Source organism: Chenopodium quinoa, unplaced genomic scaffold (genome assembly GCF_001683475.1).
Source record: "Chenopodium quinoa cultivar QQ74 unplaced genomic scaffold, ASM168347v1, whole genome shotgun sequence".
Lineage (NCBI taxonomy): Eukaryota > Viridiplantae > Streptophyta > Magnoliopsida > Caryophyllales > Amaranthaceae > Chenopodium > Chenopodium quinoa.
In genome coordinates, this window is record NW_018743942.1 from 2,043,481 (window position 1) to 2,115,024 (window position 71,544).

A 71,544-nucleotide genomic window follows, 5' to 3' on the forward strand; every position below is an offset into this window, starting at 1 on the left:
TTTGAATATAATTTTACCCTAACATTTCTTAATTTTTGGTTTTTTATTGGGAAATTTTGAATACATTATATTATAGATTAGATAGTAACCTTGTTCCTTAGTTGAAATTTTGAATGTTTTAATGGGTAATTTTAGGTTGATTTAATGAGTAATTTTGAATATATTAGAGATTAGTAAAAGTGTTACTTAATTAGTTGAATTTTGGTATGTTTTAATGTGTAATTTTAGGTTGTTTTAATGGGTAATTGTGAATATATTAGAGAATTAGTGACCTTGCTACTTAGTTGTGAATAAATTAGAGAATTGTGAATACATTAGAGAATTGTGAATAATTTAGAGAATTGTGAATAAATTAGAGAATTAGTGATCTTGCTACTTAGTTGTGAATAAATTAGAGAATTAGTGACCTTGCTACTTAATTTTGAATAAATTAGAGAATTGTGAATACACTAGAGAATTGTGAATAATTTAGAGAATTGTTAATAAATTAGAGAATTGTGAATAAATTAGAAATTAGTGATCTTGCTACTTAGTTGTGAATAAATTAGAGAATTGTGAATAAATTAGAGAATTGTGAATAAATTAGAGAATTAGTGATGTTGCTAATTTTGGTTTTTATTTTTTAATAGATTCATATGTGAAGCACGAGTTTAGCTTGAGGACTACATATTTAGCTCAAGTGGGAAGTTCATAAGTGTACATCCATTGTACTTGCTATATTGGTATAAATTATAAACTTTACTAAGCTATATTTCTTTCTATTTATCCATTTAATAAAAGTTTATTCATGATATTCACTAGTGGAAAAAGCCTATCCGTAACTGGCAAAAACAGTCTATCCGTAACGGGCAACGGACGTTACGTATGCTGCCGTTACGGATAGCAAATGTTATTTGAACTTATTTGTAACGAGCAAACAAGTGCCCGTTACAAATAACAATTTATTTGTAACGGACATTTGAAATGTTCGTTACAAATAACCCGTTATTCGTAACGGGTATCCAAATGTCTGTTACGAATAACCCGTTATTCGTAACGGGCATCCATATGTCTGTTACGAATAACCCCGTTATTCGTTACGGAACATGTTTTGCATGTTACGAATACTTACTTATTTGTAACGGGCCTAAAATATGCCCGTTACAAATAGTGTGTGATCTAATTAAAAATAAAAAATAAAAAAATCCAGCAAATGCTTAATTGCTTTGCACACTATTTTATCAATTAATAATGAGAGATATTTTTATTTTATACAAATATAGTATACAATTAATATACAATCAACTAATAACTATTTTTTTAGGGAAAAAGGGAAATCCAATTACTTAATCAAATTGTCACAAAGAGTTCAAAGGAACATAAATTGCAGCTCCAAAATAAAACCATACAAAGATAAACACTCCTACTAAAATATCACCAAGTTCTATTACATAAGCCCTGAGACAAAGTCAGTAGATCCAAATGCCTTGAGTGACTGTATGGCAAAGAGGACGCCAGAAAATCCCATTGCGAATTTTGAGTAATATGCTTTCTGGTAATCAAATAACAAGAGGGACTTGGAGCATGGGGCAACGACACCTGTTCTGTCTAGGGCGTGCTTTGCTGAGAAGAAGTAGGGTGCTGGTGCTTGATGAAGCGACTGCATCAATTGATAATGCAACTGACACAATCCTTCAGAATTCAACTGAAACAGAAGTTACAGAATACAGAAGAAACCATAAATTATGTTCTATTTACCAAGATGAGACCAGAATCTAATAAGACATAAAACTAACATCCCGCCATCCCGGCGTCCCCAACCCATTGGCAACCTCAATTTATTCACAGTAGTTGGTTAAACATACAAAATCCCGAGTCCTGTTTAATGATTCTTTACTTGGGAGACAAGTGTGGTGCCTTATCTGTGTTTAATGATTCTTTACTTGGGAGACAAGCGTGGCGCCTTGTCAAGGCTCCAAATTCTCTTTTGAGCCGTGTGTTTAAAACCAAGTACTGTCCTCATAATGAATTTATTGATTCATCACTTGATTTTGCTGGTAGTTTCTCGTGGAGAAGTATTTGGTCTTCCAAAGCTCTCATTAAGGAAGGAATTTTGAGGAAAATTGAGGATGGCAGGTCTGTAAATTTGTGGAGGGACTCATGGGTGGCTGATGAGGAAGGCCGTTTTATGCTAAGTGGCGTTTCCTCGGGTTTTGGAAATGGTTAGAGATATTATTAATAATGCAACCATGGAGTAGAATCATGATTTAATTGAGCAGAACTTCAATGAAAGGGATACGCGGTGTATTATGGCAATTCCTCTGAGTGAGAATGATCTAGGTGACGAGCTAACCTGGGCATTCTCTAAGGAAGGTGACTATACGGTTAAAACGGCGTATCTTCTTGGGAAGGGGTGTGATTTGAACTCCTTCCACCAGGCTTGGTTTGCAATTTGGAAAGCCAATGTGACACCTAAAGTCCGACACTTTTTTTGGAGGCTTTACACAGGGACTCTTTCGGTGCGATGTTTTCTAAAACACAGGCATTTGATTGATGATGCAAGCTGCCCTTGGTGCCAATCTGCAGAAGAAACGATAAAGCATGCCTTCATGGAGTGTGGGAGGGTGCGTGACCTTTGGGATGAATGTGGTTGTAATGGTATGCTCCAATTGAATGATGCTGACTCCTTCTGTGATTTAGTTGAAAGCTAGAATAGACTCAATTCTCGGACTGTTCAAAGAGGAATGATACTTATGTGGTGCCTTTGGGGTGAACGAAATCTAAAGGTGTTCGAGGACAAAAGCACTCCCAACAATATTCTCATAAACCGGGTAAACCGGTATGTGGAAGAACAAGGGTCCTATGCTAAACGTATATATATATATATATGCTACAGCAAGCCTAAACCCTACTTCTAGTTTAAATAAGTGGTCTGCACCACCAGCAGGAGTTATGAAGCTCAATGCTGATGCTTCGCTTGCTGTAGAAGGATGGGCAGGGATAGGTGCTATTAGGAGAGACTCCATTGGCAGTGTGTTGTTTGCTGTGATGAGGAGAACTTGTGCTTTTTGGACACTAGAGGTTGCAGAAGCCATCTTGCAAGCTCTGAAAATTGGTAAGCGGCGGCTTAATCTGAAGGATATCATTCTAGAATCTAAGTGTAAGATCGTGTTGGACAAGCTCTCGAAAGGGGCAAGATACTCAGCCAATACTGATAAAGTGCTCGGGGATGTATTTATCATGTGTTCTAGCTTCAATTCTGTTTCTTGGTCTCATGTTAGGCGTGACGACAACTGTGTTGTGCATAATTTATCTAAGCTTATTCCTTATGGAACCGAGCAAATCTGGGAAAATGATTATCCCCAAGATGTTGCTCCTTTTGTACTCATGCATCGTTTATCTGCTAATTAATATATGGCTTAGCTCGCTTTAAAAAAAAAAAAAAAAACTATTTTATACTTTTTTCTACTTTTAATGTCCTTATTCCACTTCTCCTCCCATTTCTTTAATACCGTGAAAAAAACTAAAAATTCTACAATGTCATTCTTCAAAAAAGGCACCATAATTTGATGACATGGCGAAATCTGATTGGCCCTTATTTAGTATTTTAATTTTTATTTTGTGTCCATAATGTATTAAAATTGTATTTATATTATGTATTTTTTTAATCTACGTATTTCATTTAGAAATACATAAATATAAATTATGAATTTTTTTTTATATTAATTAATTTTTCAAAATTATACTTATCATTAAAATTGTTCATCAATGGTGGTATAATATTTGGGCTTCACCTCATTCCATCCATCCATGTTCTATCTATCACATTAGAAAAACTATTGCAAGACACCAAAAGATATGAACTTTCTTTAAGGGAAAAATTTAGAAGCTTGACTTACCGTTTTATTGATTTTACTTTTGATTTTTAGGTTTTCGTTCATGAGAAAATTTCAACAACAATCTCATTTTTAAGTACTTGTTAAGGAAGAATTACTCGTATAAGTGTTTTATAATATCACAGTGGCCAATGCCAAAGTGATCTAGTTGAATGATTAGCGTTCTTCCGATTGTGTAATCAGAGAAGACAACCCTTCATTTTTTTTTTCTTTTCGAGTCCCATCATATCAGTTTGATCCGAAAAATGTAATTAATTTTCACAAGCTTGTTTGTGGAATAGGTAATGACCTAAACTACTTTTGCTCATTAATAATTTTTAGTAACCATTATTAAACTATCATTATAATTAGTTTTTTATAAACAAAATAAAATCTAAAAATGTAGTTGACAAATTTTGATCAAAATAAAGATTACGAAAGATAAGTTAGATATAAAATGACGTAGAAAATTCTCAGAATTATGTTAAAGCTATATAAATATTTTGTTAATTTTTAAAGCTATATCAAAATTGTAATTTTAAATAATATTGTATTTTTGTATCAAAATTGTAATTTTATATAATTGTGTACGTCAGTTGATTTTTTTTAGGGAAATCAAATATTATTATTGTAAAATTAGGCCCTGTTCTCTTCACCTTAAAAAAATAATATTAAGTTAAATAATTTTAGTTCGGTAAAAATAAGTTCAGTTTAGTAAAATTAATTTCAGTTCAATAAAAATAATTTCAGTTCAGTAAAAATAAGTTCAGTTCAGCAAATTCAGTTTTATTAAAGAAGAATTATAATAGAAAATCAGTAAAAATAATTTCAGTTCAGCAAAAATAATTTCAGTTCAGTAAAAATAATTTAAGTTCAGTAATAATAATTTAAGTTCAGCAAAATAATTTATGTTCAATAAAAATAATTTTAGTTCAGCAAAATTAAGGTGAAGAGAATGGGGCCTTAGTCAAGTAACACCCAATCACCCATAAATCACGCTTAACAATTAGTTTTAATCATATAGGTAATATTTAATTAACTTCATTAATTTATTTTCCATACATATCTGCATCCATAATTTTAGCCATATACATCTGCATTCATTATTTTAGGACCCATCTTTTTTATTTATTATATAAAAAAATAATTTCTTACTTTTTTTTCGAATGGAAATAATTGCTTACTTGATTTAACAAATGAATTTGCTTTAATTATCGTTAAGGAATCCGTTTTTGCCAATTTTTTATTAATCATATGTACTCGTATTATATTTGTGCTTAAATAATCTACCGATGAACATGGCAGGATTGGTTGATAAGGAAGAACTACATCTAATAACCATAAAAACAAGGTGAATAAAAGGCTAAGCTCCAATATACCAAAATTATAGGTACTAATTTATATGTCCAAGATTTCTAAAATATCTTTTCCAAAATAATAAGATAATAATCCCATTTTTTTTTTTTTTTTTTGCTAAAATAATATGATAAGAATTCCACAAATCTTTCCTAAAAAATAAAATCCATATTTAAAAAAAAAAATAACGTATAGTTGGGAATTGGGATTTCTATTACAAGATTTTGGGGGTGGTTAATTAAGACAATGCGTTTCTGGTACGGTGCGACAGGGTGTCTTATTAGTAACCCCTAAAATAACCTCCAAGTAACCAACCCCACTTAAGTAACTCTTCTAGTAACCCCCCAAGTAACCCCCAAAGTAACCTCTTAAGTAACCCCTGACCGGACCTAGTAACCCTAACCAACCAAGTAACCTCCAACCTAGTAACCCCTTACCGACCAAGTAACCCCACTTAAGTAACCCGTCAAGTAACCCTTCAAAAAACTCATCTACTAACCCCTAGTAACCTCCCTAGTAACCCTTAACCAAGTAAGTAACCCCTAAGCCTATACCACCTCAAAGCTTAAACTCCACTACACCACTACCTGCTGCACCTCACTTATCACACAAACCACTACCCCACACCCCCACATGCTGCACCTCACTTATCACACAAACCACTACATACCCCACACCACCACCAATTCCAACCACCACAACAGATAAGTTTTCTAGGTAAAATTACACCAAAATTCAACAGAGAAGTTTTCTAGGTAAATTATACCAAAACGAGGATCCAATTCTAACTATAAACTATCTATTCCAACTACCACAATTAGTGTCTACTAAATAAAAATAAAGATCTTAAAAGTGCACAAATTATTATGAGATCTGGAAGACAAAGAAAGATGACCGACAAAATGAAAACAATGGCGTTTTGTTCGTGTTCAACCGTTATATATTAAGATTTCGACTTCACCAAAATACACACCCTCAGATTAACGCCTTCTCCCATAATGAAATATTCAACGAAGATGAAGACAACGACGACGGAGGAACAAAAATCAATAGGAAATAGGAATGAAATTGATGAATTTGTACCCCAATCTATTGAAATTTGGGGGAAATGTTAGGGTTTGGAGCTTCGAGGAGACATAGGTTGGGTTGAAGCTTCAACAACGACGACTATCAACGATGGTTGCGGAATTTGTGTTTTCTGAGTAAATGAGATGAAGGATCTAAGCTTAGAGAAGAAGAAAAGAGGAGAGAGAAAAGAGACAAAAGAATCAATTGGTATTAGGTATTCCTGGAGTACCTATTATTGTACTCCAGGCCCAATCCAATAAATGGGCTAAAAAACCCAGCTTAAAAAAAGCGCGCTAGAATTTATTTACCAAAACGAAATAACATAAAAACATACCCTTATATTTAAAAATCCGGAGGAAAAGCATATCTATTTTTCAGTTTTAAAAAATCGCTCTTCTTTTTTCTCTCTCTATTTCACTATTTGAAACTCTTGAAAATTCTTAAATTGCATCCATCGAAGACAAAAATTCTCCTCAAGCATGCCCAAAACTAACCTAAAATACTTTAAACGACATCAAGAGAAGTAAGTATTTGATTAATTGTAAATTATTTTTTTATCAGCTTTATTGTTCTTCATCAATGGCGACTTTGAGAGAAATCGGAGGTAAATGCAGAGCTTTAATGGCGGCCGTGAAGGCTTCTACTGTTGCTTCCATTGAATCTTCAGCTACCAAGACGACTGCTGCTTAAAATTATTTTGCTAATAAGGGTTTAATTTTTGTTAATTTTTGAATTGTTGCATTTAATTTTAAATAACACTTGCAGATCTGGTGTAGGAGATGATAATGAAGATGGAGATAAACAATGTGCAGCAAAGTTGAAAAAACAGAAGAGAAAAACTAACAATGATGAGTAAGTACATCTAATTTGAGTGAATATTATTTAGCTTCATGTTATTTGGAGATGATATTAAATTATTTAGTTAGACACTAGTGTCCTGAAACTACATCATTAGTCAATACGAAGGTTTTGAGTTGATCTTTGTGCATATTGTTGGCCATTTTCTTATTTTATTACTCAATAGTTAGCGGCATTGGTTGCCCAGTAGTTGAGATGATGATTAATTGTTCTCATGAATATGTTATTTGAAGATGATATTATTTAGATTTCTAGAATTGTTATTTGTAGATGATATTATTTAGATTTGTAGAATTGTTATTTAGAGATGAAAAAGAATGAGGGATAGAATTGTTAGCCTCTCTGTACCAAGCTTAGCCCCTTAAAACTCGTTAATTATGTTCTTGTTTATGGGTTTGGTATGATGTGCAAGTAATTGGCATTCTATTAATAATATTGATTGATCCGATGCAACAACTAAACATGCATAATTAATTGTTGAAATCAACTATAGCAGGATGCAACTAGGGAGTAGTATTATATAGTAGAATAGACAAGTGGTGGATCACAATCATCCTTTTGATTTCAATTATTAATAATCAATGCTATTTAGATTTTTAAGTATAATTTTAGTTTTGCTCTTTCAATCATATATGATGGGAGGGTTTTTAGCAAATTATTCACATATGCTAGTATATAGCTTTGGCTACACATATCCTACTCAGTCAATGATGTAGTTGTTTAAACTAGTGTTATTTTTTTTATCATATATTATGTTATTTTCATCATATAATATGTTATTCAGTTTTATACTCATGTTTTTTCTTTATCTTTTTACTTATAATGTTTGTATTATTTCAGTGTTGAGAATGAGCAAGAGCTGCCTAAGAAAAAGAGGGTAAAACAAGTAGCAAGAAAGAAAGGAAGCGTGTCTAGAAAAATGGCTTTAGTAAATAAGCAGAATTGTACAGAAATTGTTACCAAAGAAACCCCTATCAAAACAGAATGTACAAAACGGAAAGCGATAATGGAGCCTAAAGAGAAGAAAGGGAAAATAAATGAAGTTGTAGAGGTAAATGATGGTGAAAGTGAGGAGGATGAAGGTGTGAAAATCAAGCGAGAGTTAGGTACATGTCTTAGGATCAAAGTTCCTCCTGTTCAATTCATGACTGTTTTAGATATGATAAAGGGGAATAAGGAGTTTGTTGAAGAAGAGGATGAAGAAGAAAAGAAGAGAAGGAGTTAAAAAGTTGAGATGGTTATAGAAAGAACCAAAAAAAAGATTTTCTTAACCGATAAAGAAGGCAAGGCAAATGCTATAAAGGACATGGGATTTAGTCAGTTTTTGGATCTTAGTTTACCTTTGCACAACACCTCATTTGGGGCAAACTTGGTGAACAGCTTTGATCCTGATGGTTGCAAAATCTTTCTTCAACATAATGAGGTGTTGAAGATATGTTTAGAGGATGTTAATAGGGTGTATGGATTTCCTATGAAGCCTAATCTGGAAGATATTATTGAAAATGAAACTGAATTTGAAGTTGAAAAAAGAGATGAATGGAGTTTGTTTCTTAAGAATTGGAGGAGTTTTTGTGGAACACATGAAAGCAGCCCTATGAACAAAAGGCTGAATATAAGGTTGATTGAAGCCCCTCTAAGTGATATGTGGAGAATGAGCTTTATTTGTGCATTGGTCAACACTTGCATAAGATCAAACCAAAACAACTTAGTGAGGTATAAGTTCCTTTATAAGTGCATGGATTTAAAGAATGTCAAAAACTTGAACTGGAACACGTTTGTTTTGACTAGTTTGATCAGTGCAACTCAAGAATGGAAAGCAAAAAAGGATGGATACTTCACAGGACCATTTCCATTCCTACAGGTAAAATTTAACTTTAGGAATAAAATAATGTTATTTTAAGCATTGTTTATGTTATTTTAAGATTTTCTTGTGTTATTTTATAATTTTGTTTTAAACTTGTGATATTAATTATGTTACTCTGTTTTATATTTATGATATTTTTAAGCATACCTTATGTTATTTTATTTAAAACTAGTGTTACCCCATAATATTCTTTATACTCGTACATTGTTTATTGTTTCAGATATGCTATTTTGATAGAGTTAAAAGGCAATTGAAAGAAGAGCCAAGAAGAATTCCTTTGATTTCTGTTTAGAATGAAGAAAGAATCAAGAATCGAATAGCAATTGAAGAAAAACATGGGTTTGGAAAGGGAGAAATTCTATGATTGATAGAAGAAGACAAGACAGTTGGAGAAAAAGAAACTGAAGCAGCAAGTAGTTCAAGTCCATTAACTTTGTTGAAGGTATATGTTATTTCAGTTACTAAACATGTTATTATTGTCATTGAACATATTAGTTTACAATAAAAGCATACTATTTTTATTAGTAGAAATATTGTTTTAGAACTAATAAATGTTATTTTATAAATTGAAGCATGTGAATATTTTTTTTTTTTAACTTGGAATATCAATGCTTATAAAATATCATGTTTTTGTATTTAAGGTGTTCTTGGAGAGGTTTAGTAATCTGGCAAAAGTACTTGCCGGAAACTTTGATGATTTGAATGAAATGATTGGAGAAGCAAGAAAATTGCTATCTGACAGCAACTTAGCCAATGACATGGCTGCTATGGCTGCAAAACTATTGGAGAAAAATAGAGTAGTGAAACAACAAGTGTCACAATCTCCAGATGTTCGAGAGCCTTCCATACTCAGTCAAACCACTTATCCGTTCAAAACAGAGAGCTTTATAGCAGAAGTTAAAAGATTTGAGAAGGAGGCTTTAGAGAACTTCAAAAATCCTCATAATAAAAGGAAAAAATCAATATCTCCTCCTTCGTTTAGTCTTCATCTGAGTCAGTCTCAAACACCTAGTAATGCTGGTGATGTAAGTTTGGATTTGGATCTCAACATTGGAACTAGTGTCACAAATGTTGCTGAAATTGCAGCACAAGTTCTTACTGAAAATGAAATTGCAGCACCAGATGAACAAACTGAAACCGAAATTGCTGCAAAAGATGTTGTTCAAACTGAAACCAAAACTGCTGCAAAAGATGTTGTTCAAACTGAAAAACCTCTTGAGAAAGTGGCTACTACAGCTACACCAGAGAGGGCAAAATCTCATGAGAAAGTGGATATTTCAAGCTTAATGGAAACACCAGTTCTGGAATCAATTCATCAAATCTTCCCGGGATCAAATGAAGAAAAGGGTAACAATTGAAGTTGACATATGTTAATTATGTAATTTATAAAATAGCTTAACTATATATGTTCTAGACTCTAAAATCATGTAAGGATAATTTATAAATCTAGCTATGTAATAGTATAGTATAAAATGACTTACTATTACTCTGATATGACTTTAAATTACTCTAATATGACTTAACATTATTTTGATGTGACTTGATATTATTTTGATATGATTTTATATTATTCTGATATGTCTCTATATTATTATATGACTTATTTGTGTTATTCTGAAATTATCTTATGTTATGTCTTATATTAGTCTAATATTGTAGCAGATTGTGGTAAAGGGAAAGGTAAGGAAATCATTCGTGGAGAAAGGAGAGCCAAAAGGCTTGTACTTAAACTTCCAGCTTCATATAGGTCACCAATCTTGGCAAAAAACAGTGACACCTTCAAGAGCATACCCCACAAAAGGAAGATGGTTGTCGATTATGCATTTTTTAATGAACTTCCAATGGAGTAAGTTATACTTTTTATGAGTTCTTGTTTTTTTTTTATGGTAAAATAGTTGTAGTTTGGAATTGAGTTAATGTTATTCTTACTAACAATAATTATGTATTTCATGTCTATTAATTTGAAACAAAAGAAAGGAAATCTATAAAGACTATAAGACAACAATTACAAGGAAAGAAATGTTGACTATGTCTGGTGACACTCACATAGTGAGCAACATTATTGATGCTTGGTCATACATTATGAATTTTGAGAACTTGTCAAGAAAAGATACAGCACCAGGAAGATTTTTCTTCTCCACATATCCATTTGTAAGTACAAAATTTAATTTAATATTTTTATATTACTCTGATATGACTTGATATTATTCTGACATGACTTGATATTATTCTGATATGACTTGATATTATTTTGATATATATATTATTGTTGTAGGTTATATTATTTGGAAATGCATACACTGAGAAGCAAAAGGAAATTGATGCTTTTTTGGATAGATTACAAAATGAGTTGATCGATCAAAGTAACACAGATGATACTGATTTACTTTGCAAGATAAAAAAATTAAGCATGGTAACTTATTATCATTATACTAATATTATTTTGATATGACTTGATATTATATTAATATATATATATATATATATATATATATATATATATATATTATTGTTTTTTTTTTCAGGTTTTCTTCCCTGTAGTTAGAGGTGATCATTATTATCTTCTTTGCATTGACATGCAAAAATCAGCTTTTGAATTACTGGATAATAGAATTTTGGAAGAAGGAATATCCTTCAAGAACAAATATGATAACCACCGAAAACAACTGGTAAATTCATTGATGTACTCCTATGTTAAATGCATTGATTTACATATATATGCTGATGTATTGCTGATTTGAATGCAGTTGAGAATGTTCACCAAATTCCTTCGGAATATAGGATATGACCAAGCAAAAGCAGACAATTTGGAGAAAAAATCAACAAAAACATTAAACATGAAATGGAGAAGCAACAAAAACTATGATGATTGTGGAATTTTTTTAATGAAGCATATGGAGACGTATAATGGAGAGAAGGACACAGAATGGGATTGCGGATTACAAACTAAATATGTAAGTACAACTCATGTTATTTTCATCAATCCTTTTTTTATTTTATTTTTCTAATAGATTTTGTGTTTTTTATTTTTCAGGAAGTGCAGCTCAAGCAGCTTAAAAAGCTTCGCGTAAAATATTGTGCAAAGATTCTATTGCATAAGGAAAATACACTTCATAACCAAGTCTTGAAATATGCAAGGGTACATTCAAAGGAGAAAGTTGAAGAAAAAAGATGATCAAATGATAGAAATGATAGTTGTTTTGGGTGATCAAAGGAGAAAGCTGAAGAAAAAAGATGATCAAATGATAGTAGCTTACATATAATTTGAATGTTTCAAAACCAAAACAATAGCTTACATATATCCAATATTTCTTATAGTTGAAAAATGATATGTAAATTGAATTCATAAAACTACAAGTGTTGACTTACACGATACACATGTTACTTACATATTGAATATTATTTCCTTTATATTGAGTGTTATTTTCATTAATTTGTTAACTGTTGCATACCTTAAATTTTTATTGTATAGAGTATTATTTTGGGATTCTCATAGATTATGTTACAAACATAAAAATGCATAAAATCAAGATTCTATTTACTAAAAAATATTTCTTATTATGTTTTCAAGTTAATGAAAGAAATACATTGACAAAAAATAAACCATATAACTATTCAACTAAAATTTTAAATGTATTCTATGTATCAAATCAATAAAAAAATTGTAATTCAATAGTTGAGAATGTATTTCTAATTGTAGCCTCAAAAATCTAATTATAGTCTCCAACAATGTATTCCAAAGAGTCTGCCTTAAAGAATCTCGGGAGGAAGGAAGCTAACATTAAAGTAATTATCAGGCACATAAACTTCCAATCCTTGATTGTGATTTCTTGGATGACATATCATACCACCAGGTGGAAGATCATATTGACTCTACAAAAAAGAGTAAGAAGTTAAAAAATTAATTATGCAAAATTAAATAACATATAAACTTTAGTAAATAACATTAAACTCGTTAAAAATAACATAGCTTACTAAATAAAATAACATAACTATAAAATCAAAAATAAAATAACATAACTATAAAATCAAGTAACATAATAAACACATGAAATAACATTTGAACATCATAAAAGGACTTATAAAAAAGTACCTGGATAGAAAGTTGAGCTTTATCCTTTGTATATTCGATATATGCAACTTGTTTATACTTCCATGACCTGATTTGACTACATTTTTTCTCCACAAAACTCTTTGGTCTATCATTTCTCACATACTTCTCCCTTCTTGTTGTAGGATCTTTCACATTATCATATGTAGTAGGAAGAAGCAGTTGATCACTACATGAAGTTGACAAATTAGCATTTTCATTGGGTAAACTACCAGAATTATTTTCAGCTTCTTGCTCCCCAGATTGTTTTGAAGTTGCTAATAAATCCTCAATTTCCTTCTTCATGTTCTCATAACACAAGTCAATAACTTTCCTAGTACACAAGTCATTTTGACTAGAATTCACCAATTGGACCAAGTTCCTAATAATAAAATTTCTCCATACACACGAGGGAACAAATTTAGGATCATTCGTCACCTTTTCCTTTCCTCCATTAGTTTCCATAGCCGATTTGGTCCATCAAGGAAACACATACCAATCAGGAATTTTTTCGATACAATGAATAAGAAAGATCCTCAACGAATGAACACACAATATACCCGACTCACTATACCCCTTGCAAGTGCAATCAACTTTAACCTCCTTACAATTGAAGGTAACAACATGCATAATATGATCTTTGGCTTCACGCCAAACATGATAAATGAAGACAGAATCTCTAATATCCAAAATATTCTGTTTATATGCATTTGTAGTTATGTAATTTTCCTCAAACAACAAACCAATTTCCCTTGTATATATCTCCTTAGCATGCAAGAGCAATCTAACCTCAGCAAATGCAAGATATCGATTACCATTTGAAGTTTCAAAATCATCCCCATTTTCATCGTTCCTCCACTCATCAACAACATCATTAAAATGCCTATAAAAATCACATAAACCATCTGTTTTTGATAACCTGTGTGAAACTGACTTATTAGTTGTTTCACTCCTTTGAGAGGATAAAATACCACCTGAAAAGTACTCTTTGGAATAAGCTGGACACCACTTTTTTTTCAAATCATATATCCCTTGAAGCCATTTACTATTCCAACACTTATACTTCTCCATCATTCTGAAAAATGAGAATAACACAACATATAAACCTCATGTAACATAAAGTTTTCTACATAATAACATAAATTTTCCTACATCACAAGATAAAGCCATAAGTGCAGTAATATTATAATTCGTATAAAATAAAATAACATGAAACTTTAAAATAAATAACATTAAAAAGATTCAACATAACATGATATATTCATGCATTAAAAATAACTTGCCCACATAAAATAACATGTAATTATACACGAGCTAACATATTCTAAAAATAAAATAATATGAAACACTAATCAGAATAACATGAACTAAATAATACTAAATATAATTACCTTGCCCAGTAATGCTCAAACTCTGCTTCTATATTAGTATACTTCAAGACATAATTGAAGATACTGTTAAATCCTTTCAAAGCTTTTAAGTGAGGAATATTCTTTGTTGCATTTTTACCAATATGCCAAGTACAAAGACGATGACAAGAATTAGGGAAAGCAACAGAAATAGCTTTGGCCATTGATTGACATTGATCCGTCATGATATTTATAGGTTGAATTTGTCCCATAGATCTTAGAAATGTATTGTACAACCAAATGAAAGAATCATGCTTTTCATTCAAAAGAAACCCAACTCCAAACATGACATTTTTATTGTGGTGGTTCATTCCCACAAACGGAGCACAAATCATGGCATATTTATTGGTTCGATAAGTTGTATCAAACACTAGCAAATCTGAAAATGTTTCATAATCTCGTTTCATAATCCCATCTCTCCAAAAGAAACTAATGATGTGCCCTTTCTCATCAAGCTCCAAATCATAGTAGAAGTCAGTCTCCTTAGTTTGCCTCTCAGCAAACATCTTTAACAACTGCTTAGTGTCACAACCTTTAATCTTCTTTCTCTTTTCCTTTCCTACTGCATTATAAACATCTTTAATAACACAACCAACTGATTGAAAACCACCACTCTCTTTCCTAACAAATCGATATGCATCACTTACACCCATACCATTGTCTTTCCAGGAAGTGAACATATCCAATTGATCCTTACTTACATTTCTTTGAGATCTTAACCAATGTCTTTTATCAACATCAACCAATTTGTGGTTGTGGTCCATAACATGTCTTTTACAACGATGGACACCTGACTTATCAACAGCAAACAGTACATGAGCTTTGCATCCAGTCCTAAAATCTGTCTTAGTATATCGCTTTGGAAGACTTTGTTTTTTAAACCCTTCTTTTGAACAAACAAACTCCCTTGCACATACAGTCCCATCATTTCGAGGCCTTGTCTTCCCTTTCCGAATACTAAATCCAAACCTATAAGCATAATTGTTATACAGATTATATGCTTCATCAGCATCCTTGACTTCAGCATCAAGCAATTCAGATGTATCTGCTTCTGAGTAAACGTGTTGACCAACTGAAAGAATCATCAAATATGCAAAATAACAAAAACTTCTTTTAGAATAACATATATACTTCATTAAAATAACATTTGTTTGTTAATTAATCTGCATTACTAAAAATAAGAGAATAACATCAATTTCTTAAAAAATGACATACGTTATTTACAAAATAACATCTAGTTCATGCAATTTAAAATTTAAGAATAACATATACTTCATTAAAAGTAACATTTAATTATTAATTGAAAAAAGAGAATAACATCAATTTCTTTAAAAAAAAAAATAACGTAAGTTATCTACAAAATATCATCCAATTCATGCAATCTACAATTTTAGAATAACATATACTTCATTAAAAATAACTTTAATTTAACGTTACTGAAAAAAGAGAATAACATCAATATCTTACAAAATTAACATATAATTTAAAAAGATAACATCCAATTCATGAAAATCACGATCATTTGATTTGAATAAAATTAAAAAGCTTCACCTGCTGATGATGAATCAAATTCATGGTCGTCCGCTTGCTCAACAATGATTTCCGCATCAAAATCAACAAGAGCAAATTCAGTACAACGAGCATCATCGGCCTCAATACCTAGCAAATTTCGCAAAATCATATTCAATTAAGAAAAGTAATTGATGAAAAGAGGAAAAAGAGTGATTGATTTGAGAGAAAAATCGGAGAGAAAAATTTGCAATTGAAAAAATAGAGGAAAAAAAGTATATCAAGAAGGGAGAAAATTGGGAAGGAGTGATAATGGAGAAAGAGCAGGTTGATTATATACTTAACGCCCCAGCTGCAAAAACGCCGTCGTTTGAGAACCCGGAGTGCCATGCTGACGGTACTGCGGGAGTAACATAGAAATTGCGCAAAAGAATAAAAATAAAATAAAAGAGACAAAAGAATAAAAATAAAATAAAATTAATTATGACTGGCCGTACGGTGTGGCCAGTCACTTATGAAACTTTGTGTAATTAAGATTATGAATGAAGGACAAATAACAATGAAGAACGATGATGGCCTTTTGATTTTCTAAATTATAATTATAATTTAATTTTCGAAAATGATTTTTAAAACAAAAAATAAAATTTTCAAATACTTTAATTATATATTTTAGAAAAATTTGTTGAAAATCATCTTATAAAAACCAAATTTTGTTGAAAACCATCTTATAATTTTATTTTTTTTGCTAAAACATATGTGTTTTAATTTTTTTTTTTGTTAAGTCCCATCCCTACCCGAATTCCGACCATTGACTCATCTTTCCGGCGTTAACTTGTATGGACAAGTCACATGACCCACTAAACCCACATTTTCCTTTATTTTTTTCCCCTTCTCCTTCCATTCCACTCTCCTTCTTCGTCATTACTCTGCTTCAATTCTACAGCAATTGGGTCTTCTCCTTTGAGCCAATTCCAATTGAAGCTCCGTCATTTCCCCCTTTTCCCTCCATTCACTTCCCTTACTCCTTTGCTTCTATTATTTCGCTGCTTCTATTTCGCAAGGAATTGGGATTTTTCCTTTCTGCCAATACCAATTGAAGCTCCATCAAAATTGCATCAAATATAAAGGGAAAACGCAATTCAAGCAAGAATTTATACGAATTTCTTTATTTTTTAAAGTTTGAACAATTAATTAAAGTAATCGAAAATTAGGGTTCATAACCAATTGGATAAAATGAATTTCGAAATTGGGGATGCGTTTTGCGTAATTGTTCAATTTCATGTACTATGTTGACCTGTTAGTCTATTAATGAAAATGAATTTAAACAAGTTTCTTTTATATGTTGGAAGTGGTATAATTGATTGGCAAAATTAGCACAAAAGGATGTTTGTCATTGCATAATTGCATTCATCAAAATATTACAGCTCCATAGAATTTGTTCCTGCCATGGCTGACTCTTTGCAGAGTAATGACGAAGAAGCAGAGTAATTACAAACAAATTTATTATTGGCGATCACTTAAATTGTAATCAGCTTTATGATCGGAGAAAGGGAAGGGGCGTGGTTGGTGTGTCACTAGATCGGCAAGGGAACCCGTAGGAAGGCGAGCTACGTGAGGCCGAATTCACATCAGAAATCGCCAACATGAACACAAACGAAATCTTTAATTGCGTATAGAAACAAAACGAACCACTTCTATTCTCGGAGCTGAGGTATATGAAGAATGGCTTTTTGGTCCCTTTCGTTCAGTGGTTAGGACATCGTCTTTTCATGTCGAAGACACGGGTTCGATTCCCGTAAGGGATAGGTACTCATTCTCGGCCGCTTTCAGTTAGTGTTCATTGCTAAGTGATTGCTCGCTATCTGGCTGAAAAAGGTGGTCCAGAAGCTTCCTCTCTCCCATCGTGGGGAAAAAAGTCCTTTGATCCTATCGATTCTAGTTCTATACCCATTTCCCCTCCTTTAATGGCTTACTACCCATGAAAGGGACTTTTCTTCTGTTTAAGAGGATTCCTATACCCTGGAACTTTACCTATACCGCCCACTAACCATATGGTAAACCGAAGGATATTCTGCTTCCTTCCAAGCCCACTAGAAAGAGAGTCAAAATGCCTTCTTCTTACTATCTATTCAAAGTATATTCTCAATCGGCGAAGTCTCGCTGTATTGAAAGCGGTAGACTGGTGCTTTTATCCAGTGAAGCACGAGAGCCCCCCTTCTCAGGCATTCACTAGTTGGCTAAACGAAAGCCAAAGAAGTCGGGTATCTCCTTCAGGCGGGATGTAATGAATCCACTGTATAATATAGTAAGCCCATCTATTAACCTAAACAAGATTATTAATTAACTTATATAAGCGTGATTACAAGTACCAATTCCCTTTAAACATGCATAAAAGATGTGATCAAGCAGTAATAATAAATATCAAGCAACATAATAATAATAAAATAACAATCATAATAATCATCATAATCATGTTAAGGCATAATAATAGCAAGATCCTAGGCATGATACTAACAAACTAAGATTAATAACAAACCCTAGCATGTCACTAAACAATAAAAATCAAAGCTTTAACCCTAACATGATACTAACATAAATATTAGAAAGAGAAAGGGAAGCATCGCAGGAATAATTCACTACTACAAAAAGCGTGTTTTTTGGAAGCTTTTTAAGCCTGTTTTCAACGCTAAAAAGCGTCGAAAATATATTTCTCGACGCTGCAAAAAAGCGTCGAAAATACGTGAGTCGAGAATTTCGAGGGACACAAAAAAGCGTCGAGATTCTCGACGCTTTTTTTTGTCCCGACTAATATACGAAGTGTCGAAAATTATGTATTTCGCGCATTATCCCAAATGTGCGTAGTTTTTTAGCGACGCTTTTACATGTCCACATAATAAAATTTAGCGACGCTTTTTGTTGTCTTGCGTTTATTCGTGTCAACCTATGGTATGGCGGGAAACTCTTGAAATATGAAAATGTGCAAAATATGTAGACATTAAAAAGCATCTAGAATTTTTTTAAGCTTTTTTTTTTACTTTTATTAAATTATTACCATCATCATACATATATTATAGTTATTAAAATTTATCATAAATTAAATTAATAACATAAAAATTAAAATAAACAAATATTGTATATAACTAGATTTAAAAAAAAAACAATTATTAATCAACAATAATAAGAGTACGTAGTTAATTACCAAATTTATATAAAGAAAACATCAACACAATTAAAAACAAATTAAAAAAAAAAACGTCGCATATTATAGTAGCTTGTCCCTAAATAAATACATTACTAAATATAAGACTAAAAACCAAAATACATATATGATGGCCTTATAGAAAATATAGTCACTTGTTTTGATGCTCAAGTGTCCCGGCCTATTCTCTTGTTGTACCTACATTTCCTTTTCCAATCTTCAAAAAAAAAATACAAATTATAAATTAGTACATTACACAATATAGGCTCAAGCTTAATAATCGATTTGAGACAATAACACGGACATTATACTTTAATCTAGGCAATTAATTATGTACAATGCACATATATAAATCTGTAAAGTAGGCCTATAAATTTTTAAGCTTTCTTGCTGTCCATTAGAAAGCTTAAGAGAGTTTGTCTAATAATGGGAATAGTTTTATGATGAATTCAAAACTGAACCTTGCCAAGAGTGTAGTATCATTATGCATTTAAAGCAATTCCAAACTAACTGATTATATAGCCATTGCAGCACGCGCGCGTGCACACACACATACACACACACACACACACACACACAATCTTTACACCAAATGAAGTTGAAAAAGACCATTAAACAGCTGATAGAGAATCTAGCATAAGAGCAGTTAGTAACATCATTGAACCATAAAATAGAATTCATCTACTATCAATAGCCTATGCCTTGTGCGCGTCTTTTGTTTGGCACTTATTGTGCAGGTGGGTGTTGTGTAAGATTTTAGAGGAAAATTACAACATGTGCAGGTGCTACTGGGAAGAGGTTCACAAATAAGTAAATGACGTCTCATTGCAAAAGATAAAAATGATTATATCATTTCAAAATTGTCAGATCACTTTGATGTCCATGTATCGTCATAACTCTTCAATATTCTATAGTTGATAATTACAGCAACTTCCTAATAAGTCTATTTTAATCTTTCATTACCGATTCAACAGATTTTATTATACAAAAATTGAATCATTAATCAACTAACACTCCCATTATGAAACACCCTTCCCCCTTTAAATCACTGAATAATTAGCCGTAACTAAGCACCCCCGGCCCATTCATATAGAATTGAACTATTTCCCTAAATTGTAGCCTCTAACCCAAAAATGGGGAGCCACTATGACAAGTTATCATTATCATTACCCTATGTAGCTATATTGCATTATTTCTTGCAGTTCTTCCTTTATGTTAGTCACAGCAGGTTCCTACTTTAAATCATAGCCTCAAATCAGAGGAAAACTAATCCATGCTATCATCTCACTCAGGTGATCCTGTAAGCTTTAGGTATCTAAAATTATAGCTTTTTTTTTTTGACAAGCACCAAAGCAGAGAATTATATTAAAGCTTGGTCTGCAAAGGCAGATCTAAAATTCTAGCTTACTACCTTTTATGAACTGAATTCTACGAGTTAACGAGTATTGATTAATATTTTGAGTTTCTACTTTAACTTCTACAATAGATTACTTTTCTCTAAGTTGTTTATCCTGTCCATCATGCTTTATATCATGGTTTTAGGCTCAAATATAGCAGTAAAAAATGGAAGATAAGTCGTAGAAATCTCACGCATCCAGCTTAGGCAGGGGAGCAGGACAACAAGCAGCAGGGGAGCAGTACAGCAAGCATCAGGGGAGCAAATTAGGGGAGCAAGCAGCAAGCAGCAGGGGATTCAATTCTGAATTCAATTCTGATTTCAGTTCTGGATTTATTTCTTGATTCAGTTTTCATTTTAGTTATGAATTCAAATTCTGGAAATTCTAGATTTCATGCCTTTCCTAAGAATTCAGATGCTTCTTCTTCTTCTTCTTCTTCTTCTTCTTCTTCGTCTTCGTCTTCTTCTTCTTCTTCGTCTTCGTCTTCTTCTTCTTCTTCGTCTTCGTCTTCGTCTTCTTCTTCTTCTTCTTCTTCTTCTTCTTCTTCTTCTTCTTCTTCTTCTTCTTCTTCTTCTTCTTCTTCTTCTTCTTCTTCTTCTTCTTCTTCTTCTTCTTCTTCTTCTTCTTCTTCTTCTTCATGTAAGCTAGTTTATGCCTTTTTTTCTATAGTTAGAGGCATTTGCTCGATTTTCGTAGGAATCCTAACCATTGAGGCTAGTCTTCGAATATTCGTATATCTTAGAGATTTGATTGATGATCAATGAAGAGTCTTCGAATATTCGTAATTTCTTCACTCCTAGTGCCAAAGCTGTTTCAAGGCCTAACACGCATACTTCGTATTCAGCAGCGTTGTTGGTAACGTCAAAATCAAGATTTATGGAGATTGGAACATGCTCTTCTTTAGGTGATACTAGTAATACTCCAACGCCACATCCCTTTTGGTTTGAGGCTCCATCGAAGTATAAGGTCCAAGTATTGTCCTCTGTGACTGTAGGCGTCGCTCGAAGTGCGCCTACGTAAAAGCATGATGTGAATATGCTTGTTACTCATAGAAAGTGGGAATTTACATTATACGATTAGGGACAAGGAAAGTAGGGAGACGCCAACAAGTTTTTAAGGAACTTTTAAACCGTTCACGGATCATAAAAGGCAACCACGAATAAAGGGACAACGATAGGCAACAACGATTGACCCGTGAAGGTTACACCCCATTCATAATCCATGAGATTACTAACTCCATATGGTTCGGAACCACTAAAGGAGGATCGAGGATGATGGTACGAAGTGATTCATGGAGTTACATTCGCCCATATTGGCCTCTACTCGATTCTTATAGTGAAAAGTGATTCATGTGATCTCAAAGGCATGCAAACAAAATATTCAATTTGTGCAAAGCATTCACTTCTTCTTTAACACTATCCATCACAATAGTCCTCTTTTTAACTTTTCCATAGCCTTCCTTCCTTAACACACCACGTACTCCGAAAATGTCCCCCTTTTTAACCCCTAGTCTGTAACCCACCGGACGATCGGGAATCTCCGCCATACATAGTTTGCTGAAATGCTTCATCTTTGAGCTCTTGTTCAGACATCTTAGGGTGCACCATCCTCAACTCTTCAACCTTAGCTTTAACATCATCCTATACCAACATTTAGGAGTAATGTAAGACCACAAATAACACAAAATCACACCACAAAATCTACACAAAATGATACGAGAAATCTGTCACAAAACCATACCACAAAATCTTGAGTGACTGTGTCAGAAAGAAATTTTCCTTCTTTACCCGTATGGGTTTTAATCCACAGCGCTAACAAGCTCATTTTTTGTCCATGTTCATCTTCCTATAAATAATAAGGCAAAACAAGCATTAAATATGTGTACAATAGTATATAACGCATATAACTTGGCTTTGCTCTTACTAACATCCTAAGTAAATATAAAATGACATATATATTCCACACATAATCAGCTTGTTGGTTTGCAAAACTTTTAGAGCCAGATGTATGAATCTGATTTTGAGAAGCTCGTACCTTTTTACCGCATTCTGACATAGTCTGCAATCACATTTTCAGATTTTTTAGTTAGAGATTAAATAACATTTAATAGAGTAAACAATAAGGTGAATATTGTCCTTACTTTCCCGTAATCTGAATCCTAATATTTTACCAACTTAACCCAGTTACTACTGGTAATTCCATGTGGCACATTATTACAAATATCATCCAATTTCTTCTCTAGTGGCTTGTAATAAAGCAGTTTCAGAGAGTATTTGAACTACCTCCAACATTTATTGGCACGCTTGAGAGCTTGGTTGTCATATTCCAGACCAGGAGGAATCACAAAACGGTCCTTCAGTAAAAATAATTAGTTAAAAATATAAATCAGTAAGTAATCTATTAGAAGTAAGAGACCGGCTAAGTATGTGTGTTTAGGCAATGACAAGGGGATGTCTTAGGGATGAATATACTTACTCTTATGTCTTTAATTATTTTCCCTTTAAAATGCCTATCGATTTATTTCCAATCTTTTTCCCCAACTGGACAATGTGACTCCATCTTCGCAATCATACTAATGAATTTAACCAAATTATGTCCACGCTTCCTAATTGGCTGGCATAAATCATTGAATTCGACATAGTACTGGACGCCGTTATTACTCCATACATCAATTGGAAGAATAATACCACTTACTAATGTAGTATTACCCTTGGCATCTAAATAAAATAACAAAATTAAGTTAAAAGAAATAATCAGTTTAAGTGGATTAGCAAACAAATTAAGTGGCAAGCAGCAAGTAATATTATCAGTTATACCTCAAACCAAATCGAAAAAGACTATTGAACATTCTAGAAATTTCAGAGCTAGTAATTTGTAAGGCAACCCTTCCAAACATCTTAAAATAACTTTTGCACCTGAAAGCAAACAATAAAATTAAACTTATAAAGATATATTATTGAAACACAGAAATTGACCACATCTCTGAAAGCAAGGTGAAATGCCATATAAATCAGAAGTTCCAATGAGGTTAAAAAAAAAAAGGTATAGAATCTGGTTAGTGGAGTTTCGAGTTTTTGTGCATGTTTTCTTCAGAAAGATTGCTTTGTTCCTCATGAAGTTATGATAACTGAGTGTGGTCTTAGGTCTTCATGCGAATAATAAGATCATAGTACCTCACTAAAACTGTATTCTGTTTTTCAGTTTCTAGTAATTTTTATAACATGTCAAGAAAGTTTCTTCTAGGATAAAGGCAATCTAATATTTTGGCAAGTTTATGTAACGAATGCATTACTCAACAAGGGCAATGGGCTGATTACTTATGCAAGAAGGAGGAGGAGAGGTCAGCAGATTGGAATGTCAGGAAAGGGACAGCAGGGCAATTACCTAGCAGGGCAGCCTCCAATCCGTGAGGGGCTTTGACAGCTGCAGCAACAACTTTTGTTGTTTTCTTTCTTTTGGCAGATTATGTGTATATAAGAAAGGGAGGGTAGGATGTGCTAGTTAGGCAAGATCATTGTAATACTTAGAGCTAGAGAGTGGTGCCCTAAAGGTGCTAAACCAGAGATTAGTAGCCTAAAGCTACCCTTGTGCTTGTTACTCCATTTTCTAATTAATCAAAAAGCTTCCAATTCTCCCCAAGATTGAATCTTTATTGCTTTAACTTATTTTATTACAAGTAAATACCCACTAGAGTGTTACAGTTTATATAATCAAATTACATCTGCACTTATCTGCTGTTTCTCCTGATTTTGCCTCTTAAGTCTTAACAGTTTCAAATGGTATTACTATCTAGTTCTAATGGTCCTACTTAGCTGCAAGCAACAATACAAGACTACCAACTGTAATTAGGAACCTAATTATCAAATCATAAATACAAGAAAAATACAATTAAAGGTTCAGAAATTCTTTAGTTCAGAATTTCAGAATTTCACACCCCCCCCCCCCAACAACAACAAGCAGAAGCAACATGGCAGAAACACACCACAACAACAACAAGCAGCAGAAAACTTTAATAAAAATATTTACCTATGGTTAGAACCTCCTCCTTGTCGTCAAAATCTATATCTACAGGCTAATCCGGAAGTGCTTTTGGTCGTAAAGACTTAGATTGTTTCGGGATCTTCTCTGATTCTTTCCCACCGTTTTGTCGTTCTTGATTATTCTGTGGAGCTATTGCTGAAGTTTTAACAACACTAGTCTCAAGTTCTGAATTCCTCGTCTCACAGCTTGCTCGGAAGGTTTATGAGAATTAGAAAGGGAGTTCAATGATGAGTTTGGTCTATTTGATTGTGGAATATTAGGTGGGATATTAGGTGGGATATTAGGTGGGACTTTTGCTGGGTATTTATTATGATAACCTGATGTAGTTGCCTCTTTGACTGAACTCGATGTTGAACCAGGAGGGTTTTTCCAAATGGATCCTAAACTATTGGGTGGTTGTTGGTCAGATTTTGTAGTGGTAATGGGTGGAGAAAAAGGTCCCCAGTTGTCATCCTTAAGTACCTCAGTCTGTGGTGACTTAGTAGATTGTTTTTTGGTGGGTTGTGAAACAACTTCAGTAGCATTTGACTTAGCTGTGGCAGCAAGTATTTCCCTTGCTCTCTTGCTTTGATAAGTCATCTTTTACCTGATAAAACCATAATACATTAGTATGTCAAAACTGATATAAAGACAAGACATAATCTGAAATACAAACTATACATCTAAACTAAAATACAAAATAAACTGATATACAGATCTAAACTATATATCTAAACTGTATAGTTCTGAACTATAATCACAATATCACAATTACAGTGGGTTCATTACAAACAGCACTTAGTTCAATTACAGTTCTGAACTGATGTAATCACAATTTCAGTGGAAAGTAAAGACAATATATAAAGACAAAACTGATATAAAGACAAGACACTATATGTACAGCTAAACTAAACATCTAAACTAAAATACAAAATAAGAACAACAAAAATCAATGCATCATAGTTGAAATAACAAGAATAAATTTGATCAAAAAGACAAAATCTGATGACTCACACACACACAAGCTCTGAAATATAATCACACACACACAAGTTCTGATGTTCAGAGCTGCAATTCAGAACTGAATTCCAGAACTGATTTTCAGTTCTGAAGATCAGCTCTGCATTCACTTCTGAATTCAATTCTGGATTTCAGTTCTGATTTCGGCTCTGAATTCAGTTCTGGTATTCAGATCTGAATTAAATTCTGTATTTCAGCTCTGATTTAAGTTCTTATTCGACCAATAAGAAACCAAGACGATAATACTACGTAGTACCATAAAAACAGAATTTAAGTTAACAAAATACAAACTTTGATGAATTAGAATAACTAAATGAAATATAAAAATACACACCCATCCAAATTTCTGAACTCAAATCTATAATAAATTATAAAAGCTGTAAACAAATTATTCAGGTATATCAAACAAGTCCCTAGGCTTAGTTTTCACAACATGACACCACCCTTTTTGTATCTCATCCTCAATATAAAAAACTTGTTTTGCTTGAGATGAGAAAACAAATGGATCATCACTCAAAAATCGACCAGTGTGCATCAACTTTGAGAAATTGATACGAACACTTCCATTCGGATTTGTTTTGATACCCCTACGCATATCGACCCAATCACAACGAAACAATACAACCTTATAAGAACCATAATAATCTAATTCCAAAATTTCTTTGAGTTTTCCATAATATTCGTGACCCTCTGCTTCCACCATGATTCCTGAATTCTGAGTTACTCGAAATCGCTCACGATCTACAATATCAAATTTGTAACCATTGATAATAACACTTTTCATCCTTTTCCCGCGGTTAGTCAAGCCACCGGCTAAGGCTTTTCTTAACTTTCCATCTACCGTGCTATCATCTAAATTATGGACCTATAATTCGAGAATAATAAAGTTAGAATTAGAAAGTTGTATAATATGAAAATAAAAAGACCCTAAATATAAAAGCATATGACCTGGCTTTGCAACCAATCTGAAAATTTATCAATTATCCACTGATTTTCAATAGATTCATCAGCTTGACTTCCTCCAACGACATTCTCTTGCCTCTTTAGTTTTAGGAACTCACTATCGAGATTGTAAATTTTATGTTAGTAACAAGTATATATTAGACGCTTTAACTAAACACATAATGCTACTTACTTGAGCACCGGGGTTAGTTCATCAGAATGAAGTAAAACATAGCGATGAGCTTGCTTTAAACTTCTATCATCCAAACGGACATTTTCTTTCTTTCCAACAACACGACCATCAGAGTTATACAAATAGTTGTCAATGTTTGATACACCATCCTCATTCCTTCTAGGTCTATTGAACATAGTCTCAACACTTTCTTAATATCTTGAACAAAATGCAATTGTCTCCCACAAAAGGTAACCTTCCGCTATAGATCCTTCTGGTTGCGCTTTATTGCTTACATGAGATTTCAAAAAGGCCAAGTACCTTGAATTATAGTAACGATTTTGTATGTGAATGTGAAAGAATAGAAAAATTATTAAATAAAAATAAATAATAATAATAATAATAATAATAGTAATAATAGTAATAATAGTAATAATAAGTACCTTTCAACAGGATACATCCATCTATAATGAACCAGTCCGCCTAGTCTGACCTCTTCCACTAAATGAATTAGTAGATGAACCATGATTGTAAAAAATGTTGGTAAAAATTCTTATTCAAACTTGCAAAGAGTCAACATGAGCTTTGATTGAATGGTATCTAATTCTCTTGTATCTATAGCAGTTGAACATATCTTTTTAAAAAAGTCAGACAACTCCTCAAGCAAGTCAATAACTCTTGTGGCATTCGACGCCCTTAAAGCATCCGGGAGGATATCTTGCATGAGAATATGATGGTCGTGACTATTCATATTAATAAGTTTCAGTTGCTTTAGATTCACACATCTTTGCAAATTAGATCTATATCCATCAGGAACTTTCATCTTTTTCAAGACTTCCAAAAATCGTTCTTTCTCCTCATTAGACATGGTGTATGCAGCCGGCGGGATGTAACCTTGAAGGTTGATCCATAGATGAGGTTTTATATTCAAATTCTTTAGGGCTTCTCTGCCACTCTCATCATCCCTACTATTATCCATATCTAAAAGAGTTCCTAATAAAATATCGGACACATTCTTTTCAATGTGCACAACATCTAAATTATGTCTAAGAGGATTATGCTCTCAATACTCTAATTCAAAAAATGTATTTTTCTTTTTCCAAAGAATATGATCACCATCGGGATCACAATCATCATCAAGTTCATTGGCAGCTTTTTTTCCCTCTTTTTTAAGGAACTTTTTTTGTCTTCCCATATACATACTTTACCCCTTCTTGTTGCTTCAAAACTTCAGTCCCGCTGGTACGAATCAGAGCAATACCATATTCTTCTTTCCCATCAAACAAATTAGCCTGTGAACGATATGGGTGATCAATAGGCAACCATTTTCGATACCCAGTGTAGATAATTTTGCCACCAAATCTATTTGAATAAGTAGAATGAGTGCAAGAAGTACAAGCTTTGTAGCCTTTCGTACTCCAACATGATAGCATAGCATAAGCCGGAAAGTCATTAATAGTAGAGTGTAGGGCTGCTCGTAGTTTGAATTTGCTTCCACTATAAGAATCAAAAGCATCAACACCTTCCCACAATAATTTCAATTCATGGATTAGTGGTTGCAAGTACACATAAATATCCATATCGGGACCAAATTTACCAAGAATAATTATAGAAAGAATAAAGGATGATGGTTTCATACAAAGCCATGGTGGTAAATTATAAGGAATGAGGACCACCGGCTATGTACTATAATTTGTGTTCATAAGACGATATGCATTAAAACCATCACTCACTAGACCTAATCTAACACTGCGAGGATCAGCGGCTAACTCTGTATATTTTTCATCAAATTTTTTCCAGGCCTCGCCATCAGTAGAGTGTCGTAGAATCTTATTATCCTTACGATTAAAGTGCCATCTCATGTCCTCTGCAGTTTTAGATGACATGTAAAGCCTCTTTAATCTAGGGATAAGGGGAAAGTACCGCATTACTTTAGCTGCCTCGCCTTTCTTACATGCTTCTTTTCCTTTTTCATTTACATCACCCTCCTTTCCTTTCACATTTTTCCACCTTGATGTATGGCATATATGACACTCACTTTTATTTGCGAATTCGCCCCAATATAACATGCAATTATTTGGACATGCATGGATTTTCTCATATCCTAACCCTAAATCATTTATTATCTTCATGCCTTCATAATAGGACGATGGAAACTCTTTAATAATGGGAAATGCGTCAATTAGAAGTTCAAGTAATTTATTAAATGACTCTGAGACCAATGGAACATACATTTTAGGTGAAACAAATACAATAGAAATGAAAGTTTCGAAAAAGTAGTATACCCCTCGTACATGCCTTTTTCAGAAGCTTCCATGAGATTTTTATACTTTGCCTGTTCTTCATTTGAGAAAGTTGATTGATACTCATCATCTACCTCGCGATAAATGGTAAAGCCCTAATCAATGTCATATGAATTGTCATCTTTAATACTTTGTTCATTAAATGATGGATCTTGAGTTTTGTCGGTTTGTCGTGTATTAACTCTAAAAGCTGCTCTAAGTAACCCGTCCATATCATCTCGATCTACTGCATTTACTTGATCATCACTTAGATCGTAGGTCTTACTCCCTTCATCTTTACAATGAAATATCCAATTTCTATAGCTTTTATAAAAACCATAAAATAAAATATGGCCTCCAACTTCTTCTACAGAATTCGTGTTATTTAACTTGCACTTATTACATGGGCATTCAGTTTCCCATGTATTTGGTAAAAGAGTCTCTTTAGCAAGTTTCAAGAAGTTCATGCAACCTTTAAAATATCCAGGATCACCTCTTGGTAAATCAATCCAACTAGTATCCATTTCTGCAAAGAAGTATATAATTAATTTCTAATTAAAAACAATGACATTAAAAAAAAATCATGTTACAAGGATCCTTAAACCAATATATAATAGGGACATCACTTTCACTAAGTAAATAGACATCCATCAAACTTATAATATCAAGAAGTTTATCCACTTAAAAATAATGTAAGTAAGTAATTCAAGCCTACAAACTTGTTGAGGGGTTAAAGAAGAAAATTAGAATGAAACATGCAACAACAAATAATAAGTTATACAAGTTCGATGAATTTCTCATTCAACAAACTACTGAAAATCTACAATATATGACTCCAAAGCAGTAGGCACATGTTTTTCAAGCAAGTAGAAGATAGTGTACATGAAACATCCAATTAGGGAAATCTAATCAAGCCTACACAATTGAAATAAGTATATGACATACACTAATCAAGACAACATCTTTAAAAATGTATTCTACTTTGGGCTAATGTCTAAGGTACAGTGTACCTTCTCTTGCCGCAAAAGTACAGTAAGAGCATACAATCTGTGCGAATCCAGATGTTGAACAAGGCTGTAAAAACAGAAAAGGTAGTGTTAGTAAGCTTTTACATTTTGAAGGATGTAAAGAAGCAAGTGTAAATGCATTATAGTCCATACCTAACCCCTATCTAAACATAATCTGTGAGATTATTGAAAAAAGAACATTATAAAAAGAAAATTTGGGTGGCTCCGTTCTCTGCCCCCCACACAACTTATAAGATGGTTACTCTCACGGAGTCACAGTCTCAGTCTCACTCTTCTTCTCTGATCTTAGATAACTCTCATGAAAGTTTAACATGAATGAGCTCAACAATATCATGAGTGATTAAGAATGTCAATATGTCTTACGAAAAAGAAAAAAAATATGCAAGGAAATGATAAGAAAATATAAGGTGACCAAATTCATCAAGTTATACTCATTTAATAATCACTAACACAGCAACCAGCCAAGATACTTAATTAAAAAACAGTATGAAACTCTTTCCTTGAATAATAACACATAGATACCAAGTGAACAACTCGATAAGTACGAATCAACCAATTTGTAAGCGAGGCACCAGCAAGCAAGTAACCCTCTGACTATATAAACAGTCACCTTTGCACAATAAAAACAGTAGCTCTTACATATTGTAAAGTTATCCCTCAATGAATCACTTCTCAATAACATATCAAGTCAGAGTGTCTCATATATGTATGTTATTGTACTACATAGGTACTCCATCTCACATGATGACATGAGCATTGAAAACCAAAACACAATCTCAGTCATCTTCATAAGCAAGTCTAAGATAGCAATATGAATGTCAACCAAAATAGTCAAGCCATCAAATATTGTCCAAATTAATATTAGTCACTATCTTTGCCTATCATGAACATCACTTATTCACATCCATGGATTTCAAAAATATAAGAACAAGTATCCAGACAAGCAATTGGGTAAAAATTACCGAGTACAGAGTCTTTTCAACCATAGCAACAAAATATATCCACACAATAAACAACAGCAACATCTGTCATGCGATGAACTGGATATATTATAACCTGATGCCTTTATTTTAACTTATTTTGCTTCATATTAGAAAATAAATTATAGTTGTTAGGATTATAAGTAGGTATATATATAAAGTAGTGGCTTAATTTCATTTTCATATTTTAAAAGTTAAACAATGACAATGTACATTTAAGGATTTAAAAACAGAAAACTAGAAGACTAATTTGTTTTGCAAACTCTTTTTTTTTTATCACAAATTATAACAGTTCATATTCAACTGCCTATTCATGAGCTACAAACTTAGCTCTGAAACTGAAACAACTTTTGGGAGGATTGTATGATGATCAGGTTAAAATTAAAGAATATCAACAAAAATGTACACCTTGTCATATGATAAACAGAGTGGTAATTTATCTCTCCATAAAAAAATTAAAATTTTAACCCACAAACCCCCCAAAAAAATCAAAATTTCACAAAATTATCACAAAAAACTCAACAATTCAATAAACATAATCAAGTAAAACAAATACCAATCAAAAATAAAAAGTATTATAAAAGAAGTATCTAATTAATTAGACCCTAACCTGTGATATATATTCTTGACTTCTCTGCGTCCACCGTTTTGAAATCCCGTTATCAAGATGAATTCCCAGAACATGCAATGAATAAACAAAGAAAATTTTGATATCTATCAACCAAAAATTACGAAATTGATGCCTATAACAAAGAGATTAGGGAAAATTGATGACAAGAGCAAGGGGATTACCGAAAATTGAAGATAATACCGAAGAGAGGAACAAAAATTCAACAATTGATGCCCGTTAACAAGATGAATTCTTATCTGATAGGCGTTCTTTGCTGGAGCCTATGTTCGAGATCAGATCATCTCGGTATGGTTCTTTGCATATTTGAACACTTTCGTATTACCTTTGATGGATTCTTATCTGATAGGCGTTCTTTGCTAGAGCCTCACGTGCAGTACCAGCCGTGGGTCGGCTGGATTGTTCCTGGGTTAGCCGCGCAGTATACCGCTGAGCATCGCTATTTCTTAGGGACATATGGAGCAGTTGCATATCTTGGAGAGAGGGTTTCTATTCAGCATTCCTCAGACACTTTCGTCGTTCCTGCTCCTCCACCGCGTCACATGTTCAATGTCGCCAGATTGGCGAGCATGTTAGAGAGAGCTGGCACTCCTTGGCGATCTTATACGATCCCTGGGCGATGCTATGAGGAGGAGCTACTGCCGTTGTTAGCTACAGTCCCTGTACTAGCTGAGGAGGTGGCGGTATGATTTTCATCTTTTACCTTCCGTTAAGTAGCCCCCAAGTAATGTTTTACTGACTTTGGTTTGCTTTTGTCAGGATGGGCCTACTGAGTTCGTGCCACCTCGTATGTCCATCCATTATCAGGGGACGTACGGGCCGATCGAGGAGATGATTCCTCCGGTTCCTGAGGGAAAGCGCTTCGTGGAGCGGTCGATTCCTCGTCACCAGAGTCGGGTAAGCTTTATTTATTTGCAATTTTTGTTTATATATGTTATGCATTATTACTAACTTTACTTCCTTGACAGTTCTCGCGCGAGGTGGTCACGGCGATGGCACGATGCATAGATGCCTTCCGGAGCTAGCTCGTTCGGATGAGGAATGTGGCTACATGTCGGCGTGATGACGTCGTTCAGGAGGTAGTTTCCCTTCTTATGCATTACTGCTTCTAATTTGATTGTTTCTGACTTAGTTTCTTCTTGCAGGGTCAACCCATTCCTTCTCGTACCCGGGCGAGACGTGAGGTGACGAGAGATCCGGCGAGGTCTAGCTCGAGATGTCGCCGTACTGGTTCTAGTGGTCGGGGTGGTCGTTCTGAGGTTTCCCGGACCGAGGCGGTGGAGGGCTCAGGCTCTTCATCTTAGAGTGCACGTGTTGCGCCGGTAGGCCAGGGAGAGGCTACCTCGGCTGTTAGAGGTGGTGGGATGTACGAGGTCGGCTTGTCATCGCAGCAGCCTCCGCAGCCTCAGCCTCAGGTTGATCTTGGGTGGACGGGTCCTGAGCTGAGTTTTCCACCTCCCGAGGAGACTAAAGTTAAAGCTGGAGCTGGTGGAGAGGTTACTCCTCGTACTGCGCAGTTTTATGAGATGATGGGTGTACGTCCTCCGGCGCCGTAGTTTATTCCTGTGTTTTTTTATTTTGACTTGTATGGAACTTTGCCCTTTTTTAAACTCATTTATTGCACATATTTGTATATACATACTACTATGAGTTTATTTAATTTACATTTTTCATTTTTATGTGCATGTTTGTGTGTGCAAAGAGTTGTGATAACTATTAATTTTGCGCAAAAATTCCGTCACTTTTATTATTGATGGAAGGTATCCGACTTTCTCCCCCAAAAAGAAAAATGAAAAAAATAAAAATATTGGATTTACAAAAACTTAAAAATTAAGTCCAAAATAAAAATCCAAAAAAAAAATATAATTAATATAATTGATATATTAATTAAGAAGAAGGAAAAAATGTAATTAGAAAAAGGGTATATATAAAAAAGAATAAAAGACCGTAAAGTTAATTTGAAAGAATTTGCTCGCCATTATTTTTTATCCGAAAAGCTCGTATGCTCGCCAAGCTCGTATGTTAAGACACGTCAGCGCCATCTGGCGCCTCGTGTTTTGGGTTAGCGCCTGACGCTAACCTTTAGCGTTTGGCGCCAGGCTCTGGCGTTAGGCGCCAATGTCTGGCGGATGGCGCTGATGAGCGCTGACTCCGAATCCTTTCCGGATTGAAACTGTGCCGATTTTGTGTATAAATAGCCCCCTGCCCAACCGATTTTCTTCATAATTTTAGAAGATTAAATATAACCTTAGCTTTTGAAAAAAAATACTAATCATGTCTCTAGTCTCCAAAAATTTTACCAACTTTACTCATAAATGGTGTCGGTCTCTAACTGCCAAGGAGAGAAAAGAGTTAGACTTTTTTCATATGGGGGGTATTTATGGTGTTAAGGGGGTAGATCTTGATGTAGACTTAATTCATACCGCCTTAGAATATTGGGATGTGGATACCCATTGTTTTAGACTAGGGTGTGATGAAATTAGCCCTTTGCCGGAAGAATTTGGTGCTATTTAATCTTCTAAAATTAAATAAAAGTGAAGAAAAATCAGAGTAAAAATGATGTGAAGAATCGTTTAGGTGACAAAGTGATTCCTGTTAAGGAACGCTTGGGTGAAAAGGTTGAGTTCAAAACACCTACAATGCCTAGGAAGAAAAGCTCTACGAAGGATAAAGGAAAGAGAAAAAGCTGACACTTCAAAAAAGAAGGCTTGGGTAGAGAAGAAACATGGAGTCCTAGCTAAGGGAGAAACTATTTACTCCAAAATTGAATGTTGGTCCTCTAAAGGATGCCTACTAGCTAAAGTTATGGATGAAGAAGCGGATGCGGACAAAAATTGGAAGAGAGCAAAAAAAGAGAAAAAAGATTAAAGCATTGCTTAACTTTCAATTATTAAACTTAGTATTAAATTTAAAGTTTAAGCTTTATTTAAATTCCATCAATAATGTAATTGTTAATTTATTTTATTAATGAAATTGGAGCTTTTTTTAATTTAATCATCTCTTTTAAATTTAATTTATTAAAGCAATGAAAACTGAAAATTTAATTTTTCAGAAATTTGTCGAGTACGAAACGCAAAATTTTCCGAAAAACACCGAAATATTCCCAGGGACTTTGCAGAAAAATGGCGCCGCGCTTTTACGACTGGCGCCTGCTGCGGCAGTCTGGCGTCAGGCGACAGGAATTGTCGTGTGGGGCTAGAGTTAATCGGCTGGCGCAGGGATTTTTTCTGTGACGCCAATGTTTCGTCGATTTTCTATCGAATTTATTTTTAAGTTTGGGATGCAAGGTTTGATGAAAATAAAGTGCCTGCACCTGTAAAGGGTTGCCTACGTATCCTTTCTTAAGGAATCAGGCCAAACGTAGCTCTCTTGAGTGTCCTACTCAAGTTATTATGGGTAGTACTTTTTAAGTTGGTCAAGGTTTGTCATGTTCAAGAACTCATTGCCATCCATATCAGTTAGTTTTGCTGCGCCTCCTGATAGGATTGTTTTGACAATATAGGGTCCAGACCAATTAGGCCTAAATTTCCCCCTAGCATCTAGAACATTTTTCCTTAATGCTTTTAACACCAAGTCTCCTACTTTGATGTTTCTTGTCTTGACCTTCTTGTTAAAATGGCTAGCCACACGAGTTTGATAGCATTGAGTATGATGTAGAGCTTCTAGTCATTTTTTATCGAGTAGAACTAGCTCCTCATATCTTGCCTTAGTCCATTCAACTTCATCGAGTTTGCTTTCTAATGCAATGCGTAGAGATGGTATCTCTAGCTCTACAGGTTGTACGTCATCATTTTCACAAACCAAGGAAAATGTCGTATTTCCTGTTGATGTGCGAATTCACGTGCGATAACCCCACAATGCGAAGTGGAGTTTGTCAGGCCAATCCTTGTAATTTTCTGTCATTTTCTCGATGATAGTCTTTAAATTTTTATTGGCCGCCTCGACTGCTCCGTTTGCTTAAGGAGAAAAATGATGGTGTTGAATGCCATATTTTTGTAACAATTCTTCACACTCGGCTTGAAAGTGAGTTCCATTGTCACTTATCAATGTGGGACTCCATATCGACAAATAATGTTTCTTTCGATAAAGAGTGCTACATATTTTGCAGTGAGTTTAGCGTATGATTGCGCTTCAACCCACTTTGTGAAATAATCAATTGCTACTAGAATATATTCATGACCTCCTGTTCCTAGGGGAGTGATTTTACCAATAATGTCAATTCCCCACGTAGAGAATGGCCATGGCGAAGTGTAGGTGTAGAGTAGAGATGGACGAACATGTTGTAAATTGGCACAAATTTGGCATTTAGGGCATCTTTTTACGTATTGATGACAATCCCTATTCATGGTAGTCCAATAGTATCCTTCGCGCATTATCTTTTGGACTAGCATTTTGCCATTTACGTGAGTTCCACAAATTCCTTCTTGGACTATCCTCATTGCTCTTTGAGCATCCTTTTTTACTACACATAAGAGAGTTCGACCCTTAGGTACCCTTTTGTGTAACTCGTTGTCTATGAGTACGTATTGGGAAGCCAAGAGTGTTAAAGCTCGTTTTGCTCTTTTTTTCAGCATGAGGAGGGTATTCTCCTTTGGTGACATAATTAAGTATATCCATATACCACGGTTCTTCTTCTTCTTCTTCTTCTTCTTCTTCTTCTTCTTCTTCTTCTTCTTCTTCTTCTTCTTCTTCTTCTTCTTCTTCTTCTTCTTCTTCTTCTTCTCTTCTTCTTCTTCTTCTTCATCATCATCTTGGATCACTTCATCATCTTCTATAGTCTGAATGTAAGCTAGTTTATGCCTTTTTTTCTATAGTTAGAGGCATTTGCTCGATTTTCGTAGGAATCATAACCATTGAGGCTAGTCTTTCTAAGGCATCATCAAATTGATTTTCTTCTCTAGGTAGATACGTGTATTCCACCTTATCTAACTGATTAGTGAGAGTTTCCAGATAATTTTGGTAAGGTGCTAGGCTTTTGCTCCTTAATTTCCATATCTTAGAGATTTGATTGATGATCAATGAAGAGTCTTCGAATATTCGTAATTTCTTCACTCCTAGTGCCAAAGCTGTTTCAAGGCCTAACACGCATACTTCGTATTCAGCAGCGTTGTTGGTAACGTCAAAATCAAGATTTATGGAGATTGGAACATGCTCTTCTTTAGGTGATACTAGTAATACTCCAACGCCACATCCCTTTTGGTTTGAGGCTCCATCGAAGTATGAGGTCCAAGTATTGTCCTCTGTGACTGTAGGCGTCGCTCGAAGTGCGCCTACGTAAAAGCATGATGTGAATATGCTTGTTACTCATAGAAAGTGGGAATTTACATTATACGATTAGGGACAAGGAAAGTAGGGAGCCACCAACAAGTTTTTAAGGAACTTTTAAACCGTTCACGGATCATAAAAGGCAACCACGAATAAAGGGACAACGATAGGCAACAACGATTGACCCGTGAAGGTTACACCCCATTCATAATCCATGAGATTACTAACTCCATATGGTTCGGAACCACTAAAGGAGGATCGAGGATGATGGTACGAAGTGATTCATGGAGTCACATTCGCCCATATTGGCCTCTACTCGATTCTTATAGTGAAAAGTGATTCATGCGATCTCAAAGGCATGCAAACAAAATATTCAATTTGCTCCAAACTATTATTAGGCTAAATTGGTTGAATATTAATGCAACATATTATTCTAAAATATTGTGATCACTTGATTAAACAACAAGATTAAAAAGAACCTAAACCGGTTGTCCAAATTATCTTATTAGGCGTGATTTTCAATTACATATTCCCTTTAAACATGCAATATAGTGATCAATAATTAATAGAATAAACATTAATACTGGAATCAATTTAACAATAATAACGTTAGTCAAATAAAATAATAATAATAACCTAATCATGATACTAGCAACAAGAATAAAAATAAGAGTAATTAAGTTAATCAATTACTCACTTTCCGCGTTTCCTTGAATTGCTACATCATGAATAAACTGTTAGTAACTTCAATAAAAATAAATCAAATGGAAATTAAATTAAATTAAATAAAAAGTAGAGTTAATTTGGTCCAAAACCTCAGTTAATTCTACCTATCACGCCTTGGTTAAAGTATAGAACTTCAGATCAGGTATTGTATGGACTCCTTGGAGTGCTTAAAGGAAGAAATACTGAAAGAATGGGGAGGCTAGTGTTTAGGCTAAAGAGGGATATGAGAATGAGTTTATGATCAATCTTGTTGATGTTTGAAAAAAGGGGAGATATGACCTCTATTTATAGAGAAAAAAGAAGGGTCGAAAAATTAAGATAAGATCCGAATTAAATCGAAATAAAACTCGATAGACAGCAGTTTTTGCGGTTTTGTTTTTATCATATCTTTTGATCCAGAAATCAGAATAAGATGAATAAGATATTGTTGGAAATCTATTGAAATGTAATTTCTAACCCAATTAGAATCAGATTAAAATATTTTGTAGAAGTAAAGATATGGCCGAAAGAGTGGGACGGTGTCAGTTTTGAATAGAGTTTTTTTATTTAATTCATATCTTTTTTGTTATAGCTTGAAATTGATATTATAATATATCATTGGAAAGATAATTTAAAGGACTATCCAACCATATAAAATTTGGATAAAAACTATAAAGCACGAAAATAATATCTTTCTATCTTTGAACGTCTTTTAATTCGGATATAAATAGGATTTTCAAAAAAAAGGAGTTATTCAATTTCAAACTTTTTAATCTTATCTTTTCAAAAAGGATAATTATGATCTTTTAGAAACTTATAGAAGCTTCCAATTCATCCTAATTGGTTTAGGAATGGGATTAAATAATTTGGACCCTCCACATGATCATTGGATCGTAGGTAAGGTGGGCTTAGGTTCGGTTTGGGCTCGGTTTAATATTTTGGCCATAACTTATTCATTATAACTCGGATTTGGGCTTATAATATATCGTTGGAAATATATTTTAAAGCCCCATCCAACTATTCAATCATTGGACCCAGATTATGGACCAAAATAAACTAGATCAAATGTTTTTATAAAAAGGACACGAAATCAATGATTTTAAAGGACACGAAATGAATTATTTTGGGTTTAAAGGCACGAAAAGAGGAAAATAAGTGAAGGTTTGGGGAAATGGGCTAGGAATTGGTTGGTTTATGAAATGAAAATATGGATTTAAGCACTCCAAAGATTAAATACTCAACCCGGCCAATAATGGCGGTGAAAGGTTGTTCATCATCGGGTTTGGTTTTGGGGAGACATTTTTAGGTGTCTACAGTGACCATCAAGTCTTCGTCTGGAAATTCATTGTCGTGTATTAGCATCGAATCTTCTATTGGAAAGTCCGCTAGAAAATCTGAAACCACAGATCCTTTGATAGCTTTTTGGGGCATGAACCTTACATCGAACTGGGCTAAGTTGACTATTCATCTTGATACGCGCCCATTGAGTGTAGATTTCTCTAATAAATACTTGAGTGGATCCAATCGGGAAACTACAGAGACCGTATGCACGAGCATGTAATGTCTTAACTTGGTTGTGGCCCACACCAATGCGAGGCACAATTTCTCAAGTGGTGTATAGCGTACCTAATACTTGAGCATCTTTTTGCTTAGGTAGTAGATTGCATTTTCTTTGCCTTATACTTCTTGTGCTAGCATGGCTCCCATTGTTTCTTTGGTGACTGTTAAGTACAACCTAAGAGGTATTCCTGGAAGTGCTGGTGCCAATACGGGAGGATTTGCGAGATAGGCTTTGATCTTTTCAAAGGCTTTTTGACACTCGTCATCCCATATTACCGGTACATTCTTTTTAAGCTTTTTGAAAATTGGTTCACGTATTGTTGTCAATTTTGATATAAACCTGCTTATGCATTGCAACCGGCCAACAAATCCTCGAATTTGTTTCTCGGTTTTGGGCGGTGGCATTGACATGATTGTCTTGATCTTGTTTGGTCTATCTCTATTCCTTTAGAGCTTATATAACCCAAAAGCTTTCCTGAGGTGACTCCAAAAGCGCACTTGGATGGATTCAACCTCATGTTGTATTTTCTTAGCCTTTCGAAGAATTTTCTTAAGGCTATTTGATGGCTTGGGCGATCTTTTGACTTCACGATCATATCGACCACGTATACCTCAACTTCTTTGTGCATCATGTCATGGAGAAAGGCAGTCGCTGCTCGTTGGTAAGTGGCACCTGCGTTTTTTAACCCGAATGGCATTACCGTGTAGCAGTAAGTACCCCATGGTGTTATGAAGGTTGTTTTCTCCATGTCTTCTTCCGCCATTAGAATTTGATTGTACCCCGCGTATCCATCCAAGAACGAGAGAAGTGCGTGATTCGCTGTGTTATCTACCAGAATATCGATGTGTGGTAAAGGGAAGTCGTCCTTTGGACTTGCCTTATTTAGATCTCGATAGTCGACACACATTCTTATCCTTTCATCCTTTTTCGGAACTGGGACGACATTGGCGACCCATTTGGGGTATTTTGATACCTTGATAAAACCTACAGTTATTTGTTTTTGAACTTCTTCTTTTATTTTAAGAGCTACGTCGGGTTTCATTCGGCGCAAATTTTGTTTTACAGGTTTCATCCCTGGAATTAGTGGCATGGTGTGTTGAGTTATTTCTCTATTAATGCTTGGCATATCTTCATATGACCAAGCGAATACATCGATGAATTCTTTAATTAGATTGATTAAGTCGGTTCTTTCTTGTTCATTAAGTGTTAATCCGATTTTAACTTCTCTTTTATTGGTTGAATCATTTGAGATATCAACCGTCTCAGTTTCCTCAATTATCGGTGTTTTCTTTTCAAGTGTTTTCATTGCTTTAAGAAGTTCTTTGTCATTTTCATTGTTAGTTAAGCAATTCTCGTCATCTTAGGTTAAAGAAAAGCACGAGGAGTAAGAGGAAGAAGACATATTATTAAATTCGGAAATCATTACATCGAAGAGAGATATGTCCTCAGGGACTTGATCGTTAACTATCTTAGGAGGAGAGACAGAAGAAGGGGGTGCTACAACTAAAGATTTAGATGACTCTACGGGAAAAGACTCTGAATCTGACTCTGACTCAGACGACTCTTTGAAAATCGGTCCTTTCCCTGTCGTAATGGAAATTTTTTTCCGCTTGGAGTAGTCACCTTGACTGTCTTGCACCTTCCTTGTAGTGATTCTTCCACTGGAGTGATGATCTTTGAGGGATCAAAGCTTTTGCTTTGTAGGACCGTTTGGATGAGCGGGGAGTTATCCTCTATGTACGTTGACTCATCTTTTTTTAGCCCAAATAGTAATCCCATGACATTAAAGTCAAAGCACGGGGGTGCTTTCTTCTTGTGGATAGGAGTTGGGATTTCATCTAGAAAGTAGCAATCTAGGAAAAGTTTGAATCCCGGTTTCCTTATGCCACTAACGACAAAAGGTTCGGGAAATTCGTAGCATGGATAGTCCTCTCCTTCTTTTATGAATTGTCCATTGAGTGTAAGAGGATACTGATCCATTGGGATTGCTTTCTTTTGGATGCGAGCGTTCCTACGTGCTTTTGACTTTTCCTGGGCTTGCTTGAGAACTTCCCGAGTCAATTCGAAACGAAGTCCGAAAGTGTCTAATTTAGGGAGGCCAGGTGATTCCAGCAATTTTGCTATTCCTTTCTTCTTTCTTAGGGTCATCCCAGGAAAATGTCCTTGTTTCTTCAGAATAGCGTTCACTACCATATTGGAGTGGGGGTCATGGCAAAGAGGGGTCCTTTCATCCTCCTCGATTAAGGAGAACTCTTCATTAAAGCCCCACAAATCTTCATCATCTTCATCGTGCTCCACATTAATTATTGGATTTTCTATGGCTTTAATTCTCATAGGTGAAGCATCGATCGTAATGGGAATTCCTCCAACTATGGCCTTCACCTGTTGGTGGAGAGATGAAGGGACGACCTTTAGGTCATGAAGCCAAGGGAGTCCCAACAATAAATTGAATGAAGCCTTAATATCTACTACTTGAAACATAGTAGCATGTTCTATTGCTCCCGCCTTATATTCATAGTAATCTTGCCAAGAGCTTGATGACGAGTGTTATTGTAAGCTCTTATTCCTTGCGTTGACGGGGTTAAGTCTTCATCCCTTATGCCTAGCATCCTTGCAATTCTGAGTGGACAGACATTAATGGCCGATCCATTGTCTACAAGAGTCATAGGGACGTTCATTCTCTTGCAAACTAATGTGAGGTTTAATGCCTTATAAAGCTTGTCACCTTCTGGAGGTAAATCCTTGTCGGAAAAGGTGATTAAGTTGATAGGACTAGGGATATCACTCGTAAGGAAGTTAGCCAACCCCTCAGGAGTGGTGTTAGAATCTATCCCTATCTTATCCAGGGCATTCATCACTGCCAACCTATGTTCTCGAGATGTTGCTAGAAGTTTCCATACATTCATTTTAACCTTGGTTTTCTTGAACTGTTTGACAATATCATTGTCTTCCATGATAGGTATGAGAACTTGCTGCGTAGTTGGTATAGGTTGTGTTGAAATAGGAGGTTGCATTCTCCCATTTCTTGTGAGGACGTCTATAGATGAATATTCTTCAACCCAGAAGTCATACATGACATATGACACTATAGGTAGAGGTCCTACCATGTCTTTTAAGTAAATGTCTTCTTCATCACTGTCCCAAACTCCATTAATACTTATGTCTTCCTCTTGTGGAATTTGGACTAGTCTTTTGTCATCAATCATCTTCTGAATTAAATCTTTAAATTTAAAACAGTTTTTGATAGTGTGACCCCCTGATTGATTGTATTGAAAGTAGAACCTATCTGTCCTTTTTAATTAAATGGTCTCGATTCGTGAGGTTTGACCTCGCCACTCTCGGAGAGCATATTGAACATTTGAGCATATGGAATCCCAATTGGAGTATAGAGTCTATTACTCTTCTTAGGTATGTCAATTACTTGTAGAGAGAAGGGTTTCTTCTTTGTGGATGGAACCTTGTCACACTTTTTCTGAAGCTCTTCTAATTGTTTCTTCGCAACTTCAAGAGCTTCACGTAACAAGTTTGATCCCTCCAACATAGACAGTGTAAACATTTGTATATCCTCTTTACTTGCTAGTTCAGGAAAGTCATCCACGGCATCGAAAAAGGTCTCCTCCTCTTCTTCAATAGCATGGATTTCTTCAACAGGTTTGATGAGAGATGATGGCTAAGGAGTGAGCGAGAGGTGAATTATCAATGCTCGGCTTCTTACTGGCAGGAGGCAATGGCAGTTTGTTGTTGTCGATTAAATCTTGGATAGCTTCCTTAAGCTTCCAAAAAATTTCGATAAGATGGCCCCTGCCTTGGTGATACTTGCAATGTGCATTGGGGTCCCAGTTAACCGTTCTCTTCTCGACCGGTAGGTCCCCAAATGGTCCAATAGGAGTTATAAGACCCTTTGCAATTAATCGGTCAAATGCGGTGTCATAACTCATACCTATAGGAGTAAAGTTCCTCCTAAATGGTTTCTTTTGTCCTTGATTATTCATAGCAAGGAATTCACTTAAGTTAAAGGTACTAACATTGTTTGAGTGGGTGGTTTTGGAAGAAGAAGGATTGTCGTTCTTCTTGCCTTTCCAGACACTATTGGAGTTACTGTTAGCAGCTTTCAGTTTAGCCAGGTCGTCTTCAATATTGATTCCAATGTCATAGATGGCCTTGAAGGTATGGAGATTGTTCTTGTATTTGAGATGATTGGAGTACATCTCTCGAAGGTTTTTGATGAATAACCTCACGGATTCTTTTTCACTTGGCACCTCAATCATCTTAGCAGAGGTGTCTCTCCATTTGTTAAAGAAAGAGGTAAAACCCTCATTCTCCTTTTGCTTGAGGATTTCAAGCTCCCTATAGTCAGTTTCAACTTGAATGTTGCATTTGTATTTATCAATGAAAACGTTTACTATAGACTCCCAAGTAGAGTTTCTTTCTTTTTAAAGAGAAAAGAACCAATGTTGGCAAACGGTTTTGAGAGATAGAGAGAACAAAGAGGGAAACACCTTCTTGTCAATACCGTTGATGCTCATTATTGTTTCGAAGGCTCTTAGGTGAAAGTAAGGGTTGTCAGTCGCTTTGAATTTTGGGATGTCGTTGGCATTGAACTTCTGCGGAAGAAGATCCTTATCCACCGAGACCCCTTGTGAGATAATTCCTTGAAATTTATAGTCACTAGACAGTTTACTCAGACTCTCTTGCATGAGGTCCATCAGTTTTTGCTTCACATGATCATTGATTTTGAGGGTTAAGACCTTTAACGCCTTAGTCACAGTAACCAGTTGGTTCTTGAGCTCATTAACATCCTCTTGAGGTTCCATTGTTGTCTTAGCTTTCCTTTTACGAGCGATCGGTTTGCCGAAAAGTTGGACTTGAATAAAAAGGTTGTCTTTGATTAAGCGGCCTTCTTTTCTTGACCACGTGCTGTAAATTAAACCATTTTTGTTTTAATGACTTAACTCAGATTGACTTTGACTTTACGTTTTGAAAAAGAGAAAAAGCAAAAATACGGTGCATATTTTTGGCAAAAATAAGGCATACATTTTTGGGAGTTAGGTATAGGGTTCTGTAGACACCTAAAAATGTCTCCCCAAAACTAAACTCGATGATGAACAACCTTTCACCGCCATTATTGGTCGGGTTGAGTATTTAATTTTTAGAGTGCTTAAATCCATATTTCTATTTCATAAAACAACCCAACTTCTAGCCCATTTCCCCAAACCATAACTTATTTTCCACTTTTCGTGCCTTTAAACCCAAAATAATTCATTTCGTGTCCTTTAAAATCATTCATTTCTTGTCCTTTTTATAAAACATTTAATCCAGTTTATTTTGGCCCATTATCTGGGTTCAATGATTTAATATTTGGATGGGGCTTTAAAAGAGCTTTCCAACGATATATTACAAGCCCAAATCCGAGTTATAACGAATAAGTTATGGCCAAAATATTAAACTGAGTTCAAACCGAACCTAAGCCCACCTTACCTACGACCCAATGATCATGTAGAGGGTCCAAATTATTTAATCCGATTCCTAAACTAATTAGGATTAATTAGAAGCCTCTATAAGTTTCTAAAAGATCTTAGATAAAATTAAAGAGTTTGAAATTGAATAAAACTTTTCTTTTTGAAAATCCTATTTATATCCGAAATGAAAGACGTTCAAAGATAGACAGATATTATTTTCGTGACTCATAGTTTTTATCCAAATTTTATATGGTTGGATAGCCCTTGAAATTATCTTTCCAATGATATATTATAATATCAATTCCGAGCTATAAAGGAAAAGATATGAATAAAATGTCAAACTCTATCCAAAACTGACACCGTCTCACTATTTCGGCTATATATTTTGTTCTACAAAATATTGTAATCTGATTTTAATTGGGTTAAAAATTAAACTTCAAGAGCTTTCCAACCATGTCTTATTCATCTTATTCCGATTTCTGGTTCAAAAGATATGATAAAAACAAAAACCGCAATAACTGTTGTCTATCGCAAGAGTTTTATCCGATTCGAATTCTTATCTTTTCTTGATTCGACCCTCTTTTCCCCTTATAAATAGAGGTCATATTTCCCCTTTTTGAAACATCAACAAGCTTGATCATCAAATCCTTCTCTCTTTCTCTCTTTTACACCAAAAATCATTCTCTTCTCTCTCTCCGATATTCTAAGCCTTAAACCTATATTCCTAATTACACCATTCTTCCCTTAAGCACTCCAAGGAGTCCATACTATACCCAAAGTTCTATACTTAAACCAAGGCGTGAAAGGTATAATTGACTGAGGGTTTGGACCAAATCAACTCTACTTTAATTTAATTTTCATTTGATTTATATTTTTATTGAAGTTACTAACAGTTTATTCATGATGTAGCAATTTAAAGGAACACGCAGAATGTGAGTAATTAATTAATTGAATTACTCTTATTTTATTTTTAATATTGCTAGTATCATGATTACAGTTGTTATTATTATTATTTGATTTGGCTAACACTATTATTGTTAAATTGCTTCCAATATTAATGTTTATTTTATTATATTTATGATCACCATATTGCATGTTTAAAGGGATTATGTAATTGAAAATCACGCCTAATAAGATAATTTGGACAACCGGTTTAGGGTCCTTTTAATCTTATTATTAATTGAAGTGATCACCAATATTTTAGAATTATGTGTGCATTAATATTAAACCAATTTAGTTAAATAATAGTTTGGAGCGAATTGAATTATTGTTTGTATGCCTTTGAGATCACAGGAATGCTTTTCAATATAAGAATCGAGTAGAGGCCAATACGGGCGAATGTGACTCCATGACTCACTTCGTACCATCATCCCCGATCCTCCTTTCGTGGTTCCGAACCATATGGAGTTAGTAATCTCATGGATTATGAATGGGGTGTAACCTTCACGGGTCAATCGTTGTTGCCTTCGTTGTCCCTTATTCGTGGTTGCCTTTTATGATCCGTGAACGGTTTACAAGTTCCTAAAAAAACTTGTTGGTGGCTCCCTACTTTATTTGTCCCTAATCGTTGTCCCTAATCGTAATGTCAATTCCCACTTCCTATGAGTGCCAAGCATATTCACACATGCTTTAACGTAGGTGCACTTCGAACGACGCCTACAGGTTCAAACAAGTGGTTTAATTGGAGGATTAATATCCGACTTACCCCCCTAAAAAAATGATGGAAAAATACGTGCATACAAGACTCACTTAGACATGGTCAAAGTGTACATTAATGTGTGCTTTATAAGGTGATGAGTGTGAGTGACATGCTTTGACTCTTGTGTAAGACCATGGGACTTAGTTCTTAGACTCGATTAATGACTTGACACGGTATTATTACCAGTAAAAATAACTGAATTGACTAGAAAACTGTGTAATTAGACAGAAGGTGATGACTCGAGCAATAAACTGAACTGTCGCTAAAACGACAGGACTGGCGCCTCTCTTTGAAGTGTAGCGCCAGACGACAGGATTGTCGCCAGGTGCTACGCTCCACAGAGTGGCGCTGCAGTTTTAATCTTGGCACCATTGCTGGAACGTCGATTTGGAACTTCTTTCGGTATTATTACTCCATAGGGTATGCCTAAAGTCGTACTAAGTCAACTCTGATTAAATTATTAGACTTTAATTACTCAATTAATTAATTAATTAGGAAAAGTTCTTTTAGTCATAAATCAGTTTATTTAATCTTAACACAAGTCAAACAAACGGTTAGGAAAAAACACATAGAGGATGCACAACCAATAATGCACAATTAGTCAAGTAGGCACAACATGATGCAATGAGTTTGCAACCTAACCATGACTCTAGTTCTCTAAAGTTTGGGATATAGGTTAGTCAAAAGAGGGTCCATGGTTAATTGTCTGGATGCACCGCGCGGAAGCCTAACCGTGAAGGGTCGGCGCGAGTGGATGGGACGCCGCGAGTTTAGAAAAACTCGCTTCCATGGTTTGGTGAATTCAACATTCTCGGATGTACCCTTTGTTGCTCAGAGAGTTCAATCAGGTAGATGGATCATGAATTCCCAGAGGGTTATGTCCATATGTAGAACACATATGGGTTTCAGAAAAGTGAGAAAAACTCAATCAGGAAGTAGGATCGAGCAAACAGTGCGAAAAACTGGTTGAAATTAAAACGCATATTTCTGGCTCGGTATTGGAAGAACTTGGCGCCAGCAAACAAAGGCCAACGCCATAATTTGGCATTAGCGCCTGGCGACAGAAGCTGTTGCCTAGCGCTAACGTCAAATAATTGGCGCTAGACTTTGTTCGCTAATGCTAGTTCCTACATGCCTCAACAGCTTTCTGTGCTCGATAAAATTTTCCAGTTTCGCGCAGCATTATTTCGATCTTAATTTTGAAAGATATTCCTCAAATTTCCTTCGTGTAAAAATCCTATGTTTTAAGTCATTACGGATGGTCTTTCCAATGAGATCTTTTTTATGCATATGACAATAATGTTAATCAAAATTACGCACATGAAATACTTAAAACTTTTTGAGTCTCATCCACTCATTCTAAATCATTGCCGAAATAAATTTCAGGAATTAAAATAGAAATCCTCCCCAGCGGAATCGCCAAAAACTGTAGAAAATATTTCAACCCCAAGCTTGAACCCCATTGTGATAATACACTAAAGTACGGTGGCGTCCAAAGGGAAAGAAGATAGAGCAAAAGAGTCGCCAACAAGTTGTAGAAAATTGTAAACCGTTCACAGGGTGAAAGTTACACCCCTTAACGATCCAGGAGATCGTCAACTCCAATAGGTCTAGAACCATGACTGGTAGTTCGGGGATGAAGGTACAAATCCAACCTAAAAGAGATTGAACCTGCCCTAATAATAGGCCTCTCTTTTATTCTGATCGTATTCATGTGCGCTTTCTGACTAACATGCAATAAATAGGTTTACCCTAAACCTGTTTATCTATGTTGGTTGAATATGAATGCACAAATAAATCTATTATTGGCGATCACTTGAATTATAATCAAATTAACCCTAAAAAAGATTATTAATTATCTTATTAAGCATGATTACAAGTACAAATTCCCTTTAAACATAAATAAAAGGTGTGATCAAGCAATAACAATAATCATCAAGCAACATAATGATAATAAAAAATTAATAATAATAACCATAATCATAATCGTTGATGTTAAAGCATAATAATAGCAAGATCTTAGGCATGATACTAACAAGATTAATAACAAACCATAGCATGTCACTAAACAATAAAGATCAAATATATAGCCCTAACATGATACTAACATGCTATATTAGGAAAGACCATAGGAAGCATCACATAAATCATAATAGATATGAGCAAATCACCCTAAATATCATACTAAAGAAAGTATCCTCACATGATACTAGGAAGCAATAAAACAACCTAATCATGATTTCTATATCATAAAATCAATAAATCAATTAAAGCACTTACTTGGATGCCTCTAAGTCTTTCTAATAACAAAATACACGCATTAGTAACTTCAAGGAAAATAATAAAATAAACAATTAAATTAAATAATTAAAAGAGAGATTTGGGACCAAACCCTCAGAAATTAAAACCTTTCACGTCTAGGGCGAAGACAACTTCGAACTATGCTAGGTGTTTCTTGATCTTGTGAATGCGGAATTTTGTATTCAAAAGGGGTGGTTTAGAAAAGAGAGAGAGAATAAGCTTTAGCTTAGAAAGAGAAGAGTATTGTTTATAGTAGAGAATATTTGATGATTTAATGATGAAAAACGGAGGTTTTAGGAGGCTGTTTATAGAGAAAATCAGTCAAACGGATAGAAAAACAAATCAGAGTTTCGACGAGGATAAAAGAAGTTAGCGTCAGGCGCTGAACATTAGCGCCAAACGCTGAACATTAGTGTCAGGCGATAAGCATTAGCACTAGGTGCTAATGTCTGTCGCCATGCGCTAACTTTTATCTTCACGCGTTTTCTTAATTCATATAAAATTTAGCCGTATAGAAGGGCAAAATCGTATTTTCCTTAAAAAACTCTTTTATTCTAATTAAAACTCTAAAAAGTCAACCAAAGTTAATTTATCAATCCCAATTGCATAAGGAATGATAAATCCATATTAGGCCCTCCTCTAGATCATTGTGCCGCATATAAGTATCAAACCAGGCCCAGTTTAGTAATTTGGCCATAACTTCCTCAGTATTCATCGAAATTGGGCTTATAATATATCATTGGAAAGGTCTTTTCAAACCCCATCCAATACACCATTATTGGACCCTTGCTATGGACCAACAAAACTTGATTGGATGTTTTCTTAAAATAGATTTTCAAAAATCAGAGAGAAGAGAAAAGAAATTAAAACTATCCGCAACACTAGACTTTCCACACTTCACTTCATTCGATTATGATTCAACGTGAAAGGTACTCATCACCGGGTTTGGTTTTATGTGGAGACATAAATGGGTGTCTACATTAGTAGATCTACAAATTTTTTTTATCTTTTGTCTTTAGTTTTGGCGGGTTCGGTTAGGCTGGATTTGGGTTTGGGTGTGAGTAAGGTAAAGTGGGGTGGTGGGTAGATCAGGGTTTTGGGTGGGTGGGTGGGGTTTAAATATGGTTGGGATTAATTTTTGGATGTTTTGTGGATTGTGGTGCGGCGGTTTAGCAGTAGGGACTGGCGGTGGTGGGGGATAAAGGTTAGGATTAGTTAGGAGGTAGTGTAGGTGGTGGTCTAATGTTGGGGTTAGGGTTAGTTGTGGTGGGGGTTAGGTCGGGGTTGGAGGTGTTAATACGTCGTGTCGGTGGTGGCACGATTTTTTTATTTTGGTTGATGCAGTTTCCGACGAAATTTCCCTCGAAAATTTTCCAACAGAATTGTGCTGTCGGAATTTTTTGACGGATTTTTCCGGCGCCGAAAAATCCTATATGTCGAAAAAGTATTTTTGATGGAATTTCAATCGGAAAAGACCATTTCTCCTACCAACCCTTTCTGATAACCCGTTACGACGGAATTCAGGGTGTTTCCGACAGATTTTTTCCTCCATAAAAAATGGGCTATTTTCTAGTAGTTCTCACTATCTTGGAGGTGGTCGGGTGGTCGGGGGAGTCTAGGTAGCATCGTCGGCGATCGATGGAACTTGGGGTAATGTCGCCGGAAGGGAGATGGTGGCTGGGCAGGTGGCGGCTGTTTTAGGTTGTTGGGGTTACTTTTTAAAAAAAAAAATAGAAATCTAACCATATTTAATATTTAATGAAATAAGGTTAGGAGTGAGATCAATTTTTTATCTAAGGTCATTTTGTATATTAAAAAAAAGGGGAGATCACCACTGGTGCGTAGTAGAAGTTGGCGTTCACCGTTGAGAATTTTCTAAAATAGAATGATTATAGAGAACGGTAAAGGGGAGGATATTTCACAATTTTGCTTTGTGTTTTTAACTACTAAGTATAGATTCAATAACTCGTGAAATATAAGTGACTAAAGTGCATCATTTTAACCATTTAAAAAAATTAAAGTTAATATATAAGGTCTGTTCATATTTACTGAACTGAATTGATTGAAGCTGAATTGATCTGAATAAAGCTGAAATGAATTTTTTATGAGAAAAGAAAATTACAAACTGAACTGAACTAAAATTAAGTTGAAGTGAAAAGACCCTTAGTGCACATTATATCTATTATATGTTCGTCTCAAAAAAAAAAATCTATAATATGAAGTTTGAAAAATTTATTCATTCCATTTCTTGACCGTAAATCTATTAGAATTGAGCTCGTGTGAGAAATAAGGTGAATAATAGGAATTAGGAACAAATCTCACCTTTTAATCACCCTACATCTGACGGCTCACATCTCTCTTGCATTCATTAATGACGTTTTTGTAATTTTGCAAATTTTTAATTTTTTTTTCCAGTTTTTTAACTTTTAAGGTAATTTCATTTACTTTATGAATAATTTTATATACTTTTACTAACTTTTTATTTACTTGTTAGAAATGAAACTGAAAATCACTTTATAAAGTGAAAATATTACGAAAATGTCATTAATGACATGGGAAGCATGTTGACCGTCCGATTAACATGATCTAAGAGCCTTGATTAGTTTCTAGTTCTTATTATAGCCTTGGATCTCATTATAACTTGGTTCTACATATATACTCAACAAATTTATAAATAAATATAACTGATGTTATTACTTTCCACATGTCAAACTCTTATAAAAAAAATTTCCTCCAAAAATAATAATGACATCATTATTTTTTTTAACATAAATAAATATTTGAAAATTGTAAATTAATTATACATTTTCCTAACAGATTTTATATTTAAATTGACTAATTATACAATTTTCATTGGAGAAATTAAAGGAAAGTCAGACTATTCCATTTTCTTATAAACATTATCTTTTTTTCCTAATCCGTATATTTTATACATATTATATGAATTGGGGTTTCCACTCTTTATTAATTTCTCAATTTATTAAATTTTGTTTAAATTGTTTGTACTACGTACATATTACACACAAATAAGCTAAAAAATATAGTTAAAATCATAAAATAATGGAAAATTTGATTCTAATAATCCAACCTTTCACTCGTCTTTTTCTATTAATCCCACCTTTTGATTATACATGATTACTCCCACCTTTACACCCCATTCTAGTTCATTAGGCCAAGGTGACCGATAACCTTTTCTTCAGGTAATTTATTTTATTATTTTTTTCTTTTACAATTTTTAACAAAAATAATAATAAATTAAAAAAATAATAAAAAATTAAAGACATCCCCTACCACCCCCTTCCCCGACCAGGCGACCACCCTCGCCCCTGCCACCCCTATTCATCCAGTTTCCAATCACTCCCTCTTCTTCCTACACCCTTCCCCTCCAATGGTAGATCATGTATAATCAAAAGGTTGGATTAATAGAATAAGACTAGTGAAAGGTTGGATTATTAGATTCAATTTTTTCTAAAATAATGTTAAAATTGTGCATCGCACGAGTTTAATCTATTTTTTTTTCCACCTCCTCCATCTCTCTCTCTTTTAAGCTTTAGCAATTTCATCACAATTATTATACTCCATCCGTTCCCTTTTGATAGTCACTTATGCCATTTTTAGTGACCCAAAATGTTGATATATTAGTTTTTTTCAAGTACCATATATATATATATATATATATATATATTTTACCAAAATTCTCTCCCATTTGCAAAAATATTTGTGCAAATTTAATTTTTCTATGTAAATTTACTTTCCCATGTACTTTAATTACTTTCTTTCTCTACTTTTTTGCGAACCAATGTAAATTTATTTTTTCAATGTACTTTTACTACTTATTTATGTTTATTAATTCCTGTGATTTTATACCAAAAATGACTATCAAAAGGGGACGGACAGAGAATGATACTTTTTTTTTTACAAGAAGAAGAATATTATCATTAATAAATAGCCATACGACATCTACAACAATAATAAAGATTTGTAAACCACATATCTAGAGAAAATAACATAACTTTTACATTCAAAATCATAACTATTTTGCATATCGGGCATAGCTCACACTCCACCGCTTCAAACATGACGCGAGTAGTGATTTTCGATGTCTTTGCATCTTTCCAAATAGAGACCTTCGCAATCTGCGCTGATGTTTTGATCGTAGAGTTAATGACGAACCCTAAACCCATATGAATCCAAATCACCTTCTCAATTATTATTAAAACCCTAAAGATAAAATTCTCATCCATAGATGAGAATCAAAATCCCAAAAAATTGGGAAAAACCCACAAAAATTGGGACAAACTCTCACAAACGGAGAGAACAAAACAAAGCAAAACAAATCAAATAAAAAAAAAGCAAATTAAATTGAAGAAAAGGGTTGAAAATAGTCTAATTTCCGAAGAAATTAGACTATTTCCGACCTAAACGGCCAAGAAAATTGAAACCCTAAAGAGAGGAGAGAGGAGAGAGAAGAGAGAAAAGAGAGAAAAGAGAGAAGAGGGAGGCGGCTAAAAAAACGACAGAGTATGATACTATACCTATATTAATCTTTGTATTTTATATCAAAAGTTAACCACAGAAAAGCATATATATGAATCGTTAGCGAAACTCAAGCAATTCATTTTTATTGAATAAACAGATTTGTTTAGTCATCAATTTTTAAAGTATATATATAATATATCTACCCAATTTTAGTTTGTTTTCTTGATAGGTATCAAGTATATATATAATACGGTCTGGCAGTTCGGTTTGACCTCAGTTTGAAACGGTTTCGGTTTGAAACGGTTCGGGTTAAAACGGTTTCATTTAGACGGCGGGTCGGTTCAGTTCGGTTTTGATTAGTCACAGGTCGGTTCGGTTTCGGTTTATTTTTGTACGATTTAAATTCGGTTCGGGTCGTAAACGGTTCGGTTTATAAACAGTTCGGGTCATAATCAGATCGGTTAGAAACGGGTCGCTTCAGGGGCGGATTTACTCGGGTCAATGCCGGTTCGGTTTTTAAACGGTTCGGTTAATAATCGGGTCAGTTTGAAACAGGTCGGTTCAGGGGCGAGTTTACCCGGGTCAATGCCCGTTCGGTTTATAAACGGTTCGGGTCATGATATGACCGGTTTGAAACGGATCGGTTCAGGGGCGGTTTTACCGGGTCAACTTCGGTCCGGGTTCATATCGGTTCGGGTCATGAACGGATTATTTTGAAATGGGTCGGTTCAAGGGCGGGTTTACCCGAGTTAATGCTAGTTCGATTCATATCGGTTCGGTTTATACTCGGTTTGGTGCTAAAATCGTTTGGGTTAGTTTGGTAATCGGTTAATTGGATCGGGTTGAAATCGAGTTCTAAAAAGTGGTTTTGACCAGTTAGCGCATTTTGTTTTATATCAAGTTGGGACTAATATTTCCATTTCATTAGCGGGTCGGCATAGGTTGGTGAAAAAAATAATGGATCGAGTAGAAATTGGGTTTTAAGAGATTTTTGACCGGTTAGCTATTTTCGTTTTATATAAAGTTGGGACTTCGTCACTTTATTTTCAGACATCGGATTATATACAATTACACAAATCTTCATTTATTCAATTATTCTATATCATGTTAATATGTTATTTTTCAAGTTTGGTTATACTCTTGTTGTTGTTTATTCGATATTATCATATTAGTCTATTACAAATTTATAATGTATTAATGTATTATTGTTTCATTATTAAATATATATTATTAGGTTATCAGCTTCTTGTTGGATTGTTTTAGATATCGTGTCATGACCATGTTTTGATGAGTTGCTACTTTGAATACGATAAATCGATTCAGATATCAGATTATATAGAATTACAGAAATTCTCATTCATTCTATATCATGTTAATGTGTTATGTTTCAAATTTGGTTATAGTCTTGTTGTTGTTTATTAAATATTAGTCTATTACAAATTTATAAGGTATTAATGTATTATTGTTTCATTATCAAATATTATCAGGCTATCAGCTTCTTGTTTTAATTGTTTTAAAGATCGCGTCATAACCATGATTTGATGAATTGGTACTTTGAATACGATAAATCGATAATTGATATTGTAATAAACTAATAATTTAATGTTACAGAACTATATTTGGATGTTTAATTAAAATCACGATTATTCAATTTCCCATTAGTCTAATAAAGTAATAATTGACAATTGTTTGTAACTATTCCATAATTTTGGTGTTAAAGTTATATTGCTGAATTACTTTGTTGTCTTACCCTCTCTAATCACCTTTTAAGATTACGTGCCTACAAGGCTGCAACATATATATGTTGCAACTTGCATGTTAAAGAAAACGAGTGGGGAAGTAGAAGTATTCAATTAGATCGATCATCAACTGTTTTAAGTTTTAATAATCAGATACATTTATCGATTATCTATACATACCAATGATAGTATGATACCAATCGTACCATACATTATTATTTATTACATATACTGATATACATATAACTAATATACATTAAATATGTCATACTGGATCAATTCCAATTTCCAAACATTTGTGTTTCTTACAATTTATAAGTTACATAAAGTTAAGAGCACAGTAGTGTTTTTATTAGTACGTAGCTATGAATAAAAAAAAACATACTATCCAAATCCATTATCCCATGATCCGTGTCACCGTCTTATATTAAATATCAGCCATTGATTTGCATGTCATCTAACGGCCTATCATCGCACACATTCCAATTCACGATCCGTGTGTTTTCTTTTCCACCAATCAGATCACTCTTATCATCGTCTCTTTAGTACTCTTTTTGATTTCTCTCTCGTTTTCTTAATCCTCTTCTGTAATATTATCAATTTTTTGAAGCCATGGCTGCTAATATGCTCACTGCTCTCTCGTTTTCTCTCTCATCTCCTCTTCCTTCTTCCTTTCTTCTTCTTCCTTCTTCTCCCTTCTTCCGTCTATGTTCTCCTTTCTTCCATCTCGTTTCTCCGTCTCCGTCCACCAGCACCACGCACGACAGTTTTTATGGTCAAATTCGACCACGAAACTCTAGATCTAGTTGTTTCATGATCGAATTTGGCCTTTTAAAACCAAATTTGAGGCCAAATTCAGGATTAATATATAAGGTGTTTTCGTTCTTCCTTTTTTTATTTTCTGTTTTTCTTTTTAATTTTTTTTTCAAGTTGTGGGCAACGGAGGGGGCCGAGTTAGGGTGGGTGCGGCGGCGATTAGACTGGGTTCGGGTGGGTGGGGAGGGAGGATTTTTCGAGGGAGGGAGGGAGTTTTATGGTGGGTGAGCAATTAGAGTGAGTTGGGGGGTTTCGAGGATGTTGGGTTTCGTGGGGGTGTGTGGGGTGGGGTTACGGTGGGTTTGGGTTTTTTTTCGATTTTTTTGTATGGGGTGGGGTGGGGTGTGTTACGGTGGTGGTGGGTGTGGTTGGGGTTGGGTCTGTTTTTTTTTTTTTTTTTTTTTTTTTTTTTTTTTTTTTACAGTGACGGTGGTGGGAGGGGTTTGTTAAGGGGGTGGGGTGGGGTACGTTACGGTGATGGTGGTAGGTGGGGTGGGGTATGGGTCTGGGTTTTTATTATTTACGGTGACGGTGGTGGATGGGGTGGGGTAAGGTTTGGGTCTGGGTTTTTTTATTTACGGTGGGTGGTGGGGTGGGGTGGGGTGGGTTACGGTAATTATGGTGGGTGCGGGGGTGGTGTTAGGGTGGGTCTGGGTTGACGTTGGTGGGGTGGGGTGGGTTACGGTAACGGTGGTGGGGTGGGGGTGGGTTACGGTAACGGTGGTGGGTGGGGGTAGTGTTAGGGTAGGTCTGGGGTGATGGCGGGGGTGGTGTTAGGGTGGGTTACGGTGGTGGGTGGGTGGAGGGTGGTTGGATTGGGTGGGTGGCCAAATTTTTTCATTTTTTTATTTAATTTATAACTCCTAATTTAGTTATACAAGAATATAATTTTAATTTTGTAATAGCAAAAAAATTTACAAATTTAAATCAATAATTATATGTAAAAAAAATTGTATAGTTAAATTACATTAAACATCAAATATATTTCGTGGAATTCTAACAAATTGTTAAAGGCTGCAAATAGTTCAATTTGAATGGAACGGGTTGTAAACGGTTCGGTTTAAATAGTTTGTAATCGGATCGGTTTAAACGGGTTGCGGTTTGAAAATAGTTCGGTTTAAACGGTTTAATGGGTTATAACAGTTCGGTTTAAACGGTTAGCGGGTTGTAAATGGTTCGATTTAAACGGTTTTTTCCTACGGTTTAAACGGTTTCGGTTTATAAACGGTTCGGTTTAAACAGTTAGCGGGTTAACATTAATCAGTTCAAACGGTTTCGGTTTATAAACGGTTTGGTTTGTTATTGGTTTACGGTTCGTAACGGGTTAACATTAATTGGTTCGGTTCGGTTTCGGTTTGACATTATACGGTTCAGTTCGATTTTCGGTTTAAAATTAGCGGGTTATAAACGGTTTGGTCCGTGATGGTTCGGTTCGGTAACGGACGGTTTCACGGTTCGGTTTGAAAAGTCCCACCCCTATATCAAGGTATGTTAATAACATCTATCAATGATGTTGATGTAAATATTTTTGTTGTTGTTATCATTCAATTTTAAGCGTTTGATCCCTAGATTCAAATTATTTATTTAATTACTTATTTACAGAAAACTATCACTTCAGAATGAACTCACATTATTATGCCAAAGATTGCTTTGTGCAGCACCATACCGGTAGCATCATCAAGAATGAAACCAAGAAATCCTTCACTTCCGAAAACAGGGGAGACTCAAACAAACTAATTTACTATATCAAAATTAAAATACAAAGGATAATACGAATATCAACTAAAACACATGAACTAAAAGATCATATTAGGCTTTTAATTACCTAGTTAACTAACTACTACTTGCTAAACTACTTTGTACTTTGCCAAACGAATACTTCTACGACGAGGAATGAAGCTCTTATTTGAAGAGTTAACAAATTGAGCTATGAACTTGATCTCACAAGCTGAGGGATTCTCAAGGTGGAACAATTTCTCACATAACTCATGCTCTCGCCATATGGCTTCTCCTTTTGAATAGCATTGCCGGTCTAGGTACACATCGACTGATAGCAATTCTAACACTTTTCCACAACTCAAAATATACTTGATCATCTCTACATCTTCATCAGTATCACTAAGGTATTTGATCTCTACGTACTTTAACCGAGTCCCACAAGTAGGCCAATGTTCGGGCAAATTCGATTTTATAAAGTGACTCGAATGTTGAGGTAGTGATAAGTGGAACACCTCTAAACAAGGACAACATCTTAGAAGTAGCACCACATCATTCCACCTAATAAACTCAATACCACCAAGTTTAATAGAAGAGGGTCATACTGTAATCTATTAGCAAGAACATTAAAAGTACTGTAATCTATTACACGAGAAATCAAGTACGCGAGTGATGTACCACCATTACGGAAATCTTCTTCTTTCAAAGGACCATATCCTAAACGAATATCTGCTTTTTTTAATGCACCTATACTCCCAACAAATCGAACCAACATTAGACCAGGAGCCTGTAATGTAATTTCTTCCAGCTTTGACAGATTGATCACGAATTTCGGTTGCAGAAGGGTTGGTTCATCCCATTTAATAACCAATTTCTTGAGATTATGGGTCGATAAATCTACAATCTGCTCAATCATTCTAAATTTATTCGTTGACAGACTTAAATCTTCCAACAGTGGACAACACCTGAGAATTTCAGCCAACTGATGACAATTGAAGCCAGATAATTGAAGTTTCCTCAACTTCGGAAGAATCATAACAAACCCTTTATCCAGTGGCTTAATACTGACATCTCCGATTATTTTAATCTCCACCAGAGATTGACATTGAAGAATACAAGACGGTAAAGTAATATCATTTTCATTAAAACGAGTCGATTCCAATACAACCTGCTCTGGATTTCGGCAGCATATATCATGCATCCAAGATTCTATATTGGAAAATTCCTTCCACTCACTCCACAGAAAGAGATAAAAACGGTGAATCTTTGTCGAGGTGAGCTGCGGAAGGATGCGATAATCAGCCGCAGAGTTATCATGAGTAGGATGAGGAAGACAAGTTGAGGAGAAGACGATGTTGGTTATGTGAGTCCAGTGGTAACGCCATTGGTGCGATAAGACGGAGGTGGTTACGGCGGATTTGATTGGAAGGAGAGACATAATATGTATAAGGATGGCGTCTGGGAGTAAGCTTAATCGATCAATCTCCTCAAATTTTTTGGATCGCTTAATCTCAGCCATTTAACAAGGATTTTTGCGGCATTAAAGCTTAAACTAGAGATTAACTGAGTTATGGGGACTTTAATAATAGACTAGAAATAAAGTAGTACTCCGTATTACTTAATCTTAAAAAATCAATTTAATTTTACAATATCTTTATTGTTAATTTAATCAAATATTATCTTCGTTAATCGGGCATTATCTGGTGCAGTTTGATCGGATTCGAGTAAGGTGAATGATATTTTTCCAACTTTTTCAATCACAAATATTATTTTTGTTTATTAATTAGCATTTTTATTTAATAGTGTCAATATAGCTTTAGAGTAGCAGATTTTCACCGTAGAACAGTTTTTCAATTACAACTAGTGTTCGGCCCGAGTGATACTTTGAGTTATCACTTATTTGATAAAAATATTAATTAATATTTTAATTTTTATTAAATAATAATGTTAGTCTCATATACTATTTTGAGCATTTTAAAAAGATATACCCATTTTTAATATGTTCCATTTTTAACTTAATTTTTTTGAAATTAATTTGTTATGGAGTGATGACATAACACAGAATAAGGAAATCTCTACATTGAATTATTCCGTTATGATTTAAAAAAAAAAAAAAAAAAAAAAAAAAAAAAAAACTTAAATAAGATAAACTAATTTATTTTATCTGATTGATTCTATATGAGACTAATATTATGAAACAGAGGGAGTAATAGGTTAGTGGCTAACATCATTTGGCACCTAACAATCCCAATCATCATTATATAAAGCGTTTTGTATTGCTAAAATTGAAATTGAAATTAATTCGACCAAGGACATTTTTAGGACCCTAGGCGAAGTACTAGACTCCTTACTGATTGTTTAGAAAGAAGCTCCGCAACCAATTCCAACTTTTTGTTGCGTTACTGATAAACACTTACAGCATTGCCGTTTAAATTTAGGAATTTCTAACAAGTGCTTGTACATTTATAAAAATAAGTTAAAATTCAGGGGAACCTTGGAATATGTATAGTAAATTGGCCTTTAAATTAAATTGAATGAATAACACATCTGATTCCAAAAGACTAGTGTGATCAGTTAAAAAATAGATGAACATAAATTTATCAGGCCATTACAAATTATAAACTTGTTAAATTCGCATCATTGTACAAAAGATTAAACAATGCACCATCAAGATTGATGTCTTGATTAACAACGAGCCGAAATGAAACCAAAAACTTCCTCACTTCACATTAAACAGAGGAGACTCAAAATAACTATTTTACTCATAAACCAAATAAATATATAAGGTTCAAAACCAGGGAAAGAGGGAAAAAAATATGCAAAGATCTGCCAGAAAGCGTAAACAATGAAATTCTATCAGGTACAAACCAAGGAAGAGCATACTAGGCTTTAAATTACTAACATCATCAATAAATTATTAATAACCAAAATAATTTGTGCTTAGCCAAGCGATTACTTCAACGAAGAAGGAATGAAGTTCTTATTTGTAGCGTGCACATATCGACCGGAGAATTTGATCTCACAAGCTGAGGGATTTGGAATGCCAAACAATTTCTCACAAAAATCATATTCTTCTGGCATGACTATTGCTTTGTCACTCTGTACATCATACGCTTGATCAACACAAAAAGAGAGCAATTTTATCTCTGTTTTGTACTGTAAAAGAAGCCTAATCATCTCTGAATTAGGACGAATTCCTCTACACTAATTGCAGGACCTTTAAACAGGGAAAACATCTTAGAAAAACCGCCAACTGGTGCACCTCATTCAACCCAGTACAACCGATAACAGCAATGACATTTAGGCTAAGGGATTTTACACTAGAAATCAGCTTTGCGAGTTCTGCTACACTACTTCGCTGGTATTCTAAAGGAAATACTAAACGAATATCTGCTTTATCTAACGCACTTGAATCCCCAACAAAACGAAAAAGTGCCATACTAGAAGCATGTATTGTAATTTCTTCTAGATTTGACACATTCATTACAAATTTTGCTTGTAGTTGGGTTAGATAATCATACACATCATCAATAATAACCAATCTCTTGAGATTATGAGCCGATAAATCTATAAAATGCTTGCTCTTACCAGAACACTCAATGTTTACATTTTAATCTTCCAGCAATGGACAACTCCTAAAAATTACCGACCACAACTCAACAAAACCCCCAGATAAATGAAGTTTCTTCAACTTCGGAAGAGTCACAACAAATCCTTCGTCGGGACATGTAATACTAAAATCTCCGATCAGTTTAAGCTCAACTAGAGATTGGCATTGAAGAATACAAACAGGTAAAATAATCCTCTTACCTAATAAATTGGGCTGCATCATTTCCACCATAATTTGTTCCGGACTTCGGGTGTATATATTACGAATCCATGATGCTATATCTTCTTTATTTTCGTAATTATTCCACAAGAGATAAAAACGACAAATTTTCGTCGAGGTGATCTGATTAAGGATGCGATAAACAGTTGCGGAGAAATCACGAGTTGGAGGAAAAGGATTACATGTTGGGGTGATGACGATGTTGGTGATGTGAGTCTAGAGGTAACGCCATTGGCGCGATAAGACGGAGGTGGATACGGTAGATTTGATAATATACGGATTGGTTTGATCACCTTTGGTTTTGATAATATTTGATTAGTTGTGTTTTCATTAACATGAAAAATGATCTTAAACTTTTGATGTGATATCTCACATAATAAACCACCAACATATCAATAGTAAAATGGCTATCATTCATAACCAAATTAAGTAGATGACCTATATATATTTGATCTTATGAGCATTAAGAACATTTGATTCATCATTTACATAATTTTTTTGGATAAACAATTAGTTATATCTCAATAAGCTATTCAATATTGCAAATTAAATGCATGGTTTTATTATTACAAACCCGTTGATAAGAACTACACATCAGTTGATCAATGCCAAGATAATAATATTTTTTTCCGATGAGCTCTATCACCACGTATCACCATTGAACTTACAGTTTAATCAGTGCTAATAATGCATGTTGCTGCGTCTTCAATTCAACTGAGCAAGAACAAATATGATAAAATGCCTCTTTCATATCCCGTTTATTAAATAAAAAAGTGCTACTCGTGCATAATATTTATCATATGGCAGGTTGACTCATATCCCGTTTTAAATTATTTCCTTAGCTTGGAACCTATAGCCTTTTAGAGTGAATCGGTGATCGACGGTGATGCCAAGATAGATGTGTTTTTTTAGGGGAGAAGTCTTGCTAGCCGGAGGAATCGGGGATCCCACACTTGCTTATTGGGGTGAGAATTGAATCCCGGATTAAGGAGGTTCTCCAACCATTAGGCCAACAAAAAGTACTCCATAAGTCCATATAAGCAAATAATAAAATATGGAGTACAAGTACAACGTATGTGTATATGGAGTACGTATCATTATTGTCTATTAAATTTTGAGATTGTGAGGAGTCTTTTTTTTTTTAATAATAATAATCTATACTTATTATTTAAAAATAAAAACCACAACTTTTTCAAATGACACATGGCATCATAAGTCACTCATTACCCCCATATGCCACATGTCACATCCCTTAATATTTATATTTAAGTCTTCATGTATTCTACAACTTGCAAATTCAATTAAGAAAGTGAAGTGTTTCATTTCCACCATAATAAAATAAAGTTCAATTAATTAGTACACAACTACACATTACATCTATTAAAAAAAAATAAAAAATAAAAAAAATAAAAAAAAAATAAACTACGCATTACATAAATATATGAATTATAATAAAAATTGTCTTTTCATCTCATAGACTTTAAATATAATCTTAATTAATATATCATTTCATGTCCCACAATCTTTATGTATATAAATCTAACTAAATTCCTTCATCTTCTTTCACAGTTCTATCCTCACTCTTTTTTTTTTTCTTTTAAGTTATAGAAATAAAGCATACCTACATATGAAAATAATTAACCCAAGTAACAAACCGTGCATTGAACGGGCCAAAAAGCTAGTAATAATAATAATATAACTAATATATAAAGCTAAACTTTTAGCCAGGTCATGAGGTATTGACACTTGGCGTTTCAACTTTTTGCCAAGTGTCGCGCCACGCTTGATGGATTTAAATAGACGATTAAAAAGTTAATTTAAAATTCTATTTGGACACAATTTTAGGATAAAATTGTTAGTTTAGAGTTTTATTTTCAATAAAATACCAATATTTCAGAGGTATAAATTGAATTATAATTTTGTTAAAAAAATTTCAATAAAATATAGCAAATCCCAATTTCCTAACTAATTTTGTATCAATGATATATTTAAAAATTTGACATATAGATTAAAAATTTATTTTCAATAAACAACCCGGGTATCGCACGAGTATAAAACTAGTAATAATAATAATAATAATAATAATAATAATAATAATAATAATAATAATAATAATAATAATAATAATAATAATAATAATAATAATAATTATTATTATTATTATTATTATTATTATTATTATTATTATTATTATTATTATTATGAAAAAAATGTCCTAACTAATTTGCTAAAAATGCTCTTAGTTTCTTTCTTGGCTTCCTCCCTCCCCCATTTCCAGAAAATTTCTCTCTAACAACATCTCTACGTCCTCTTCATTCTAGTGTTGAATTTTTGGTGCCCTAGTCTTTCAATCATGCCTTTTTTATATTAAGGTTTTGCGCCCTTCTCTATCTTCCGATTTTATTTTATTTTTCATGTACAAGTTAATTATCTATCAAAATCATGAGATAATTAAACAATTGATGTTTAGAATTATTATTACAAAATTTAGCTACGTTTTAGATAAAGAAACTTACAATTTGCGTTATGTAATGCTCTAGGGTGTTTGTTTATATATTGCACATGTACATTTATTTGTTATGTTCAATTCAATGTTATTTATTTCTTGATATTACACAAAATTTTGATAACAAAAGTATTTAATAAAATGACGTGTCTTCTCTAGAAATCGAATAAAAGCTTTCGACTCATTCATTCGTGCATACTCCACATCGCTCATTTGGTAGAGCGTTACTCTTACAATTGTGTCATTGTTATATATGACACCTTTTTCTTATGTTAAAATGTATGTGTTCAATTAAAATCGACACAATGTCTAGAAGTCGTGTCATTCAAATTGTTGTAATAAGGCTCTCACGTACGGTTTATAGTCGATTTTGCTATGCATAACTTGTACAATTCTAGTGCAGGATTATTTTGTCAAGTTGGTGACATTTGATACAGGCAGTCGTAAATATTAATTTCGCGACTGAAGTATTGACAGTCACAAATATTCAAGAGCAAATTCAACAATTTGATGTAGTTTATAAAGATCTTACTTCCTCAATTTGCTTTAGTTGATCAACTTCTCCATGAATTTAGATATGTCAGCTTACAAATCACAGGTCATGAATGGTCAAAGAGAAAAATTTGTCAGGTATACGAACTCATAATCTTGTAGCATTATATGTTCATAATTAACATTAACTATAGGTTGCTCTGCTTTAGCATCATTCTTATATACTAATTGTTCGTGTCGAATTTTGTTACATTGATACTAACCCAAGTTGTATATCAAATTAATAAACATCTAAATGTTTATTTTAAGATATAATCTTACTAGACTAGATTTGTTTAAAAGTGTGGCATGTATAATGGTTTCTTAATTTTTGACAGACTAAATAAAATGGACTCATTCTCAACAAAGAACAATGACTCTACAAATCGTTTCGCCTTTAGTATAGAAGGACTAAAACGTAGTGTTTATAAGTCACAAAATTCAACAAGGTCTTTTAATATAGGAATGATGAAACCTCATGGACTAAGGACAATTGGTAAATCACTACGATCTGGGGTTACTCGAGCAGTGTTTCCAGAAGATCTGAAAGTGTCTGACAAGAAAGTGTTTGATCCTCAAGATAAATCTCTTCTTCTTTGGAATCGACTTTTCGTTATATCTTGCATCATTGCAGTGTCCATAGATCCTTTGTTCTTTTATCTACCTATAGTTGAACATGAGAAGAATTGCTTAGGCATGGACTATGGATTAGCTGTTACAACTACGACTTTGCGTACCATGATTGATGCTTTCTATCTTATTCACATGGCTTTTCAATTTCGTACTGCATATATTGCACCATCTTCTCGAGTCTTTGGACGTGGTGAGCTTGTTATTGATACCGGAGAGATTGCTAAACGTTACCTACTGCGCTATTTCATCATAGATTTGTTAGCTGTTCTGCCCTTACCACAGGTATTATATGTACTTGTAATATTTTCTTGATGATGTCAAGTAGAGGCAATGTTATTTCATTGATTCGTCGTTCTTGGTTGTGCAGATTGTGGTCTTAAAATACCTTGTTAAAGCTCAAGGGAAAGGTATACTAGAGACAAAGAAATGGTTGCAAATAATTGTATTTTCACAATACATTTTTAGATTTGCTAGGTTTTATCCTCTTACTTCAGACTTGAAAAAGACTGCTGGTGTCTTTGCTGAAAGTGCTTGGCTTGGAGCTGCTTATTACTTGCTGTGGTACTTGCTCTCTAGTCATGTAAGCACGTTAATTTGTTATTTCAATCATTGTAAGTGTGTTCTAGTCTTGTTGTGGTACGTTTTTGGTAAGTGGAACAGGCATGGGAAACACAATTTGCTACCTGATTTTGTTAAACTAGTCTTAAAATGTACCACTAGGCCATGTACCATGTACCAATTCGTAGTTTGTGGGGGTATTATTGAATTTGGTAACAATGGTCGGGTTTGTTTGTTTTAGTCTTGAAGGCTATATGCTAAGTATCGAAAACATCATTGCAGATTGCTGGGGCGCTGTGGTATTTATTTGCTGTGGAACGTATAGACACATGTTGGAAAAATGCATGTCAAAGTCAAGGTGATAAATGTGATAACGATTTTTTGTATTGTGGGAATCATGATATGGCTACTTTTGAGGTATGGCAAAATATTAGTGTGGATGTTCTTAATAAGATGTGCTCAGTTGAGGAAGAAGATTCAAACTTCAACTTTGGAATCTATACACAAGCACAATCCTCTAAAATCGTCGAATCTCAAACTTTTGTCAATAAATTTTGCTACTGCCTCTGGTGGGGTCTTCAGAATCTAAGGTTATTCACAACCACTAAGCATTTCTAGTTCTGCTAAACATGTTAGCTATTTAGCCTTACTTTTTAACTCGTACATTTGTTGTATTAACAGCTCAAAAACGTTAATTTTTGCAGTACATTGGGTCAAGGGCTACAAACTAGTACCTATCCAGGGGAAATTATATTCTCTATATGTCTTGCTATATCCGGTCTTATTCTTTTTGCGCTTCTGATTGGAAACATGCAGGTATTTCCTGTTTCATACACGATTTTCTGTTGATTACTAGTCAGGTTTACCTGAAATTGACATATATTATTAAACCAAATAGGCTTAATTTTATGAAAGAGGTGTGGCTTCTAACTCTGTAACCTCATGCTGTTGTTTGCAGACGTATCTACAATCACTTACTGTTAGGCTAGAGGAGATGAGAATAAAGAGGCGCGATTCAGAGCAATGGATGCATCATCGTTTACTGCCACAAGTTCTTAGGGAACGAGTAAGACGATATAACCAATACAAGTGGTTAGAAACACGAGGAGTTGATGAAGAGATCTTGGTTCAGAGTCTACCAAAAGATCTTAGAAGGGACATCAAACGCCATCTCTGTTTAAATCTAGTCAGAAGAGTAAGTGTCTGAACTGTCAACTATACTAATTATCTGAATGTTTTCTTTGAATTTTGGTGGCTCTAACTTCAACTTAATATGTATATCAATTGTGCTCGGTATCTTTAGGTTCCCTTATTTGCAAATATGGATGAAAGGTTGCTCGATGCCATTTGTGAACGACTGAAGCCTAGCTTATACACCGAAAACACCTTCATTGTCAGAGAAGGAGATCCAGTCGACGAAATGATCTTCATCATAAGGGGACACCTAGAAAGTGTGACAACAGATGGTGGAAGAAGTGGATTTTACAACCGAGGATTGTTAAAGGAAGGAGACTTTTGTGGTGAAGAGCTTTTAACATGGGCCTTAGACCCTAAATCCAGCATAAATTTACCATTGTCAACAAGAACTGTGAAAGCTCTAACAGAAGTAGAGGCCTTCGCTTTAAGAGCAGAAGAGCTGAAATTTGTTGCAGGGCAGTTTCGAAGACTTCACAGTAAACAGGTGCAGCACACCTTCCGGTTCTACTCTCAGCAGTGGAGGACTTGGGCAGCTTGCTTTATACAAGCTGCTTGGAGACGCCACATGAGGAGGAAGATAGCTGAGCTTCGACGATTAGAAGAAGGGGAGGAAGAGGATTATGGTGATTATTTAGAACATGGAAGCAGGTCAAGTAAGAAGCGTAGAGCCAAGGGTGATGAAAATGGCTCTAGCCTTGGTGCTACCATCTTTGCCTCAAGGTTCGCTAGGAACGCTCTTCGTGGGGTTCATAGACTTCGTAGTGGGAACAACACCACCGGCTTGGCGTTGCAGAAGCCTCCTGAACCTGACTTCTCCAATATTGATTGAGGTTTGTAGTCATGATTTTAGTTAGCAGTATAACCTATGTTATGTGATAGAGTTATACTATGTTTTGCTCGGGTCAATTAAATTGTATAGATACTTATATAGTTTGAATGGTATAAGGTGATATAGAATGTACTTTGTATCATTTGTGTGTTACATTTAGAAATGACTAGAGGAAATTGCCTAGAAAATAAGATAATTGAAATTTAAAGAGGCAATCAAAGAGAGATGAAGCATATGAAGTATGAACTTGATGATTGTAGGTGAAACAAAGAATTTGACTCCATGATCTTGTTATAATTTAGGTGTACTCGGTTAAATCGTGTCATCGTGAGGAACCAAATTTGTTTAACGTCTTGCATATAATTTATTTGAATTCTTCGAAACACCCCCTAATCCCAAATCTTTTTTTTCGTTCCTGTTCACAATCTCCATAGTGCAAAATTTTGTTCTCAAATTTGCATTTCAGAAAAGCTAATCTTTACATGATTAATAAAATTTATTTGCCACTTCATTTGAATCTTGTTTTTTTCGTAATTCTTTTGTTATTATTTTACTAAAAGACATAAAAAAAAAAGAAGTAATTGCTTCTTTTAAAATAAAACAATACAATTCCTCAAAAAAAAAAAAAAAAAAAAACAATACAATTTGTCCCTATAAATGCTTAATAACAATGACTTTTTCTTATACCTATAACTTTTTTTAATTCTTAAATAGAAAGTTCTCTTGATTTTAGTTTTCAAGAAAAGATGAAGGAAATAAACAATGTTTATTGGCACTATCAAGATTTTTAATTTTAATCAAACTCATTCTAATGGATTTTGTAATGGACCGTTTTTCATGAGTGGGCCCGTCTTCTTTTAGAAATAGAAGTATGTTTGGGCTAGGAATTCTAAGAACTTTCGTCCAATCCTTTGATTCTCAACTGCCAACTCGCTTAAGCTTAAGCACATTGATCGTCAATTAGTAGTGACAAAATTAATTTGTTATTCTCAAATTTCACTGTTCAAATGTTCCATTCAGGGGGTGTTTGTGGACTCATATTTGATGGGAGCGTTGTTACTTTTTAAGTATAACTCCGGACACTGGTGAGTTTGTTCTGTAAGGCACTTAAACGGATAACACAAAGTTTTATGTGGCTGGCCACACCGTGTGGTCAGCGCTAGACACTATAGGGATTACTTTGCTAGTGTAATGGGGGTTACTTGGTCAATATTAAAGGGGTTACTTCGTCATTGTTATGAAGTTACTCAGTCAGTGTTATAGGGGTAGTGTAATGGGGGTTACTTAGTCAGTATTAAAGGGGTTATTTGGTCATGGTTATAGAGTTACTGAGTCAGTGTTATAGGGGTTACTCAATCAGTATAGAGGTTATTTAATAAATGTTATAGGGGTTAATTTAAGTGGTCACACGGTGTGGCCGGATGCACACAAGACGGACTAAACAGATAAAGTATGAGCTTTAACTTATAATGTCTCATAAACTAATTCAATGTATCACAAATTGGTTTAATTAGAATGATCTCTAAATGAGATTTGATATGAGATTTTAGTTTTAGCGTGTTTATTACAATGAACTATCATTGTCCATTATTAACGAGTAGAGTTTTTGAGTTTTTTGTGGTTGAAATATTGTTCGTTACCTTGCTTGGAACTAATTGCCTAGTAGCCTTGAATTGGAGCAACTTCTTTAGTTCTTTATAATGTCATAAGATTTCAATTGGCAATGGGCAAATGATACCCTCTTTTACACTTAATAAAAGTTAGATTATTGAATTGGATACGATAGTCGATCATCTAGTGGGGTTGCTTTTTTTTTTTTTTCCTAAGCTTTCTTGATTTGCATTATTTTATAATTTTTTTTGGCTCTCAAAAGCTAACTTTTCTTTTGTTTGTGATTGGAAATTGATTGTCTTGAATAACAAACAATTGGACAAAACAAAGAGGACAAGCTTTAACTCCACCAAAAATAAAGTAACTTTACTGGCCAATTGATACATCAACTAGGGCTAAAATTAAGAAGCTTTATTTTGAGTTTTTTTTAGCTTTTTTCCTATTTCTCATGTTAAGAGAGCCGGGAATGCCGTGGTCCATCTAGTAGCTAGATGGGATACAAATAATTGTTCCGAACGTGTTTGTATGAACTCTTTCCCCCAAAGTATCTTAACTTTGGCGGAACTTAATTTGCAATAAATTTTCCGGCTAACTTTTCCTCAAAAAAAAAAAAACAAAGCTCTTAGTTTCGATATGTTAGCTATCTAGCATGAAAGAAACAATAAAATTAGAATCGAAAGCACACGTAATCTATCGTTAACGGAATTTTTAACAAATTTTACACTAACAAGAAGTCACATAATTAATTAACATTTTACCATATGATACAGTTATATATATGCTTCCTTGTGTATATAACTCTATGCATTTTATAAATATGTTTAATTTTTAATATTTAAAATCATAAAACATTATATTTAGATTATATTAATCGATACAAATTTAACAAGATCATATATGACTATATTCATTTATGTATAAATCACAATTGAAATGATTAAAAAAACTCAATATGAATATTGTAAAAGTTAAACAAAGGAGCTAGGAGGTTTCTTTGGCATTGGCCTACTTATGATTCATCGCTTGTCATTACACACTTGATGATATAATCTTCATGAATTATTGTATGCTCAATTAATTCCACATTATAAGATAATATATTTTCTTTATTTTTTTTTAGACAATTTCTTTACCAATTAGAAAACCATCACAAAACTCATGCACTCACACTTAGCACTGTCAAAACGGTTTGACAGTTCGGTTTCGGTTCGGTTTGAAATCGGTTCTGTATTTAATCGGGTCGGTTTGGAATCGGTTTAATTGTCTCACGGGTCGGTTTTGGTTCGGTTTAATAGTTATCGGTTCGATTCGGTTCCAGTTTATACTTAAGCGGTTTTAATTCGGTTCGGGTTGTAAACAGTCCGGGTAGTAAACGGTTCGGTGTAGACGGGTTGCGGTTTGTTAACGGTGCGGTGTAAACGGTTTTTATCCCGGTTCAAACAGTTTCGGGTTGGAAACGGTTTCGGGTTAGAAACAATTCAGTTCTTTTTTGGTTCAGTTTATAACTGGTTCGGTTCTTTTTTAGTTCAGTTTTTAATAACTGGTTCGGTTCTTTTTCGGTTCAGTTTATAACTGGTTCGGTTCTTCGATTGTTTAACCACTTTAACGTTATTCATATCGGTTCCATTTCAAGTTTACTAAATTATAGTTGAATCTGAATTAAAACATAGCCTAATAGTATATTCATGTCACTAGCACACTCCCATCTTTATTTCATTATTACTCACAGAATCAATGTAATCATATGCTTAATAGTCTCTGTGAATTAATTTTATTTATTACGCCTTTAGCCAAGCCTTGGTACTTAATATTACAGGCTTTTTGTTCATTTGGTTTCATCACCTCAAATGTATACATGACTAGAGGCAGTAGTGTTGCTAATAGTTTGAGGCAGGGCCTGAGCCTGCTTGTTTTGCTCTTGTTTGTGAACACTGATTATCCTTAAGACCTTAATGAATGATTTGCCTTGCTATTTAAAAAAAAATATTCTAAGATTTCTAATATTTAATCCATTTAATTATATCCCCGTCAAAAAAAAAAATCCATTTAATTATATAAAAAAGTTTGTAAACGGTTCGATTTAGAAGCGGTTTGGTTCATAAACGGTTCAGTTTATAACGAGTTCGGTTTACAATCAGTTCGGTTTTTAAATGGTTCGGTGCAAACGGGTAGCAGTTTGCTAACGGTTCAGTGTAAGCGGTTTTTTTGCCAGTTTAAACGGTTTCGGGTTGGAACCGGTTTCGGGTTAGATACGGTTCGGTTATTTTTCGGTTCGGTTTTCTTTTAGTTCGGTTTATATTCGGTTTGGTTTGTTAACGGGTTCGGTTCTTATAGGGTTTAACATTATTCGGGTCGATTCGGTTACTAAAATACGGTTCGGGTCGGTTTTCGGTTTCAAAAAAATCGGTTTTTAATCGGTTCGGGTCTCATTTGG

General features: G+C 34.3%; 5 protein-coding genes, 1 long non-coding RNA gene, 1 other non-coding gene and 1 pseudogene across 15 annotated transcripts; 4 read left to right on the forward strand and 4 right to left on the reverse strand.

Annotated features, from left to right (window-relative positions):
• Positions 1–5,043: 5,043 nt before the first annotated feature.
• On the forward strand, positions 5,044–12,373 carry LOC110688857. Of its 3 annotated transcripts, none has more exons than XM_021865614.1 (12): positions 5,044–6,801; positions 7,044–7,130; positions 7,977–8,849; positions 8,925–8,997; positions 9,221–9,442; positions 9,642–10,347; positions 10,663–10,846; positions 10,974–11,151; positions 11,276–11,413; positions 11,526–11,669; positions 11,748–11,954; positions 12,035–12,373. In XM_021865614.1, exons 6-12 carry the CDS (start codon positions 9,708–9,710, stop codon positions 12,173–12,175), a joined length of 1,632 nt encoding a protein of 543 aa, XP_021721306.1. In that variant the 5' UTR covers positions 5,044–6,801; positions 7,044–7,130; positions 7,977–8,849; positions 8,925–8,997; positions 9,221–9,442; positions 9,642–9,707; the 3' UTR covers positions 12,176–12,373. The 3 variants fall into 3 exon arrangements, with proteins under 3 accessions (XP_021721306.1, XP_021721309.1, XP_021721308.1); XM_021865617.1 differs by having other exon boundaries at positions 8,934–8,997; XM_021865616.1 differs by having other exon boundaries at positions 7,055–7,130; positions 7,977–8,997.
• Positions 12,374–12,750: 377 nt separating this feature from the next.
• Positions 12,751–14,161, reverse strand: LOC110688890 (protein FAR1-RELATED SEQUENCE 5-like). The gene is made up of 3 exons (XM_021865650.1): positions 13,587–14,161; positions 13,094–13,424; positions 12,751–12,873 (listed from the first exon to the last, which is right to left on the reverse strand). Exons 1-3 carry the CDS (start codon positions 14,159–14,161, stop codon positions 12,751–12,753), a joined length of 1,029 nt encoding a protein of 342 aa, XP_021721342.1.
• Positions 14,162–14,331: 170 nt separating this feature from the next.
• Positions 14,332–16,494, reverse strand: LOC110688900 (protein FAR1-RELATED SEQUENCE 5-like). The gene is made up of 2 exons (XM_021865658.1): positions 16,051–16,494; positions 14,332–15,571 (listed from the first exon to the last, which is right to left on the reverse strand). The coding sequence occupies exons 1-2, from the start codon at positions 16,178–16,180 to the stop codon at positions 14,478–14,480; spliced, it is 1,224 nt and encodes a 407-aa protein (XP_021721350.1). The 5' UTR covers positions 16,181–16,494; the 3' UTR covers positions 14,332–14,477.
• Positions 16,495–17,741: 1,247 nt separating this feature from the next.
• On the forward strand, positions 17,742–17,813 carry TRNAE-UUC. Its single transcript has one exon. It is a non-coding gene; the product is annotated as a tRNA-Glu (tRNA).
• Positions 17,814–21,988: 4,175 nt separating this feature from the next.
• Positions 21,989–32,316, reverse strand: LOC110688858. 7 transcript variants are annotated; one of them, XR_002504697.1, is made up of 8 exons: positions 31,659–32,315; positions 30,051–30,114; positions 24,631–25,231; positions 23,421–23,519; positions 23,080–23,321; positions 22,745–22,957; positions 22,345–22,662; positions 21,989–22,244 (listed from the first exon to the last, which is right to left on the reverse strand). It is a non-coding gene; the product is annotated as an uncharacterized LOC110688858 (long non-coding RNA). The 7 variants fall into 7 exon arrangements; XR_002504693.1 differs by having other exon boundaries at positions 22,345–22,957; positions 31,659–31,682; positions 31,841–32,314; XR_002504698.1 differs by having other exon boundaries at positions 22,887–22,957; positions 31,659–32,314.
• Positions 32,317–57,547: 25,231 nt separating this feature from the next.
• Positions 57,548–58,935, reverse strand: LOC110688891 (FBD-associated F-box protein At4g10400-like). Its single transcript, XM_021865651.1, has 2 exons — positions 58,022–58,935; positions 57,548–57,977 (listed from the first exon to the last, which is right to left on the reverse strand). The coding sequence occupies exons 1-2, from the start codon at positions 58,933–58,935 to the stop codon at positions 57,548–57,550; spliced, it is 1,344 nt and encodes a 447-aa protein (XP_021721343.1).
• Positions 58,936–64,328: 5,393 nt separating this feature from the next.
• LOC110688901 (putative cyclic nucleotide-gated ion channel 8) lies at positions 64,329–67,884 on the forward strand. The gene is made up of 7 exons (XM_021865659.1): positions 64,329–64,381; positions 64,621–65,197; positions 65,283–65,495; positions 65,756–66,063; positions 66,178–66,289; positions 66,432–66,668; positions 66,777–67,884. The coding sequence occupies exons 1-7, from the start codon at positions 64,329–64,331 to the stop codon at positions 67,497–67,499; spliced, it is 2,223 nt and encodes a 740-aa protein (XP_021721351.1). The 3' UTR covers positions 67,500–67,884.
• Positions 67,885–70,648: 2,764 nt separating this feature from the next.
• Positions 70,649–71,544, forward strand: part of LOC110688859 — a 5,159-nt pseudogene continuing 4,263 nt past the window's right edge.

What these genes read in the sequence shown, in the direction of transcription:
- LOC110688857 (XM_021865614.1), top strand. Translation starts at nt 9,708, where the DNA reads ATGATTGGAGAAGCAAGAAAATTGCTATCTGACAGCAACTTAGCCAAT. An exon ending in TCTTCTCCACATATCCATTT is followed by an intron (nt 11,152 to 11,275) that starts GTAAGTACAAAA and finishes TTATTGTTGTAG; the next exon opens with GTTATATTATTTGGAAATGC. An exon ending in GCGGATTACAAACTAAATAT is followed by an intron (nt 11,955 to 12,034) that starts GTAAGTACAACT and finishes TTTATTTTTCAG; the next exon opens with GAAGTGCAGCTCAAGCAGCT.
- LOC110688890 (XM_021865650.1), bottom strand. Translation starts at nt 14,161, where the DNA reads ATGGAGAAGTATAAGTGTTGGAATAGTAAATGGCTTCAAGGGATATAT. An exon ending in ATCGAAAAAATTCCTGATTG is followed by an intron (nt 13,425 to 13,586) that starts GTATGTGTTTCC and finishes CTTGTGTACTAG; the next exon opens with GAAAGTTATTGACTTGTGTT. An exon ending in AAGCTCAACTTTCTATCCAG is followed by an intron (nt 12,874 to 13,093) that starts GTACTTTTTTAT and finishes TCTTTTTTGTAG; the next exon opens with AGTCAATATGATCTTCCACC.
- LOC110688900 (XM_021865658.1), bottom strand. Translation starts at nt 16,180, where the DNA reads ATGATTTTGCGAAATTTGCTAGGTATTGAGGCCGATGATGCTCGTTGT. An exon ending in ATTTGATTCATCATCAGCAG is followed by an intron (nt 15,572 to 16,050) that starts GTGAAGCTTTTT and finishes TGATTCTTTCAG; the next exon opens with TTGGTCAACACGTTTACTCA.
- LOC110688891 (XM_021865651.1), bottom strand. Translation starts at nt 58,935, where the DNA reads ATGGCTGAGATTAAGCGATCCAAAAAATTTGAGGAGATTGATCGATTA. An exon ending in GTTCTTGCTAATAGATTACA is followed by an intron (nt 57,978 to 58,021) that starts GTATGACCCTCT and finishes TGAGTTTATTAG; the next exon opens with GTGGAATGATGTGGTGCTAC.
- LOC110688901 (XM_021865659.1), top strand. Translation starts at nt 64,329, where the DNA reads ATGTCAGCTTACAAATCACAGGTCATGAATGGTCAAAGAGAAAAATTT. An exon ending in CTGTTCTGCCCTTACCACAG is followed by an intron (nt 65,198 to 65,282) that starts GTATTATATGTA and finishes TTGGTTGTGCAG; the next exon opens with ATTGTGGTCTTAAAATACCT. An exon ending in GGTACTTGCTCTCTAGTCAT is followed by an intron (nt 65,496 to 65,755) that starts GTAAGCACGTTA and finishes ACATCATTGCAG; the next exon opens with ATTGCTGGGGCGCTGTGGTA.